Source organism: Maylandia zebra, linkage group LG6, assembly GCF_041146795.1.
Source record: "Maylandia zebra isolate NMK-2024a linkage group LG6, Mzebra_GT3a, whole genome shotgun sequence".
Lineage (NCBI taxonomy): Eukaryota > Metazoa > Chordata > Actinopteri > Cichliformes > Cichlidae > Maylandia > Maylandia zebra.
Genome location: NC_135172.1, coordinates 24,668,737 through 24,740,355, shown reverse-complemented (window position 1 = coordinate 24,740,355; position 71,619 = coordinate 24,668,737). Strand labels below are relative to the sequence as shown.

The 71,619-nt window shown below is 40.4% G+C and overlaps 4 protein-coding genes across 5 annotated transcripts; 2 read left to right on the top strand and 2 right to left on the bottom strand.

Moving 5' to 3' along the window:
* Positions 1-1,153: 1,153 nt before the first annotated feature.
* ankrd49 (ankyrin repeat domain 49) lies at positions 1,154-7,986 on the bottom strand. Of its 2 annotated transcripts, none has more exons than XM_014409047.2 (3): positions 7,812-7,986; positions 5,064-5,285; positions 1,154-1,735 (listed from the first exon to the last, which is right to left on the bottom strand). In XM_014409047.2, exons 2-3 carry the CDS (start codon positions 5,274-5,276, stop codon positions 1,259-1,261), a joined length of 690 nt encoding a protein of 229 aa, XP_014264533.1. In that variant the 5' UTR covers positions 5,277-5,285; positions 7,812-7,986; the 3' UTR covers positions 1,154-1,258. The 2 variants fall into 2 exon arrangements, with proteins under 2 accessions (XP_014264533.1, XP_004564408.1); XM_004564351.2 differs by having other exon boundaries at positions 5,064-5,282.
* A 16,920-nt stretch (positions 7,987-24,906) lies between these two features.
* Positions 24,907-69,899, top strand: gpr83 (G protein-coupled receptor 83). Its single transcript, XM_076885388.1, has 4 exons — positions 24,907-25,209; positions 38,387-38,512; positions 65,609-65,742; positions 68,302-69,899. The coding sequence occupies exons 1-4, from the start codon at positions 24,907-24,909 to the stop codon at positions 69,017-69,019; spliced, it is 1,281 nt and encodes a 426-aa protein (XP_076741503.1). The 3' UTR covers positions 69,020-69,899.
* On the top strand, positions 25,775-28,250 carry LOC143419008 (uncharacterized). Its single transcript, XM_076884903.1, has 3 exons — positions 25,775-26,074; positions 26,263-26,325; positions 26,671-28,250. Exons 1-3 carry the CDS (start codon positions 25,973-25,975, stop codon positions 27,778-27,780), a joined length of 1,275 nt encoding a protein of 424 aa, XP_076741018.1. The 5' UTR covers positions 25,775-25,972; the 3' UTR covers positions 27,781-28,250.
* Positions 28,269-35,600, bottom strand: LOC112435052 (uncharacterized). The gene is made up of 11 exons (XM_076884902.1): positions 35,294-35,600; positions 35,043-35,105; positions 32,777-33,202; positions 32,513-32,573; positions 31,802-31,937; positions 31,482-31,577; positions 30,319-30,611; positions 29,809-30,032; positions 29,329-29,529; positions 29,024-29,214; positions 28,269-28,771 (listed from the first exon to the last, which is right to left on the bottom strand). Exons 1-10 carry the CDS (start codon positions 35,393-35,395, stop codon positions 29,074-29,076), a joined length of 1,743 nt encoding a protein of 580 aa, XP_076741017.1. The 5' UTR covers positions 35,396-35,600; the 3' UTR covers positions 28,269-28,771; positions 29,024-29,073.
* Positions 69,900-71,619: the final 1,720 nt, after the last annotated feature.

Genomic DNA, 71,619 nt, shown 5'->3' with positions numbered 1-71,619 from the left:
CCGACTTCATAGATAAACCTGGGTATCATCTGCAAACCAATAAAAATGCATGCTAATGATATTGCCTAAGGCAGGGGTCCCCAATGCCAGTCCCTGCAGGTTTTAGATCTCACCCTGAGTCAACACACCTGAATCACATGATCAGTTCATTACCAGGCCTCTGGAGAACTGCAAGACATGTTGAGAAGGTAATTTATCCATTTAAATCAGCTGTGATGGATCAAGGCCACATCTAAAACCTGCAGGGACACCGGCCCTCGTGGACTGGGATTGGGGACCCCTGGCCTAAGGGATCCATATATAATGTCAGCAGAATCCTAGAACCCTGTGGACTTCCCATTTACATTAACACATTGGGGTTTATTAGATATGATTCAAATCACAGCAGTGCAGTATCTATGGCATGCTCTAATTTCTATAATAAAATATTCTCAACAGTATCAAACACTGCACTGAGGTTTAGCCATACAAGCACAGACATAAATCCACTGTCAGAGGCCAAAAGAAGATCAGTATGAATATTCACTAATAAGCATAAGTTACAACCAAGTTATGCAGAAAAGCATCTCTTAAAACATGTCAAACCTTAAAGCAGATGGGCTATAGCAGCAGAAGACCAACCTGGATGCCATCTCTGTCAGCTAAGAACAGGAAATTGAGGCTACACAACAAGTTCACTATAACTGGACCATAGAAAATAAAAAAACATTGCCTGATCTGATAAGTCTCATCCATCCTACCTTTAATCAGTGTTTCAGGCTAGTAGTGGTGTTGTAATGGTGTGGGTTATATTTACTTGGCACATTTTGGGCACCATAGTACCAAGTGATCATCGTTTGAGTACCAGAGCCTACTCGAGCAACAAATAAAGTGGCTAATGAGTGTAAAAGTTAGGCCCTACACAAATCCAAAGAAAACCTTTCAAGGTTGAAAAAGACTTTTAGTTAACAGGTAGATACAATGGTTTGAATTTCTAATATCTAAATGTCACTGAACAATTGGCACTCAGAAACACAGCTTGAATCTTATCACAGCATCTTTTCAGCTCCTCAGAAATCCTGCAATTTCAGGTTTAAAGAGACCTTTTTTTAACCTGTGGTCTATTGCAGAATAAAAGAGAAGAAACTTTCAGTCTAATTGTAAAGAAGATGAATTGGAGATTTGACATTCACGTTTATTATGTTGCTTCAAAAGGAAACCTGACCATGAGCAAGACATCAATACTAATGTGAAAGCCTGTGTGGGCCTGTGCTTTTGTTCATGAGATGGGCACCACATTCACATAGTCTTCCACCATCTCAAACATAAAGTGATGGGGCCCACTACGTCGAGCCACCTCTCCGGCAGTCTCCCCGCTGCTGCTGCGGAGCCCCGGCTTCAGATGGCGCTGAGAGAGCAGCAGCTCTAAGGTGTGTCTGGAGTCTGTTTTTGAGAAGCTTGTGTATGAAGCAGCGAGATGTAATGGTGTGAGTCCACCGTTGGTCTGGGCGTTCAGTTCCGCTCCGTGCTGCAGGAGACAACTCGCCACAGAAACGCGGCTCCAGCGGCAAGCGCTGTGAAGGGGAGTCCAGCCGTCGATGGTGCGGGGGTTGACCTTAGAGCCGCCGGCAAGCAGAGCACAGACGACTTCGATGTGACCGCTGTATGCTGCACGGTGCAGGGGAGTGTAACCATCTTCATCACAGCAGTGCACCAGCGAAGGATCAGCAGCTAACAAACTGTGGACTGTGGCAAGCTGAAAGAAAACCACATAAAGTGATTGTAAGAAAACCTTTCATTTGAGCTGCTCTTTCTCAAATAAAACTTCATTTCTGCAACATTGATCACAAGGTCGGCTCCATTTGTGCTTCATGCAAACTTTAAATAGTCACATAAGCACCTTCGTTTATTTTTTACTTTGCGGTAAAGGCACCAAAAGCTGTCAAAGGACCTGATGCAGCAGTTTGATTTTCAGACTTTCTGATACCTCTTCAGCAAAGCTTCGGTTTAACCAACAAACTGATACCAATAACGTAGGCTAACAAAGAAAAAAGGTCAAAAGGAACACTCTGCAAACACTTGTCAACTAGTCTCTGAGCAGTGGAGAAACTTTAATATAAACTGGAAACATAGACTGTTCAGCTTCAAAGTAAAGGTTACCCATATGGAAAAGATATATATAAATCTTATAAAGTTTGTATCTGTCTTGTGTGAAACTTGTATGAAAAGCATATAAGATTATGATTTAAAGACAGTAATGTCAGACTGAAAATCACCCTGCAGGAGGAAGAACTGCTGTTTAAATTATATTCACACATGCACTGTAGCCCCGGATCAGGCGTCAAAAGATCTTCTCCCTGCCAGCTTCCTTGTACAAAGTCAGTGCAAGGTCAAACTGAGAACACAGAAGGCAAAAGCTCTGGGAATTTACAGCAAATGAGTGGGTGCTGCGCATCCTGCCTCCTACATGCTCTACCCAGCTTCTTAGCTCCAAAGTTAAGCTGACTTGTTCCAGAGGTGAGAACAATGAGAACACATCTGATGAAAATCTCCTGCTGTGGGCTACATGTACAAAAAGGAAACTCTGGACAGCTCCATGAAATTATTCTCCTGACATTATCAGGACTTACTGTCTGGAAACTGCTCAGCTGAATTCTTCTACTCACTTAATCAAGACAAAAATCAAGAAAATTTGTCATGACTCCAAATAACTTTGAATTATTTGGGAATTTATTCCACGCACGAATCTTTTTCAATTATGGTGTGTTGAGGGAAACTGCTGGATGTGACAGTGTTATAATGCAAATAATGAACTTTGATTAAATTAGGCTGACGCAAGTTTAATTATCTGCAAGTGTATATTGTTTTTCATTCAGCTTTTGTGCTTTGTCTTTTTCGGGAGTTCAGGCTGTATTAAATGCAGCTGTGTTTCTGTGCTGCTTCCTGCCTCATGGTGTAGAAAGTCATGAGATTTTTTATTCCTCGGTGGAACTTCTGCAATTCTTGACATTTAATATTGAATTTACCACAAGTCTCAGACAGCAGGTTACTCATACAGCTATACTGGTGCATTAGTATATAGTTCTATCATTTTTAATCTAGACGGTCACTTTGTAAACTCTGTGTTTTGTTTTTATTTTTTATATAACTGGGAAAAAGGTATTGATGCCTTCTGAGTATTAAAATTTGAAATTCAAATATAATCACTGCTGCCTGTGAAATATTTACAACTAATTCACGAGTTCCCATTTGTGGTTAGAGAGCCATGTGTAATTTTAACTAGAAGAAATAATCATTAAAAAAAAAAAATCAACATTCAAGACTATTTATTTACACTATTTAACCTTCTCAAGTGGAAACAACTTAAAGGATACCACAAACCATCCTGTGTGTGGTCAACGTCTCCGTGGGATTAGAACAAAAATCTGCCAAAATAAAGGATGCATATGATGAAACTGTGCTTTTATCTTTGTATTTATCCTTAAAGGTGAAGTGTAAAAATAAAGTGAATATACGAAGCTGATTAGTTTTGCCATTGCTCTACCCTCACACTTGGATGATGTCCAGCTTCAGCCAGTAGGAATTTTATGCAGTTACGATTAGTTGCTGCTTAGATCTCGCAGCAGGCCAGAGATCTGTCGGGGGAAAATATTTGTTTGACAAACATTTGACTTTAATGGAGTGACTTTAATTTGTGTCCCTAAATGCTGTAATTACTATTTATTCAGCTCTGCTTCTATCCTGAGATGAAGACTCAAAGGTCATGACTGGTTTGAAATTCATAAAGCATCAGCTTGTGTTGTGATTTTTTCCCCAGTGTGTGCCCCCAGGACTTTAATTCAAACTTGAATAAATAGTGTCTAGTAATTGACCAAGAGGGATGCTTGGCTGAGAAATTGCAGTAAATAGACGTGGCAGTCAGTGTATCCTGAACTAAAATTTAGGGGAGACATCAGCAACAGCAAAGACCGGCGGCTCTATACCTTCAGTTTTCATTTCCCAGTGACCTTTAAAATAAAAAAGCTCATGCTTTAAAATAACATAGGTTTCCAGAGGAGTAGTTTTACTGTCAACAAATAGTCAGCAGCAGATGCTACATTGGATAACTCAGTATCTTACAAAGAAAACCAGCGACAAAGAAGGAAAAAGAACAGACTGATCCGCTCGCAGCTGCTGACTGCAAAGAGGAAGATGATGGGGAAGAGGGCAGGAGTGTGTGAGGGGGAAGCAAAGTGCTGCTTTTAAGATGACAGCAAAATGTATTTTTGTGGTATTATGTTGAGACCACTGAAAGCTGCTGTCGCCATTTTCACGACAGGAAAAAGTCATTTGCAGAAGCTGTACTGCGACAGCCGTTTAATCTCGGTACAATAATAGTGTTAACTCGTTTCCTGGTCACTTCTGAGACTGCAGCGTATTTAGGTGAACTTTGTATAAGTTTGGTATCTTTAGTTAAGTAAAGGTCATCTACAGAGAGTTGGGATCAAAACGGGTAAAATTCATCTTAAACTACCAAAAAAAAAACCTACAGTAGTTGACAAAAGTGAGCTAAACTGCAGCAGCACAAGATGTTCATGTTGATAGATGGTTAAAAAAAACTGGATGCCCAAAGGATGAAAATCAAACCATGTTTCAGTTTAAAGACCTGAATGACTGATGATACCGTTTGTGCTGCAACAGATGGAAGAAAAACTCAAAGTTTAACTATTCAGGCTACAATATAAACGAGGATATTATCTCCTTCCTTTGGGTTCTACTGTAGTTCACGTGAAGAAGGAAGGAAATGAGAAGCAAAACAACTAAACTTTTCTTTTCTTTTTTTTTTTTTTAAACGCTGCAAAAACGAAGATGAAGCCAGAAGGGAATTGGTACCAGTTGGCACCAGGAAAAACTGGCACTTTGTTTCAATAGATTCACACTTCAAATTAGATAGCCTGTCAGCAGTGACAGTAGCTCACTGTAAAACAAGGATGGAAAAGATTTTTCCCCATACATAATATCATTTTCACAAATTTCCTTGAAATAATAATATTATTTTAAAGCTCTACCGCTCACCCCTAATCTGAAAACAAAACTGGACTTACGCGATTGTTTTCTGCCGCCCACAGAATGAGCTCGTTGGGTTCATCTTTGAGAGCTTCCTCCTTTTCCAGATACCACTCCTCACTGTGCTCCCTCTCCTCTGGCTCTTCTTCATCGTCCTTGCTTCCGGTCCACACGCTGCCAGACCCTCGGGGGATCAGGTGTCCGTGTGTGTCGAGAAGCTCGAGCTGGTTAAAATCTTCTGGAAACTCCATCAGTCGCTGCTTTGGACAGAGAAGACACGTCAGAGTTATTAGTTTGTTCCTCGTGTTAAGGTTGAAGTAGACACAAACACCAGTGAGCCACCCAAAGAACCAATTAATTTCTACCTAGTGTTTGTGTAAGATATGATCTACCAGATCTTTAAAATGTAAGTGTGCAACGACCTAAAGCCTTGTGGCTCATTTATTTCCCCCAGTTCTTTATAGACCGCATTGGATAAAAAATGTCCAGCATCATTAGGATTACAGAAACATATCCAGCTGCCGGGCTCGGGCTACCTCACTGCTGACAAACAGTCATTATAGAAGAATCTGGCATGCACAGATGGTTTCATAATTATTTTTGGTCTGTTGCTTCTTAAATTTGATATTCGCACCTTTAAGAGTAGACAAACAATAAGCCATCACATCTGTTGTTCCCGTCAGATTCTTTCTTAGCTGCGGCACTGACACAATGAGGGAATTAATGAGTAGAAAAATAATTAAAACCTATTTTGGTAACTGGAAAATGTCAAATATAGACCTTTCAAGTTTCTCAAATGTGAGCTGTCATTCCATTATTCCTAGTTTGCAATATCAGAATGGTTAATTGACTGGCAGACTTTACAACAGAAACCATTTTATCGTCATTTTTGTTATGATCAGACATTCTCGCATCAGGTTTTTAGCTATTTTTTTTTCCTTTCTCCCTTTTATGTCAGTCTAAATTAAATCTCTCGGGTAGGACAAAGCTGACTACTCTCAGTGGCTAAAAAATAATTAACTGAAAAATTACTGAAAGGGAAGTGATGAAAATTATAATTGTATCAAAGTAAAAACAATGTTTAATTTTACATGGTGTGAATCGAAAAACTTTAAGTGATTGCTGCTTATTAAAATAGGGTTAGGACAATAAATCGGATGAGTTTGGGTGACTCAGGATGTTAGAGCACAACCCTGGTTTGACAGTGCAACTGTTGTGGGTGGACTCTCAGTGCAGAATACTGTAAATGTCAGAACAAAAACAAACATGCTCCTGTTCAGGGGGCTTATCTTCAGGCTTTGATGTTGGGAACTTCTGTTTGGTCACCCGGTTGTCGCGTGAGGCTCCGCTCTCATCATTAGTGACACTCAGGATTGAGGAGAGTGAAAGGGATTTCCAGAAAACTGCACTGGAAACGGTCCAGAGGTGCAGAGAAAGGTGACTTTAAGAGGCATCAGGTGTGGTTTTTTTGACTAGGTCACTCCAAACATTTTTGTTTTGGAGCCGTTAAGAAGTGGACTGCAAATCTTTTTCCTGCTGCAGGACTCAAATGTGTTCAAGCTTCAGGGCATGAATGTCAGACATTCTCCTTCAGAATTTTCTGGTAGAAAGCAGAATTCATGGTTGCATCAGTTACGACAAGTCATCCTGATCCTGAAGCCGCAAAGCAGCCCCAGACCATTACACTACCACCACCATGCTTGACTGTTGCTACAATGCTCTTTTTATGAAACCTTTGACTCAGTCCATGGAATATTTTCCCAAAAGTCTAAGGCATCATCAAGATGTTTTTGGGCGAATGTGAGACAAGTCGTCGTGTTCCTTTTGGTCAGCAGTGGTTTTTGCCTGTTTGTTGTTTTGCAACCTCCTGGATAAGTCGTTGATGTGTTCTTGGAGGAATTTTGGTAAGCTGGCCACTCCTGGAAAAGTTCAGTGGTGAAGCTGGTCATTTCTAGACAGTGCCTCTCACAGCAGTTTGCTGGAGTCCAAAACCTTGGAAATATCTGTGTAATAATTTCCAGACTGATAGATGAGAAATTGTTTCTCAGGAGTTCTCGACTTTCTTTAGATTGTGGCATGATGTGTTGCTTTTAGAGATCTTTAAATCTACTTCACTTTGAAAAACAGGTTCTATTTACATATTTCATAATTGAAGAGGTCCAACAGTAACCAGGTCTTTGCATGGTTAGCTTTCCAAAAAAATGTGATTAATGGCTTTGAATTTGTGACTTAACAAGGTGGGGAATTACATTTTGACAGTGGCCGGTGCGGTTTTTATAACTTTTGCCCTTAATAAATGAAATCACCACTTACATACTGCATTTTGTATTTACTCGGGTTACCTTTGTATAGTGTTAAAATTTGCTCATCGTTTCACTTGACTGTAAATGCTAAAGAAAAAAAGCCTTGTTAACCTGACTCATGTGCATTAAAAATTTATTATCTTCATCAATGCTTCTTCAGCATTAAGTCTTTATTCATGCTCAAATGTAAAGCAAAAATAATGTAGGGTTTAGAACTGGAGCTGTAATGCAACTCAATGAAAATAAAACATCTTTAAGGGGTCCTAAATGACCTGACAACGACCCTATTCCTTGAGAAATGTTCACTTAAAAATGAACATGACAACTTTATTAGGAGACCTCCAAAGGTTGATTCTGTTCATCTGGACGGAGCGTTTTCAGTGGGAGAAACGTTTCGTCACTCATCCAAGTGACTATGAGTGAAACAAAGGCGTTAGATTAATTTTACAAGCAGTTCACGACATTTAATTCACACTTACACACCTGAAACTGTTCCGCCAGATGCCGTTGTTGACATTCCGCACCGTGACGTATGGTGGCCGTGTTTTGACGTCCACTATCTGTGAAGCACCGCTCACAGACACGAGTGTAACTGCTCTAACTGCTAGCATAGAAAAGCAAAGCGAAGTACGTTTCGCCTCGTCCACACAAAAACACGCTGCAGTGAAGACAAGCGGGATATGTAGTTCTTCGCCTAGTTAGCGCCAAGCAGACACGCCATTGAAAGACTCCATTACCCACAAACGCTCGCGGAGGGTTACTTCTTCTTTTATTCGACATCTGGTAGTAAAACTGCTGCTTCCGTCTGGCAGAACAATTGGTGCCGGTGTTATAAATACAGATTTATTAAACAGTTAGTAGTGAACACGGAGGAAGTGTTGAACATACCGATATCGATACTTTTAAACTTAAAAAGGTAGCTAATGTAGGGGAGAGCAGTGTGCCATGGTTTATGAGATGAATTATGATTAGTTTGCAAATTCTGATCACTAAAGCACTGTGAGTTTTAGTTTTCACAATAATTTCCTAATAAAAACAAACCTGCTTTTGATTTATTTTGAAAATATATTTTATGGCAGTCATCTAAAAAAAATTTTTTTTTAAACACAATTTAGTGGGCTACATACCAAACTTAGAGGATAGAAATAAAGTATTGATCCAGTTGTGCTGGCACTGATCAATACCAGCATTTGTATCTATAGTGTAGAGTGATCGGATTGAGCCGCCTGACATCTTTGTGTTTCTTTAAAAGGAGTGAGACTTTCTGGTAATCTTTTAAAGTGATCTTGAACAATAGTTCTCCAGGCTTTCTGAAGGCTTTTGGAAGTTTTTCTTTGGACACTGGCTGCTTTTTCCACTCATTTTCAGTCCAGTCCTTTTACGTGAACTTTTTCATAGGAGTGTTTTAACACGGACCTGTGAACCATTCAAACATAAAAATGCACCTGATTAAAGGGGTCAACTGGTGTTGTGTCCAGTAGCGGTTTTTGATACGGTTTGATACGGTTACCTTGTGGGGGGCGGCATCACGGGCATCGGCAAAAATTTAAAAAAAAAAAAAGAATGCTCGTAGCCTACTCATGCTGCCCCAACGTCATGCCAGCGCATATTGGGAATGGTATAGGCACCAATTGGTTTTCTATCGCCTATTTGCTGGGAGTAAGGGTGCCCTCCGTTTGCGAGGTGCGCCTGCTGCTTGCGGCACAGGGAGGAGAGGTCGGGGCAGCGGGGGATTCTCTGGCTGGCTGGAGTGGCATCTAATAACCAACTCGCAAAATAAAACAAAATAAAAACAAACCAACAAACACGAAAACACCAGATATTATGATACAGACTTATAATTTGCACCGATGTTTTTTCGAAATTCTATACGCGAAAAGTGAGCGCGAGAGCCCTCAGTGCGCCTGCTCGCTGCCGAAGTCAAAGTCATCTCCGCTACATACAGTCCAGCATAAACGAGGCGACGAGGCTCCAGTTACAGCAGTGCAAGTAAACAAACAATAAATATAAGAAGAGTAAGAAAATAAATATACACTTTAGGACCAGGGGTAAAGGGATCAATAACAATTCAAAATTTATAATTTACAGTTTGATGATTTAAAGTCTCACACACAAACAATCGAAAGGGGAGGGGGCCGGCTGCTTCCAAATAGAGCACATTTCATTCATAATCTTGTAAATCCAAGCCCATTATGTATTCATGATTTGGATCCTAGGTTGTGCGAAATCCCAGAAATAAGGGAGGGAGTTTTCGCCCAGGGCGCCAAACAGGCTAGGACCGTCACTGGTTGTGTCTGTATAAAACGGACAACTTAGTTTTAAGTTGTGGGAAAAAAATAATCATTTGTTCTAGTTTCTTTGGTTGGATCCATGAGAAATGTCAAAGTAAACATAATTTGACAGGCATGAAATTTTATTTTTGCACCAACAAGGTGATTCCCAAGACCTGTTAACTGAAAACTTGACATATCATGTGCAAGGTGTCCTAAAAAAAGTTGAGGAAATTGGACAAAGTGGAGGACAAAAGAAAAAGTGGCAGGTCTAACAAAGTATCTACACCAGATGAACAGTATCTGAAAGTCATGTCTTTCACAATGAGTAAAAAATTCAGAAAAAAATCTGACACAGACCCTGAGAGATGCATCTGGCCCTTCAGCTAATCAGTCTAATCATCAGAAATGGTCTCAGTGGACGTGGTATCAAGGTGGTGGCTGTCAAGAAGCCATTCGTAATGAAAGGAAAAAGAAAGAAAAGGCTAAGGTTTCTTAAATCAGTGGTCCCCAACCCCCGGGCCATGGCCCGGTACCGGTCCGTGAGTTGTTTGGTACCGGGCCGTGAGAGTTGAGGTTTGGTGTGAAATTTATGGTTTTCAGGGTTTTTATTGATTTTTAGAGTTATTTTAAAAAAATCACATTTATCATTAACTCTTTTTCTCTGGGTCTTTTCCCATGTGTTATGAATAAATCTTTTTTTGTTACCAGCACTGGTTTTATTTTAACGTATTTATCCGTGACACCTTAAAGGTCGCGACAGGGCGCAAAAAAGGTTGGGGGCCACTGTGTTAAATTATACAAGAACCAAACTAAAAATCACTAGCAACAGTTCTGATGGAGTGATGAATCTAAATTTGAAACATTTGTTTTAAGTCTTTTGAGTGAGTATGTAAGGAGAGGGTGAGGAGAGGTACAAAAGTGAGAGTCTACAGCCAACACAGAAGAGCAACAGTAGAGGCTCTGTCATGGTTTTTTCCCACAACTCAAAACTAAGTTGTCCATTGGCTGCATTTCAGGCAGTATTATTGGAGCTCTCATCAAAATGATGGAATTATGAACACAGAAAAGTACTGTTAGATATTGATCCACCATGTAATACCATCTGGAAAGCATCTGATTAACAGCAGCTTAATTTTTCACAGTGACCCCAAACACACTGCCAATGTAATAATAATAATAATAATAAATCAATAAAAACATTTCTATCCAGGTATGCAATAAAAACATACATGAATAGAAAAACACACAATAACAAACTGTCTGTCACGGGTTGGCCTCTCCAGAGCTCCGACCTCGGTTTTAGTGAAGCGTTGAAGAGCTCTGAATGTGCTTCAATGAGCCTGGACACTATTCCTGAAGACTGGCAGCGGTAAAATGGCCAGGCTGAAACTATCACAATGAATGTCTGGCAATTTGCTGTAGGCCAAACCATCAAAGTTTTCAGCACTTTGTTATTCTTTTTCATGTCTCTTCTTCTTTCAGCTGCTCCCTGTAGGGATCATCTAGCACCATCTCACCCTGACCCCTAACATACTGTAGCTTTTGAGGCATGCCTTTCAAACCAATAAACATTTTTTTTCTTTTAAAACAGAACCAAATGTGAATGTGCAGATATCAGCTGTGATGGTATAATTTTAATGCTGGAATCACGTTATTACTTCATAATTGCTGCTTGTAGTCATGATTCAAAAATTTCACATTAGGAGGGTGAAAGATACAAAATAAACTAACATTGCATAAACTGGCATGTTTTATCCACCACATTTTACACTGAGCTCGCGTTAAGTTAAATTAAATTAAATGACTGTGAACTGTAAAATTGCTGTTTTGTAATGAGATGAGATTTTGTTTTGGGTTCGCGGGCACATGATAAGCTGTGCCAAAATGATGTAATTTCCACTTGTGGCCACAGAGGTCGCTGTTATCCCTGAAACACAGTGTACTCCTGCTTTTCATAATACCTGCTGGAATAACTTTAATTTCGAACAGCTATAAATTACGGAGCCCCGCAGGGGACATGGGAGAAAAAAAATTAAGACGGACTTTTGCGAGATCTCGCCTGGAGCCTTTATAGTATTTAAACCTCAGCCAAGGATTAATGTTCAGCAGCTGCCTTGTTATCTCCACAACACTCTCTCCGAGGCAAAGGTTGTTCATCCAGCCATTCTGCAAAAAACAACACATCTTTTGGAGCTCATTTGAAATGTAACGAAATTAAGCCAATCAAAGCAATGTCACAAGAATTTATTCTCATTTTTTGACACATGTCAACACAGCTGGAAAGCTAAAATATAAAAGACTTCTTTTCCACCCTGTTAAAATTTTTCTGAGGGCATTTGCACCGACAGTCGTGAATCAATCAGATGGCTCATCAGCAAGATAATAGAAATAGGCCTGGGCTCTAACTAGTCAACAGAGTGAGTGCATTAGCAACACTCAGGATGGCATCACCCTGGAATTTTTTTAGACATGAAAATCAAACAAACAAGAAACCTCAGAGTGACAGGTACAAAATATGTGGTTTGCAACACTGCAGGTATTGGTAAGTACATCCACATGCAAAATACTGCATGTGTTTTTCATACTTTTTGCATAGTTTTGATCTAATCATGCAAAAAAGTGTGTGTGGGCAACTGTGCTGACAAATATGTTTTTGCACACACACATATACATATATATATACACACACACACTTTGGCAACCTGCGTTATTGGTGATCTGGTGTTTGCTTGTGCTTCGGCTGGGAAACTTCCACAAAGCGCCGCAGCAGTAGAGGAGATGTCTTTGTGCAGCTGTAATGATGCTGCTGATCCCTTGTTAAAGCAGTATGTTACTGCTTGCCTCTGCTCAAAGCAGAGCCAGAGCAAAAACCCAGACGCTACTGTATGCATTATATGATGACAATGTGCCCTCTGTGCAGCACTTCAGAAATGAGATGTTTACTGACGTTACCCACCATCCTTCAGTTTGCTGAGAGGTCCCTGTAAACACAGGTGAGTCTGTATCCCTTCTCTTGTGACTCTAGTTGAAAATGAGAACTTTAAAAGTTAAAATGCCATTAATTGGGCAAAATAAAAAGAAATTCAACTCTTGATCCTTCCCTCTCACTGGTCCCTCTACCAGGTCTGGTATAAAGAGGAAATAAGCCATGTTTTTCAAAGGGTATCAAACATGGCAGATTCACTTCAGAAGGTTGTAAACTGTTGCGTTGCATTTCTGTTAGATAAAATTTGGTCAAGCTACACTTGAGAATCTTTTAGAATAGGTACAATAGCTGTTAGTGACTCACTGGTTGTTATTTATTCTCAGTTTTTTTTTTCTGGTTTTCAGGCAGAGGCAGAGTTTATATGTTTTACTCTGGATTTATGATAAGGAAGAGAAAATATTCTAAAACCTGTCTCTTATTCAAGGAACCCAAGGCCACTGATTTTGGCCTTACAGTTTTATAGCTGTTACTGGGTAACATGTCAGGTGTACACATGTTTGCATCCTATATTATATTTATAAAGAGAGAAATCTCACATTCCCCTAATCCCAAATACAGCATATATACAATAATGGCCTTCCTTTTCCATTGAGCAAGTTGCATTTGAGAATGTGAGCATCACATTTTTTAGCATTTTTGCTGAGAGAACCACAAGGCCAGTGCAATTAGTTGGCCAGGGAGATAAACAGTCCGTTCTTGCCAAAACTCACCAGTTCTAACCAAAAACAGATGGATAGAGAAAAAACATGCATAATTTATTTTTGGGTGGGATGTCCCCAAAGAGGATTTTAAAAATTCAGTTTGGCACTGTCATCTTGCTTTTTTTCATGCCACAAGAGGAAGAAGCCCCTTAAAGATGTTGCTCGGCAGATTTAGTTGGCTTCGTGTAGAGCCAGGTTAGTCTTTCCCCGTGTTTGAAGTAAGATAACAGACGGTTGTTGCCACTTTATATTCAGTGTACATGTTATGGAACAGCTGTGTGCAGGCAGGAAAAGGACCCAAAGTGCAGACTCCAGAGACAGATATGAACTCAAAAAACAGCTTTAATGCTGAACTCAAAGTAACAAACTTCCAAAATACAAACATTAACGCAGGCAGGAAGCCCCAAAACACACAGCATGAGTGAGGGTAGATAACAGTAGATTACAACAGGGACACAGAGAAACACAAGGCTTAAATACACAGAGGGAGCAATCAGGGAATGGGTAACAGGAGGGAAACACAGCTGAGGCAAATCAGGCCTAACGAGACAAAGGAAGCAAAACCAGACGCATTTACATGAGACACGGACTTTCAAAGTAAAACAGGAAACATAACACAGAGACGCGAACTTGACAAGGGGATACAGCTGACAGGGGAGACAGAGCAACTAGAGAACACAGAGACATAAACCATAAGACAGAACTCTAACAAAGAAACCGAAGACTAGAAATGATATTAATATAATAAACTCAAAAGCCTGGGTCAACGACCCAGGCATCCTAACAGTACAAATGAGAAAGCAGGAGTGGTAGCCTTCTTCTCTCTTCTCTTTGCCAGAAAATGCATACATTTACCAACACGTTTGAACTGTTATTTTACAAAAACAATGACAGATATTAAAATGGCTATCAGCAAAATTCCAATAAGAAAAAAGCCACTAAGTGAGTCCCTTTGGTCCTTTACTATTAAGGCTCTTCATATATAGATCAAGATGTGATGTTGCAAAGAACCTTTAAAGTAATCAGTAAAGTCTTATTAATGCTCACCTCGGTCTGGTTCACTAAAGCGTTTGATAAAGAGTGAGCATCCTTGAGAGGTACTCACTGTGGTGGAGCTCATGTAATAGTTTTCATTGCCTCTAGTCAGTCACTGTGGTGCACAGTCTTACTCTTACCATCCATTCATCCACCCATTTCTGCTGATCCTTTCAGGGTGGCTGGGAGCAGGCAAAGGAGCCTATTCCTGCTGGGTGAGAAGCAGGCTACACCCTGCATAGGATGCCAGTGTGTTGCATAGTTGACACACAGAGACAGACAACCAATTACACATGTATTAATACCCATTTGCAGTCATCAATTAACCTCATTCACTGGATTGGATGAGATTCACCTTGACTTCCTTCCTGGAAGATGTGCTCCAGAATTAGGGAATCAAACTCTTTATTTCCGCTGGGACGGTGGATGATGTGGGTCTTTTGGTTTAATCAGGTTGTGGCCTCATGGATCTGAATCAGATACGACAACTGACACATGCAGCTGTGAAGCCATTATTTTCTACCAGAAAAAGGCGATGGCCCCAACTTTAAGTTTAATTTAAGTACCTTAAGTACCAGGAGATTGACAGGCAGATTGATGCAGCATCTACAGTGATGTGGATGAAGTACTGTACTGATCTGTTGTGCTGAAGAGAGAGCTGAGCGTTATGTTGATCAGTAGAGCCAGTACTCTTCCACATCAAAAGGAGCCAGTTGAAGTGTTTTAGGTATGTTATGCTGTGAGGAAGCCTGGCGGCAGGCCCAGGATATGCTGGAGAGGATACATGTCTTGGCTGGCTTGGAGGTAGGCAGGGAGAGGGAAGTCTGACTCTGTATAAGCTGTAGAAAATGGCTGGATGGAGTTAACCTAACACACATGTCTCTGGACTGTGGGAGGAAGCCTGAGTACTCCGAAATGCAAAGATGCTAGCAGGTGCATTCAAACTCAGGATCTTCCTACTGCGAGGCGACAGCTCTGACTTCCACACTACCACGCTTTTACCACTCTTAAAATATTACACATGCAAGCCATTTGCAGGCTCTCTTTGACCATCATCTTTGATTGAATGTTGATTGAATAAAAATGCTAAGAGCATAATGTTCAATCTAAGTGGATAGTGAAAAAGAACATGCAAATGTTTTGCATAAATAAAAGAAAATGAATGATTGAATTAATAGTGAACATCCTGCCCCATGTCCTCCCATTTTCAACGCTTCCTTTTATCATCATTCATCACATCCACATTAAGATAACAGATATTTGTGGGAATGAATGGACGTGTGAATGAATCTCACGCCACCACTGCTTTTGTATGATTTTTTTTTTTCACACAAATTATTACTTGTTCACTTGAAATATGACTCAAATGGTGGCTCATAATGCAAATGAATGACGAGTCTGTGACTCCTAAGTAAGCCTAAACCCTGCAATGAATTTTATTATCCACATCATGTTCATATCTGAGACAATCATACCAGATTACAGCATAGCAGCTTTGCAGAACTAATATTTTGCAGCATTTAACGATCAGGCAAACCTTTGAACTAGATGATTGCTTCTGCTTGATGATCAAAATACCTGCAGGCAGACGCTGTGTGGACTGGAAGAGTGGAGCTCAGTTTGCTGAGTGTGGGTTGTGATTGTATTCATTCGATATATATTTATAATGACCTTCCTTGAAACTTGGTTTGAATAACATTTCCTTGTGCCATTCACACTGTCAGTAGAAAATCAAGAAAAATCCTTTCATGGTTCATTTAGTATTATAATATTAGAAGTATTTCAACGAGCTCTATAATTTTCTACGTTTTTTTTCTACAAGAGACTAGGGCTGCTCAATTAATCGAATTTTAATCACGATTACGATCTGGGCTTTCAACGATCATTAAAAATGACTGAGCCGATTATTAGCCCCTCCCTCATTTATCCGCGACACCTTAAAGGCCGGTCCGTGAAAATATTGTCGAGCATAAACCGGTCCGTGGCGCAAAAAAGGTTGGAGACCGCTGATTAAGAGGACCCGAGGGAAGCTCGGAAAGCTAAGCAGAAGTTATTTGGAGAGGAGAGTGACTGCCGTTGGTTGAAAAGAGAGTTTAAAAAAAAAAAAAAACTTCAGTGGTGTTGCACACTATTTTATATTATTTTTTTAAAGTCATTGTTAACCCTTTAAAGCCGGTCAGAGCAGCACGTTCCGTTTTGGGTAACTATTTTTAAATCCCTGTAGAATCTGAACCGTGTAAGCTAGCGCAATAATTTGTTTTGCATATGAAACCGGAGGAGTTGTACTTACATCTGATGCCATCAGCTTGTCCTCGGTCACGGTTTCCTTCCACATATAGCTTTGCAAAAATTGCATAAAAAGCGCTTGCAGGAACAAAAACATAATATTCCAGAAACACGCTCCTATCAGCTGTTCGTAACACTTCCCACAGTGAAATGAGGCACATGCTGTTTTCTTTGCAAATTTGCATCATAGGATTGTTTTTTGTTTTTCCTGCAGTATATAAAAATTGGTGTATCTCCAAAATAAAACTATGAAGACACTCAAAATAAATTTCCTGTGGTGGGAAACTATTTTTTGCAACTTTATTGTATTTAAAGTTTTGAGGGATAAGCCTCTTAAATTTCTCCAAGTAGAAATATATGTAAACAAAACAAAAGCGATTTTCAATTTTTTTTGTAGTTTATTGCACTTTTTTGCAATTTATGTAATTACTATGCACTTAATGCATACATATTATTAAAATATGGGCTATAACAGTTGTATTGATGTATAGCAACTTGAAATGCTCCCACAAATGGCTCCACAGCATGTAAAAAAAAAAATATAAGCTCTGGTGGACTTGGTTCTATAGTAGGTCTTAAAGGGTTAAATAAATATCGTCAAATAATCGTGATCTCAATTTCAGTGAAAATAATCGTGATTATCATTTTTGCCATAATTGAGCAGCCCTACAAGAGACCCACCAGCCTGCTGGCTCATATTTATCCTGTCAAGGAGGGACTTTTCATCACACCGCACAGCAAAACCTCCAAACACCAAAACGTTCCATATGCAGTGCAAACTGGTTTCCCAAAGGTTTATGTTGAGGAGTGTTAAAACAGCTTTTTAGCTTTTTACAGTCTGATTCTGTGATCATTAAATTTGGCCTAATAGTGAGGAGTTGCGAGATGGAGACAGTTAATCAGGATTTTGCAATTGCTTTCCAAAACATTCTGCAGCCCATCTGCTTTCTACAAGGGCTGGTTCAAGCCTCTGGGGCCACGGGGCAGAAATGAATGCTGCAGGACCCCAGACACTGAACGAGATTAGCTATCTCTGGTTCTGCCGCATCGATTTAAATCCAATTTTTAAAACTATCCGTCCATTACTTTTATTTAAGTGCAGTGCTAATTACCAGGGGCACATGCTGAACTTGAGGCTCCCGCATTTTGCAATCCATCTACCACATACAGGCTCAGAGTGAAGCCAATTTAATGCCTTGGTATCCTCTGCTCAAGACAAGCCAACTTCTTTTCATGCTAGAGGAATTTAGATAAGTGAAGCAACAGTTCAGCTCTTACTCTCCTGTATTTTTGATCATTAACGCGTGTCTTATCCTTTCGTCTCTGACATCTGTTTGTGGCTTTTCTTACTGCTCTCGCCAGTGTTTCTGTCACTTTTCCCATCCTTTCAGCCTCCGACTCATCTGGACTGAGTGGCATTTAAAAACACTGCAGCAGACACTGTAATTGCATGGAAGCAGACTGTCAGAGCAGCTATTGATTGAATAACATTAACAGTTTATTTATTTGATACTTTAATTTTAATCTATTTTTCTGAGAGTTTTTGCAGCACACTGAGCTTAACCGGTACAAATAAAACAAAACTGTTTGCATCTATAGTGTAAAAATCTGAGTCTTGTGAGCACTGGAATCTATTTATCACCTGTGTTACACGTGTTTGTCTTTTCCTTAATTTACATATATAATTTATGCTGGTATCCTATTTCTCCTCCCAGCAGTCCAAGCCTCTTCATGGCTGATTTCACTGCTATTATCGCTCTCAGCAGGGGACTGTTATTTGCTAATCTGAGACTGATACTACTTTATGAGCCAGGTATATTTGACTGCATATACAATGCTTATAAAAGGTATTCACCCCTTCAATGCTTTAATACATAAGATCATGGTCAAAACAATGGTCAAGCTTCTTTCATGTTGATAAAATAATGCCAGTTAATTAAAAGTATATATAGTAAAATAAACATTTGATCTTTAAAGTGACAACCTAATTTATCAGAGGTCCAGCTGATTCCAGCAGTTGGGGAAATGGAGATCACCTGTGCATCTACCATGTATGAAGCGATTGTATAAAGGCACCTGTATCTGTAAGGTTCAGACTCTGGTTCATCAGCTGCTGCAAAAAGAAAACATAAAGGAACTCAGAAAACTCTGTCCTTGAAAGTTGGGAGTTGGCTACAAAACAATTTCCAACTCACTGGATATACCACAGAGTTCAGGTAAGTCCATAATTAAGAAATGGAAGAAGTATGGCAGTTGTCTAAATTTGCCTAGAGCTGGTCATCCTCGCAAACAGAGTGACTGGGGAAGAAAAACACCAGTGATGGAGGCCACCAGGTGTCCACTCTGAAGGATTTAAAAGCTTCAGGGGCATAGATAGAAGAGACTGTACATACAACTACTGTTGCCTGGGTTCTTTCATCAGTGAAAACTGTATGGGTGAGTAGCAAAGAAGAAGCCACTGCTGAAAAAAGCTGCCATGAAATCTCACTTGGAACTCACCCAAAGCCATGTGGGTGACTCCAAGGTCAACTAGAAGATGGTTATTTGGTCTGATGAGACAATTTCCACATATCACCACAAACACACCATCTCTACTGTAAAGCATGACGGTGGCAGCATCCTCTGGCCTTGCATCAGAGGAACAGGCCTTTGAAGGCTTGTAAACGTAGAGGGGATAATGAACTAAGAAAATTATCAGGAAAAGATTTATTTTCCAGCAAGGCAACGAACCCAAGCAGACAGGAAACGCCACACAGAAATGGTTCAGATGGGGCCAAGTCCAAGCCCAGATCTCAGTCCAATTGACAGTTTGTTTAACTACACATTTAATCTCTGTCTTAAGGAAAGATAAAGATGTGCAAGTTGAAGAGCATGTCTCAGTAGTTCAATGTGATAAATGCATAAAACTATAGTAAAACTGGAGCCTATCCCAGTTATTATAGGGCGAGAGGTGGGATACACTTCTCTAAATTTCTGATTATGCTCAAAACTATCTGCACATTCAGAACATTTCAGACATGTATTTATCTATTTTTAGAAATCATTAACCTCTCAATTATGTTGCTGTAGAAATCCAGGGAAAACGTGGGGTTGATTCACCTAGGAAGGGATCTCAATACTGCATTATAGGCAGAGGTGGTGCAAGACAGTGAGGTTTTTTAGGGCTGTTCTTAAGCCTTTATCGAGCGATGAACCATATTTGGTGACTTTATTGTTTTCCCCTTCTCTCTCTGCGATTGTGTAGGGACCACACAGCTGTCTCCCATTCAATCAGCAAAGCCCAGGTTATGTGACAGACAGTGACATAACCGCATCTGACCAATCAGCAGATGGCCTGAGCATTTCAAACAAGTAAGCCAGACTTTAGGATTCTTTATTTTTTATTAAAAAATCACACATTATGACTTAGGAGAGCAGTACTCAGTGGTCCATAGGATATTGTGACAGGTTTGTGTATCATTATAAAGTAACCCAGTGAGAAATTAACCCATTTATAGACGTTTTCGTCCTGTAAATAATGAAACGTGTGCGTGACTGTTTCACTCAGTTTTATGGCCTTATAGCAGTTTTTAATATACTTAAATTGCAGATGTCAGTGTTTGTTTTTACTGTGGGTCTTATTAGAACTATAATTGGTTTAGTAATTCAATATTTCTGATTTTAGTTTTTACTGATTTATAAGAAAAAAGTGGTATCATAAGTAATTGTAAAGCTTTTTAATGCTTTGAGTTATACATCTACAATTTAGCCAGAGGCAGACAGAGATGTATCCAGGAGAAAAGTGCCGTCAGCAGCCCGCAGACCTGAGGCCACACATCTGGGCGACATCTAAGCGTCCATCCCATCGGGACAAGGACGAAGGGCCCAGATGGGGTGCCCACAGCAAAAGGGGGAGAGTCCCAGTGAATCTGAAGCTGCCGACCCCGCCAGAGGCCGGCCACCATGGCCCCAGACACCCACGAACCACCCGGCACCAGAGGGAGCTCCCCCGACAAGGAAGAGGTTCAAGCCACCCCGGACCAGCGGCTCCAAGAGAGCGGGTCAAAATCTTTTTCACAAGAGTTTCCTGGCCAAGACAGACAGCAGCCCAATCAGTGGAACTGTAGTTAGTAGCACACACACCAAATCCACACAGGGGTAGGAACCGGCAACAAAAATGAGCAACAAGCAAAAATAATAATAATCTTCATGAATACCTTAGCAAAAGTAACTGTAAGATGTCAGAAACAAATTTAATAATATAATAATTTTATTCCGTACTTTTCCCTCTCATAATTTATTTATTCATTTTTTAGAAAGACGTTTACCCTAAATCAGGGGTGTCCAAACTTTTTTCACTGAGGGCCACATACATAGAAATATAGGAGGGGCTGGGCCACTTAGGTATACAGTGGGGCAAAAAAGTATTTAGTCAGCCACCGATTGTGCAAGTTCCCCCACTTAAAATGATGACAGAGGTCAGTAATTTGCACCAGAGGTACACTTCAACTGTGAGAGACAGAATGTGAAAAAAAAAGCCATGAATTCACATGGTAGGATTTGTAAAGAATTTATTCGTAAATCAGGGTGGAAAATAAGTATTTGGTCACCTCAAACAAGGAAAATCTCTGGCTCTCACAGACCTGTAACGTCTTCTGTAAGAAGCTTTTCTGTCCCCCACTCGTTACCTGTATGAATGGCACCTGTTTGAACTCATCATCTGTATAAAAGACACCTGTCCACAGCCTCAAACAGTCAGACTCCAAACTCCGCCATGGCCAAGACCAAAGAGCTTTCGAAGGACACCAGGAAAAGTATTGTAGACCTGCACCAGACTGGGAAGAGTGAATCTACAATAGGCAAGCAGCTTGGTGTGAAAAAATCAACTGTGGGAGCAATCATCAGAAAATGGAAGACATACAAGACCACTGATAATCTCCCTCGATCTGGGGCTCCACGCAAGATCTCATCCCGTGGGGTCAAAATGATCATGAGAACGGTGAGCAAAGATCCCAGAACCACACGGGGGGACCTGGTGAATGACCTGCAGAGAGCTGGGACCAAAGTAACAAAGGTCACCATCAGTAACACACTACAACGGCAGGGAATCAAATCCCGCAGTGCCAGACGTGTTCCGCTGCTGAAGCCAGTGCATGTCCAGGCCCGTCTGAAGTTTGCCAGAGAGCACATGGATGATACAGCAGAGGATTGGGAGAATGTCATGTGGTCAGATGAAACCAAAGTAGAACCTTTTGGTATAAACTCAACTCGTCGTGTTTGGAGGAAGAAGAATACTGAGTTGCATCCCAAGAACACCATACCTACTGTGAAGCATGGGGGTGGAAACATCATGCTATGGGGCTGTTTTTCTGCCAAGGGGACAGGACGACTGATCCGTGTTAAGGACAGAATGAATGGGGCCATGTATCGTGAGATTTTGAGCCAAAACCTCCTTCCATCAGTGAGAACTTTGACGATGAAACGAGGCTGGGTCTTCCAACATGACAATGATCCAAAACACACCGCCCGGGCAACAAAGGAGTGGCTCCGTAAGAAGCATTTGAAAGTCCTGGAGTGGCCTAGCCAGTCTCCAGACCTCAACCCCATAGAAAATCTGTGGCGGGAGTTGAAAGTCCGTGTTGCTCGGCGACAGCCCCAAAACATCACTGCTCTCGAGAAGATCTGCATGGAGGAATGGGCCAAAATACCAGCTACTGTGTGTGCAAACCTGGTAAAGACCTATAGTAAACGTTTGACCTCTGTTATTGCCAACAAAGGTTATGTTACAAAGTATTGAGTTGTATTTTTGTTATTGACCAAATACTTATTTTCCACCCTGATTTACGAATAAATTCTTTACAAATCCTACCATGTGGATTCATGGATTTTTTTTTTTCACATTCTGTCTCTCACAGTTGAAGTGTACCTCTGGTGCAAATTACTGACCTCTGTCATCATTTTAGGTGGGGGAACTTGCACAATCGGTGGCTGACTAAATACTTTTTTGCCCCACTGTATAACCTTAACTTTACTGTATTAAAGTTAGAAAAATCCCTTAAAAGTGATACATTTCAAGTTTGTTATTTAAGTTATTAGGCTTAGCAAAACATCTATTAACGTCCGTTTGAAACGATTATCAACATTAACAGACTGAACTGGACTTAATAACAGGAGTCCATATAATTTTAGTAAATTATTCTGGTGAGTATCAGCTGCGCTGGGTATGTAAATCGGGCCATCCAGCTGCGGTGCTGATCCGACGCCACTCTGCTAAAAATCCGGACAAATGTCACTTGATCAAGGAGCAGATCTGCATCAGATGAGATCAGCTGACTGCGTGTGCGTGCGCTGTGCACAGCGGTGTGTACTCTGTGTGTTAACAAGAAAAACGCTTATAAGAAAGTGGTGCGCAAAAGCAGGGTAGTGACAGAATTGATGCGCATTATAGATATTTGAAGCATGTGTACCTGCACATGCATGCTTATTAACCCACGGGTACTGTGGAATATATTTTTTACTCACCTAAAGCGCTCGTGCTCTCGTCCACTCCCCGCAAAAAAACATAGCAGCTGACAGCTGCGGTGTCTGTGGCATCGTTGCTCTCATCTCATGCGATGGAGTAAAAATCAAAAGCACAGCTTTATCAGACAGTTGCAGTTTAATGTTGGCTGACGAGTCTTCATGCAGTGCGTCCTGCACTTTTTCCGGGCACATTATTTTGGTGACTTTAACGAGGCCGTGTTTTATGAGGTCTCCATCTGAAAAAGGCTTGCTATGTCTTGCGATGAGTTGGGAGACCTCATGCTATTGGAGCCTTTTCCTGGACAATTTGAGCACGAAAAAAATACTGTTGCTGACCATGCAGGAGAGCTACCCTTTGCTTTAATTTCTGCTCTCGCTCAGCGCCACACTCAGAAAAATAAAAGTGCCAACTGGAACCAAAAGTGGTTCTTTAGACTGATGCCATAGAGGAACCTTTTTTGGTGCCAGAAAGAACCTTTCAAACAATGGTTCTTTGAAGAACCATTTCTTTCCGTGGTTCATTGAAGAACCTTTAAAGGTGCCCCAAAGAACCATCAAGAAATGGTTGGGGCACCTTTAAAGGTCGAACCAAACCAAAGAACCATGAAGACATCTGAAGAACCATTTAAGAACCATAATTTTTCTGAGTGCAGTGTAGGATGCATAGGCCTCTTGTTTGGTTTCATATGACGTCGTACATTATACTCTTTCATAATTGCCATAGTTTCAGTGCAGATCAAACAGACACACTTCCCCTTGAATTCTTTGAAGAAATATTCTCCCACCGTGTCTGAAATTTTCTGCACTCACTTTCTACCTTTCGCTTCTTTGGTTCTGCCATGTTTAGTAACTTGGGGGTAAATTTCTTCTGTGATTGACCTTTTTGGTGGAGCAACTGCCTTGATTAACAACAGCTCCCCCTGGTGTTAAAACTGAGAAGTGCAATACACTCAAGCAAAAGTTGAAGTGCGGGCCATATTCTATTCTATTTATAAAATTACTTGCGGGCCAATTAAAAATGGACTGCCCGCGAGCCGGAGTTTGGACACCCCTGCCCTAAATGAACAAGGAACCATATTTGGTGACTTCACTGACCTTGACTGGCAACATATACCTGAAAAATCTTCGAAAAAAGCTTATACAAGTAAAAAAAGCAAAGTCCTTTAATATCATCTAAGAACACACTGGGGTTTAAATTACGAATTTCCAAGTATTTAACAGAATGCTCTAAATGGTCGATACGTTTACAGGCCATCAGCTTAAATGTCTGTTGCCAAAACAATTCAATTATAAACCACCAGGCGGTTTAATTTGGCACGCATGGAGACCCGAAGCAGCCTTGGACTTGCAAATCAGCCAGCTTCACCCTGCATCACCCTGCAGGTAAACATCTCACTAAGAACGAATCAATAAAAGCACAGAAGGAAGGAGTCTCTCTCCCTCCCTCTCTTTCTGCTACACACAGACACACACGCGACAGTCTGAAGCTTTATAAACAGCAGCCTCTCCTGCTGCTGAGTCGCTTCACACAACTTGTTGCCCACGCTTCAGCCTCTCTCCTTTACTCCAGTGACACGAATGACAGAGAAGCAGCTGCAAACCTCTCATTCTCTCATTAAAACTACAGGCAGGGGGATGCGATAATTACACTGATAATAATAATAATAATAATAAAAATGACAGCAGTATGTGTTTGGCTCTCCGTGGTCCTCTGGATGAGCCGGGCAGCAGCGGGACACAGAACTAACGACTCTTCACTTTCGGGAGAGGAGATACTTTCTTTCGCGGAGCGTTTCATGAATGTTTCGGGACAGAGAGGGAACGCGAGTTCCGGATTGTTTCTCCTGGACTTTGATGAGGGTCTGCTGGAGGGCTGGCGCTCTCTGGCCAGCAGCGGCGGAGAGTCTCAGGACAGGGGCATCAAGGCGCTGCTTGTGGCAGCCTATTCCCTCATAATCGTGATCTCCCTGTTCGGGAACACCCTGGTGTGTCACGTGGTGGTCAAAAACAAGCGCACCTTGTCCGCCACCAGTTTATTTATCCTAAACCTGGCGGTGGCTGATATCTTCATCACAGTCCTCAATACACCCTTTACTCTGGTAAGACCACTGTGTGTGCGCGCGCGCGCGTGTGTAGGTGTGCATGTGTGTGTGATGGGTATGGCAGCTCTTATCTTCACACATAAATGTTTTTTTAATAACAACATTTGTAATGTCCTATGGGGCGCCGTTTGTAAACTGAAACATGCCGAAATTAACAGCAACATTTTTCCACATTTAGCTCTAAATCTTACAAAAACATGTTTTTTCGAGTCATTTTTTACAACATTTAGTAAAATATTTGTAACTTTTCATATTTAAAACAGGATTTTAAATGTTAAATCTAAATGCTAAATGTTAAATCTAAATGTTAAATGTTAAATCTAAATGCTAAATGTTAAATGTAAATATTATATTTAAATGTAAATGTTAAATGTAAATGTTATATATAAATCTAAATGTTAAATGTTAAATCTAAATATTATATATAAATCTAAATGTTAAATGTTAAATCTAAATGTTAAATGTTAAATCTAAATGTTATATATAAATCTAAATGTTAAATGTTAAATCTAAATGTTAAATGTTAAATCTAAATGTTATATATAAATCTAAATGTTAAATGTTAAATCTAAATGTTACGGGAAACTAAATATTTAGCTAATATGCAAATTTATTGTACGGGTCAACGGAAATACCAAAATAAAAGCTTCAAGAAAACCTCCCGCGCTAAAGTGTGCCGGTCGCGGTCAGGTTCTGTGTTTGCGCTCCTCTTACGGTCACTTTTGACTGCCATGAGCTGCTTCGACTATTCCCTACCAGCATGTCCAGCGATTTAGCTGAAAACATTGGAAGAGCCGTTTTGTCGGCCATCCAACGATTCAGCGGTAATGCACCCTCGACCTCACAAACGCCGCAGCACTTGGTAAGTTTATTGTATAGCATTTTGGACGGGTTGATAGCAGTGTTAGCAAAACTAGCAAAGCTAAATTACTTAGCTAGTCCTCAATTATTTCATTTGGTAGGCAGCAGACAGAGATCGAACATCATACCACTCTATTTATTTATTTGGTAGGTAGGTAACAGTCGTTCTTGATGTAAATGTTTCCTTAGGAATCCAGCAATGCACCTGGACCAAGTAGACCTGCCGTCTCCACTGGGATACCATACTGCTCGGTAGGCCTTCTTACACATATCATTTAGCTGACTAATTTTTGTTTTTTCTTTGGTGTAATATGTCACCTTAAATTAAATCCTGTCAAAGTAATGATTCTACATACATTTCATCTTCTTAGGGGTCCATTACTAGCAGTGTCACATCACCACCAACAACATTCACAAGTTTTACGTCATATTTTATTACTGTTTTTGCTGTGAAGTGTCTTTTGATTGCTCACTTTCATATTTTAAAACTATTGATAAAATATTACTCTAGCTAATCTGTCACAGTACAATTGCCTCAAATTACCCATCTTTTGTTATAGAATTGTGCTCATTGAGATTTTCTGTGCCGTGTTCTAGGATGGTTACCAAGGAAGGCTTCAGATTTCCAAAGAGGAATTGGAAAATGTTCTTTCCCTGAAAACATCTTTTACTGAAGCTGCATCTATCCTTTCCATCTCCAGGCCCACTCTGTATAAGTTACTGCAAGACTATAATATCTCAGAGTCAAAATTCAATGTAATCAGTGACCATGAGTTAGATCAGATAGTGTCCCAGATAAAAACTGAACATCCAAATGTTGGAGAAGTGATGCTGATGGGTCATCTGCGTTCCAAAAACATAGTGGTTCAAAGATGGCGCGTAAGAAAGTCACTGCGGAGGGTGGACTCGGCTGGTGTTCTATCCAGGAGAAGAACTGCAGTTGCTCGGCGAGTATATTCTGTGCCTCATCCAAATTTCATATGGCACATAGATGGAAATCACAAACTGATTCGTTGGAAGTTTGTTGTTCATGGTGCAATAGATGGATACAGCAGGATGTTGATGTTTCTTCAGTGCTCCAGCAATAATCGAGCTGAGACTGTGAAAGCCCTCTTTACTGCAGCTGTTGGACAATTTGGCAGACCCCTGCATATCAGGACTGATCACGGAGGAGAGAATGCTCAGATTTGGGAGGACATGCGAGCAAGCAGGGATGAAAGCTCTGTCTTAATGGGAAGTTCTGTGCACAACCAGAGGATTGAGCGTTTCAACCGAGACTTAAACAACAACTGTAGCCGCATTTATGCACCTATATTTTATGAATTGGAATCACTTGGTATCCTAGACTTAGAAAATGCAACAGACCTATTTTGCCTTCATGTGTTTCTACCACGAATCAACCGCACTTTGAAGGAATTCAAAGCTGGATATAACAATCACTCTGTTTCCACTGAAGGTAATAGAACTCCCATCCAGCTTTTTGCCTGCGGAACTCATGTGTCTCATCGTCACAACCCAGAACTTTCTACAGCAGAGGTCTCCATACCCTCCTTGTCAAACTCTGAAAGTAGGTTTGTCCCATTAAATGACAGCGATTTACAAGAGCTATATACAAGCATTCACCCTTTTGAAGAAGACAACAATAATGGTAAAACATTGTTTCAACGAACACAGCAGTATATTTTTAACAAACTTGTAAATGTGTGACCTCAACCACAGGATACCAGTGATGTTCTAAAGAGTGATGACACTTATTATTCTTAAATGCTGTACAGTAAATGCATTTTTTGTACTACTGCAGAAGCCCCTCCCCTCTAGCAGTGATGCCTCCTGCCACATAAGGACTCAGAGTTAATGACTGACAGTGACTCATAGGCTATTCAGAAGGCTACAACCACTTTTAGTTTATGGGTAAAACCAGTTATTCAGATTGAAGTAAAGATCAAATTCACACTGTAACAGTGTAATACAGTATAACAGTGAAAATTATCAACACGGAACAGTCAGTCTTTAAATCAATTCACAAGATTATCTACAGTATTGTGCTAATCATTGTAAAGTTGCAATAGTCTTAATAAATGTTGCTGTTAGATGTCTAAGTAATCCTGGCTTGTTCTACAAAGCATGTTTAGTATACTCTGTGCATAAACTGTTTTGAAGTGTCCTTGTTTAAAAAAGAAAAGCTTAATAAAATTATTGTATTACACCAGTGACTTTATTGATTTGTCGTTGAAAATACAGAGTTAGCATTTTTATAAATCTATTTAAGCTTTGAAAATTATTACATTTCAACTATCTTGTATGAAGCAAAGTTACTTGAAACTACAATTAATGAACAGGATTAGAGTTAACAAACCCACCATTTTAATTTCACTTTTTTTGGAACATGTTTAGATGGTGCTGAATAAAGCTCCATTCATGAGTGCTACTAAGAAGCAGTAATGAAAAGCATCATCATCAGCCATTGTTGTTTCATTCACAAAAAGCTGAAGCTCATTTGCACATGTGTGTGCAATCGGGAGATGTTTGCTTTCATCGTGAATGAATGTTATTTTAGGAGCTGGTTGAAAACCTATGGCTGGAACCTTGCTGCTCCCGGTGGCAAAAGCCAAGATGTGACCAGGCCTCAAAGCCTTCACAAATGCCTCTTCATCCTTGGTAAGAGTCCTTTCTCCAAGTGAGTCTCTCAGCTCTTCATCTAAAAACAAAGAAAAACCACCGTTAACCTGGGGACACTAAAATAGTTAAAGCTTGAGCTAACAACTAAATGATGGCTAATGTTTTTATAAAAAATACAGAGGTTCTGTCTTTGCCTTGCTTGTCAGTTGTAAGCTATCATACATCTTTATTCCTGTTTTGTGTGTGCGCATGTGACATAAAAAGACAAAGTTTTACTTTAGTGTCCCGAATTGTTTCATGGCCAGACTACATTATGTGAATTTCTGCTTACTTTCGACACACTGGAGAAATTCCCGAAATTTGACCACCATCAGCTCCTCTCTAACTCTTCTGTTGCTCCCAAGGACAGAATAGCTTGGCCTGAGAACCCCAGCAATTAAACTGGCTGTCAGATCTTTGTCCTCCCCCCGATAGGTCAAGCAGAACACGCAAACTGGGGTTCTCTCTCAGGAGTGATAAAATCTAGACAGAAAAGTTTAAATAATGGTTAAATTCCAGTTTTAAATATAAAAAGTAGCTCACTCTAAATGATTATAAAATAATGACCAATTGATACAGAAAAAATATAACTCTCACTCCATAGTAGGACAAGCCATCAGTTAGTTGATCGAAACAGCTTTGCCGTTGCAGAACTGCAAGGTATAGAGCTGCATTTTTCACAAACAGATCTTTATTGGCCATGGTGACTGTGAGTGGAAGACCTTCAACTTGATATCGCCATGAGTCGCAGCAGCTGACTGCTTCCTCCAAATCATGTTGAGTTGTTGCATTTACAACCTAAATATTTAAGAAAAACACTTTAAATGTTTGTTTTTTACCAGTGTACACAAATACTGCAGATGGTTCATTTTAATTGGACTCGAAACTTTGTTTTGGTTTATTTGGCTGTATTTCACCAATATTTTTTTTTAACAAAAAGGAAACAAATTGAAAATATAATACATGGAATTGCCTCTAATAACCAAAAGTGTATTTATTATATATTATAAAAGAAGACCAGAAGACTTGTGAATATAGGAAATATTACAATATTCTTGTTATAATATTGCAATTCACCTTTTTCAGATTCTCTCTTAACTCAGGGTCACCTATATCATCCGGTGTTAGGTGTACTTGAAGAATGTCTCCTGACACAATGTAGTCTACTACATGTGGAGAGAGAAGGGCAGGTGCTTCTCCACCTTGCACTATTATCGTGGACAACATCCTGCCAATGGTTCGATATACTCCATTTTGCAAGTGTAGGATGTTAAATTTCAGTGTGCATCCATTTGGTGTAGCTGAAAAATAACACACAAAAAAGTATATTCTGTACAGACCCCAAACTGATATCTTGAGATTGACAGACAAAAATGTATTACTTTTTTTTTTTACTGTTTCAGACACACAGAACATAACAGATTTATTATCTGTAGTCATTTATTAACTTGTTAATGTTCTGTCAAACAATGTTCAGATCAGGTGGTTGTTGCGTTTGTAACATTATAAAAACGAGTGTCGTCAACAAGCCTTTAGGCCTTGAGTAAGTAAGTTAGTTACGGTAGTTTGACTGTGAAATCCTATTACCTTCAAAAGCACCACTGTCCTGAAAGATGGCCTTCACCAGTAAACGGAAAAACTCCCGCCTTGGCCCCCCAAGGTCAGCAGCATCTTCCTCTGTATCATGTTCATCGCTTGCAAATGTGACATAAAGCATCTCACAGCTTTCTGCAAACTTGGGTCTCTTGAACTGACGCAAAGCAGTCGACCACACATTGGCTCGACTGATATGGAGTTGTCTTGTTCCTGGTGTAATGACTTTCTCACTATGAGCTCTAAGAAGACCTTCAATTTCTTCTTTGCTGAGCTTCTTAAAAGACCTATATAAAAAAGGGACAATGACAAACAGATCTTGGGGAAAAATGGAAATTTGCTGTACATTTGACTCAAGTGCACAGAGTTACAACAGATAATTATGTTGTGATAGTCCAAATCAAATCAAATCAAATCACTTTTATTGTCACATCACATGTGCAGGCACACTGGCACAGCACATGCGAGTGAAATTCTTGTGTGCGAGCCCCACAAGCAACAGAGATGTGCAAACACAACAACACAAACGAGCAAGAATGGCCAACCTGAAACTAATAAATATATGTACAATATATAATAGTGTATGCATTTCTGGATGTGTATACTAAATATTTTCCTACATGTGTGTGTGTACACATTTTTACAAATTAAATAGTAAGTAAAAAAAAAAAAAAAAAAAAATATTATATATATATATATATATATATATATATATATATATATATATATATATATATATATATATATATATATATATATATATATATATATATATATATATATAAATAAAATAATAATAATAATAAAATATATAAATATACAGTTGAATATGTGCAAAACAAGTGGCATTTATATACAGTGTGCAGTGCATAATGTTGAAGTTCCAGTAGTGAAGCTGAGGTGTCTATGACGTGTTCAGCAGTCTGATGGCCTGATGGAAAAAGCTGTCTCTCAGTCTGCTGGTACGGGACCGGATGCTGCAGAACCTCCTTCCTGATGGAAGCAGTCTGAACAGTTTATGGCTGGGGTGACTGGAGTCCATATTAAATTAGTCAGAAATGAGCAATTACCTTTGTAATTGTGTAACTGCAAAAAAATGATGCAAGTAAAGATGCAAATAAAATATTCAATTATCAAAGGTTACTTTCAAATCTTACCTTGAAATATGAACTTCACTCTGTCTATCAGACTCTTCTAGGAGGCTACACTGAATTGCCTCTTCAAGAGCTTCATCTTCCTCCAGAAAAATAGGGCTAAGTAGATAAGAGATATTAGAAATCATAAAACATGTCAGCCTTGAAGAATTTCTCACACTACATCATTAAAAAAAAAAAAAAAAAAAATTAAATGTAAATCCTAAAGTTGCAGTCATTCAGCAAAAAAACCCCAAACATGCAAATTGGAAACTTGCATCAAAACAATATCCTAAACAACATCTAAAATGAAGGATTTCTTTAACCCCTAGACAACAGCTTACACAAATTCTGCCACATTATATGGAAACATCTGCTGTCCCTCTGCCTGTCCCTCATTTTCACTCTCTTGAATGCAGCTCTCTGTTTCCTGATGCTTGGCCTCACTTTCACCTGGTGTTGTAGACAACGCATGATGCACTGAACAAAGGAAAGAAGGTCAGCATGACTTGCTTCATAATGTTAACAGCCTTTATATATCCTTATATTAGTTTAAGTGAAAGTTGGGCACATATTCCTCCTTGGCTGTAATCACCTGTGATAATTCGTAAACATTAAAATGGTAAATGGCCTGTATTTGTATAGCGCTTTTACTAGTCCCCCCTAAGGACCCCAAAGCGCTTTACACACCCAGTCATCCACCCATTCACACACACGTGGAGGCTACAGTTGTAGCCACAGCTGCCCTGGGGCAGACTGACAGAAGTGAGGCTGCCATATCGCGCCATCGGCCCTTCTGGCCAACACCAGTAGGTGGTAGGTGAAGTGTCTTGCCCAAGGACACAACGACCGAGACTGTCCAAGCCGGGGCTCGAACCGGCAACCTTCCGATTACAAGGCAAACTCCCAACTCTTGAGCCACGATCGCCCCAATCGGACAAATTAACGATGCTCTCATCAAACAAACCCCCCAGGAATTATTACGCACTGCAGTAACAAAATCTAACTGGTCATCGAGCTTAGAACCTCACTAGGTTTTCATTCACGTCACATACCTCGTCTTCTCCGGCAGACTGGACTTTCAAAGTCACTGTCAGACAGCTCTTCTGGTTCCTCCTGAGGGAAAAGAAAGCATGTTCTACATAAAATCAAATACAGTTGCACCAAATCACTGGTAACACAGAGGCACATGGCTGCACTAAAAACTGTTTACACCTGCTGAAACTGCAATATTAATTAATACAATTAATAAAATTATGTTAAGGGAACAGACTCACTTTTTAGACAAATATTTCTGCACTGCAATATAAAATGTTTACCTGTGCAGGTTTTTGTATCCCTGCCATTATATAGAGGCAGGTGGTGGAACAAATCGAGCCAACTTCTTGGCCACCCCAAAGAAAACTGCTAGAAACATTTGGTTTCATTAGTCGTTTACATCCTCTAATTGTACTCAAATACTCAAAAGGGAATGTCTGGCCAGTTGACAGTGCAAATGTTCTTCTGAAGATTGCTGCTATTTCTTCTCTAAGTTGTGCTTCAGACCAGTCAGATGTAAAGGAGATCTTCCCAATAAGGCCATCTTGTGCTAGTTTTGCTCGTGAATCTCCTCTCGGTATGAGAAACGTTGATGCTGAAGACAAGGGCAAGCACACAACATCTTTTGTATAGTGTTTGCAGGTCTTGTTTTTTCTCACAAAATGTGAGCGCGTAGCATGAGCTTGAGGAACTGATGGAAGAGGAACCTGAAATGAATTCAAACACAGATACAGATAGACACCTATGCATTACAATACATCCGTAAGGTTTCTGTTATCTGTTCATTAAAAACAAACAAACTGTAGACTCAGACCATCTTACTATTGTCTACCCATTACACAGAAAACTGAACCTTTTGTATCTTGTAGATTAGCATTTGATGATTGTTGGTCAAGTTGGTGATTCAGTTCCCAGGTGCTCTAATCTAGAGCTCCCAATGAGTTTATCCGACTATGACTGTGTGCGAATGTTGGACAGAAAAAGTGCTTGTATTAATCTGTGCCTGTGAATGGGTAAATGAGATCTGTTGTATAAAAGTGCTTTGAGCACTCAATTAGAGTAGCAAAGGCCTGCAATTAGGTCAGTGTGTATTTGGACCCTAACAAGTTTTATTTTGTTGCCCGTTTACTGAAACATATTCCAATCAAAATTATATCATGGACATGATGTGCAGACTAAGCTTTAATTTAGGGTATCCATATTAAAATGATGATGTCATTACCAATTAAGCAGATAAAAGGCCTGGAATTGATTTGAGACGTAGTGTTTGCATTTTGAAAATTTTACTGTGAACAGACAACATGCGGTCAAAGAGAACATAACAGAAAAGAAAATTAAGAAATTAATACAGCCACTACAGTGACCATCAAAACGATGAAAAATATTGACGTAAAATTTATTTTGCGACACCACAGAACAAATGATAGCGTATAATATGAAATGATAGATGTTTTCATATTGTCATATCGAACAGCCCTAATACAGAGGGTTCACTGCAAGGTGCAAGCCACTCATAAGCCTCAAGAATAGAAAGGCTAGAATGGACTTAAAAAAAAAAAAAAAAAAAAAAAAAAACATCTAGTAAAAGCCAGCTAAATTTTGGAAAAACATTCTTTGGACAGATAAAACCAAGATCAACCTCTACCAGAATGATGGCAAGAAAAAAGTATGGAGAAGGGTGGAACGACTCATGATCCAAAGCATACCACATCATCTGTAAAACATGGCAGAGGCAGTGTGATGGTTTAGGCGTGCATGGCTGCCAGTGGCACTGGTAGTGTTTACTGAATATGTGACACAGGACTGAAGCAGCTGAATGTGTTCAGAGACATACTTGTCTGCTTAAGTCCAGCTAAAAGTAGTCACATTGATTGGGCAGCATTTAATAATAAAGATGGAAGATGACCCAAAACATACAGTCCAAGCACCCCATGACTTTAATAAAGTAAAGAAATAGAATATTCTTGAATGGCCAAGTCAGTCACTGGATTTTAACCCAATTGAGCATACATTTCAGTTGTTGAAGACTAAATTTAGGACAGAAAGGCCCACAAACAAACAGCAACTGAAAGCCAATGCAGTAAAGGCCTGGCAGAGCCTTAGTAAGGAGGAATGCCAGCATCTGGTGGTGTCCATGACTTCAAGACTTAAGGCTGTCATTGCCAACAAAGGGTTTTGAATAAAGTAATAGAAATTATCATTTTATTTTCAGTTATTTAATTTGTCTAATTACTTTAGAGCCTCTGAAATGATAGGATTGTGTTTACAAATTAATTTTTCCCTCTCACATTTTTATGCATTCATTTAGTCCAACCCACTGAATTAAAACTTAAAGTCTGCACTTCAACTGCATTGGAGTAGTTTCATTTTTAATTCATTCTGGTAATGTACAGAAGCAACATTAGAAAATGTGTCTGTATCCAACTACTTATGAACCTGACTGTATATCAAAACCAGTCAGCTAAGATAAGATAACATACCTTTATTAGTCCCACAAGGGGAAATTTCATGATAAATGAATTAAATGATATGTGTAAGAAGGCCTACCGAGCAGTATGGTATCCCAGTGGAGACGGCAGGTCTACTTGGTCCAGGTGCATTGCTGGATTCCTAAGGAAACATTTACATCAAGAACGACTGTTACCTACCTACCAAATAAATAAATAGAGTGGTATGATGTTCGATCTCTGTCTGCTGCCTACCAAATGAAATAATTGAGGACTAGCTAAGTAATTTAGCTTTGCTAGTTTTGCTAACACTGCTATCAACCCGTCCAAAATGCTATACAATAAACTTACCAAGTGCTGCGGCGTTTGTGAGGTCGAGGGTGCATTACCGCTGAATCGTTGGATGGCCGACAAAACGGCTCTTCCAATGTTTTCAGCTAAATCGCTGGACATGCTGGTAGGGAATAGTCGAAGCAGCTCATGGCAGTCAAAAGTGACCGTAAGAGGAACGAAAACACAGAACCTGACCGCGACCGGCACACTTTAGCGCGGGAGGTTTTCTTGAAGCTTTTATTTTGGTATTTCCGTTGACCCGTACAATAAATTTGCATATTAGCTAAATATTTAGTTTCCCGTAACATTTAGATTTAACATTTAACATTTAGATTTATATATAACATTTAGATTTAACATTTAACATTTAGATTTATATATAACATTTAGATTTAACATTTAACATTTAGATTTATATATAACATTTAGATTTAACATTTAACATTTACATTTATATATAATATTTAGATTTAACATTTAACATTTAGATTTATATATAATATTTACATTTAACATTTAACATTTAGATTTATATATAACATTTAGATTTAACATTTAACATTTAGATTTATATATAATATTTACATTTAACATTTAACATTTACATTTAAATATAATATTTACATTTAACATTTAACATTTACATTTAAATATAATATTTACATTTAACATTTAGCATTTAGATTTAACATTTAACATTTAGATTTAACATTTAGCATTTAGATTTAACATTTAAAATCCTGTTTTAAATATGAAAAGTTACAAATATTTTACTAAATGTTGTAAAAAATGACTCGAAAAAACATGTTTTTGTAAGATTTAGAGCTAAATGTGGAAAAATGTTGCTGTTAATTTCGGCATGTTTCAGTTTACAAATGGCGCCCCATATTTAATAGGTTGAAAATGTGTCACTCCTGCTTTGAATCATCCTGGAGCCTGCAAACTCACAGCTGACATTGAGTTTGGGACTTACTCTGAATGCATGAAATGTATTTATTAAAAATGCTGCTTTAATCAGACGTGGGCAGCCCACCACCTCCAGCCTCCGACCTCATGTTGGAGTCCACGAAACAGAGTGCGTTTCTGAATATATGCTAATTGAGTCTCTCCATGCAAAGGATTTTTTTTTCTAACAACCTAACCTACTTAGCATTTTTTTCAGTTTGGACTTGTGTTTTTGACATTTGTATAGTGAAACCCAGACTACATGGAGTATTTTTCCCTTCCCACTCCTTATATTGTTCAGCAGTAAAGTGTCACGCATATTTGTCACACTTAAAAATTCAGATAATCAAACAATAATATTAATATTATATACAGATAACCAGAGTAAACACAAAATGTGTGAAAAGTAATTGCCCCCTAAACCTAATAACTGGTTGTGCCGCTCTTGGCTGCAAGAACTTTAGTCAAGCATCTGCAAAAACTGGCAATGAGACTTTCACTCATCGCTGTGGAGGAATTTTGGCCCACTCTTCTTTGCAGAATTGTTTTAATTCAGTCACACTGGAGGATTTTCAAGCATGAACAGCCTGTTAAAGGTCATACCAAAGTATCTCAATTGGATGTAACTCCAGATTTTGACCAGCCCACTCCAAGTGTGTGCCAGAGTGTTTTGAATCATTGTCTTGCTGCATTACTCAAGTGCACTTAAGCTTCAGGGCACAAACTGATAGCTGGACATTCTCCTTCAGGATTTTTGAGCCTTTATGTTAGTTTTGGTCAACAGTGTTTTTTTTTCTTTGGAACTCTCCCATGGATGACCTCTCACCTAAACTGAGACAGGTGAGGCTGGCAGTTCTTTAGATGTTTTTCTGGGTTCTTTTGTGACCTCCTGGATGAGTCTTTGATGTGTTCCTGGAGTCATTTTGGTGCATCGGCCACCTCAGCACTGTTCCAGGTTTTCTCCATTTGTGGATAATGGTTCTCTGAAGTGACAAACCCCTAGAAATGGATTTGTAACCCATTTCAGACTGATAGATATCAATGACTTTTTCACACAGGGCTGGTCAGGTTTGGAAAACCCCTTTTCCTTAATAAATGAAATCACTGTTTAATAATGGTGTTTTGTATTTACTCGGATTATCTTTTTCTAATGTTAAAATTTACTTGATAATCTGAGATCAGATTATCAAAGAGATCACGAATGGGACAAATAATCTTTCAAGGCACTGTAGCTGCAAATGACAGAGAAAGAGAAAGCTTGGTGTTTGTGTATTAGTGGGGCTGGAGCAGCAGCTCCAGTTTGAGGACTGGCATGTGTTATTACGGAGATAAAAAAGAAAAAGAAAAAAGCTTCACCTTGAATGAGCCCTCTGTGGCATGCCAGGCAACTCAATATTACTCTCCATTCTTACCTACCCCAAGGATCACTAAACAACTCCTGCCTCACACACCCTCACCCCACCTTCTCTCTCTCTCTTTCAGATTTTCTTTCAGCACTTTTTGAAATAGTGCACTTAGGCTATTTAGAACATTTGATCATATGTGCCGAAAAATCTAACACGATGGCTGTATCCTGCATGACCTGTACAGCATGTGTCACTGTAACTGTGATTATAAACACTAGAAGAAGCAGGAGCACACCTCAAGTGGGGATGTCTGACAGTGCAGGCTATAAACTGTAATCTTGTGTTACAGGTGCGTCTAAAATTGCTCCCATCTTTGCTGACATTTCCTCACCTGAATCAGAGCAGTGTAAAAGGTTGCTATGCTATGAAAGCCTCCAATGGAAAAAAATCTATAACAAAGCAAAATGTTCCCCACATGGCATACACTATTTTTAGGGGTCTACACTGAACTGCAAGAAAATTACTAATAATTCTGATTTGTCTCATTGGTGCACTAGTATTCCAGAGCTGTTACTTAGAGTTAAGGCTTATTGTTGCTGTGGGAACTGGAGTATGAACATAGTTAGCTCATGTCTGTTTAGTGGCTGCTAATCATTATAATCATAATGAGAAGTACTCTAAGAGCAGCCATGTTAGGCTGCTCTTAGAGTACTTCTCATTTTTGGAGTTTTAAAAGTTGACGTTCCTCCCAGTGTGTCTACCTGATGAGACCGTTGACATTTCTCATTTTGGCCTGCCCTGTGTGTGTGCACTCCTTTAGGTCCGCTTTGTGAACAGCACCTGGGTGTTTGGAAGAACTATGTGCCACATCAGTCGCTTTGTACAGTACTGCTCACTGCACGTCTCCACCCTCACGCTCACCGCCATCGCGCTGGACCGACAACAGGTTTGTCTATAAGGGAGTTGGGGGGATGAATCTGTGCAATTTTTCAAATTTTAAGGATACTTAGGAGCTTCAGAGAGTCTCTGTGAGTTCTATGATGCACAAAAGCAATGGTAAAACAGCAACAGTTGGTGAAAAGTATTTGAGTATAAAGCATAGTAAAGACAGAAAATTATATGCTGGGAAGTCACCATTTTCATATTGTGAGCACATGAGACAATTACTCCACTTTTATTATCACTAGTACTTTCGGGTGCTCCCTATTCCCCAAGTGGTAACCACAGTCGATGGATTCGCATATTTGATTTGGAACAGACTTCCTGCTGAATGTCCTTCACAAAATCTTCAATTTTTTCTGGAATCAACACTAAGAGTACACTAGTTTGTGACCCCATGAGGCTCAGTTTGTGTCTCAGTCTTTATTTTTATATTTATTTTACTTGCTATAATAAATCAAAGAAGCAGACAATAAAGTTTATCTATGAAGGGCAATGTGTGTGTGTGTGTGTGTGTGTGTGTGTGTGTGTGTGTGTGTGTGTGTGTGTGTGTGGTATTTCTATTTTTTCAAACTGTAATGTTTATTGAACTTTCTAAATAAAAAAAAAGTAATTTTACATGTATGATTTTTATTTTGTATTGTCCTTGCTATGTTTGGAATTTTGGTGCAATTTATTGAGGTTTTTCTGGGGAAAAAAATCACACTGACGATATAGAGGTCTTGAAAGCTCACAAAAAGAAATGTATCAAATTTTATATACTTGGCAGGGCTATTGTTATACAAAGTGCTACTGCTATTTTTCCTGTCAGATTTTAGTGCCTTTCATTCCATGCATTGCTGCCAGCTCTTCCATAATCCCAAACTCTGTTATCCCAAGTGCAAAGACGAGTAACTGGACTGTGTCACAGCCCAGGATAAAAAGAGTAAAAAGTGTTATTTTTCACTCCACATTTCCCATAAAATCCTCAATCAAACTTGTTACGGTTCACCTAGAGAGGGGCACATTATCAAATGCTTCTTTTGTCTCACTGTGGCTTACGGTGGGTTTGTGGGAAATCACAAAGCTGGTCTCCACTCCTCCATTCCTGGATTTGTAAAGCTTGGTGAAAAGTCCTTGCTGCACTTGCAGCATTGCTAGCAAATGGTCAGATGTGCGTTTTCGCTCTGCATCAGTCAAATTCAAACTGTAATGCTTAAACACAGCACTCTACTCTTTACAAAGTAGGCACTCACTCTTCCTGACTTAAGTGGTTAAATACAGTGGGGCAAAAAAGTATTTAGTCAGCCACCGATTGTGCAAGTTCCCCCACTTAAAATGATGACAGAAGTCAGTAATTTGCACCAGAGGTACACTTCAACTGTGAGAGACAGAATGTGAAAAAAAAAGCCATGAATTCACATGGTAGGATTTGTAAAGAATTTATTCGTAAATCAGGGTGGAAAATAAGTATTTGGTCACCTCAAACAAGGAAAATCTCTGGCTCTCACAGACCTGTAACGTCTTCTGTAAGAAGCTTTTCTGTCCCCCACTCGTTACCTGTATGAATGGCACCTGTTTGAACTCATCATCTGTATAAAAGACACCTGTCCGCAGCCTCAAACAGTCAGATGCCAAACTCCGCCATGGCCAAGACCAAAGAGCTTTCGAAGGACACCAGGAAAAGTATTGTAGACCTGCACCAGACTGGGAAGAGTGAATCTACAATAGGCAAGCAGCTTGGTGTGAAAAAATCAACTGTGGGAGCAATCATCAGAAAATGGAAGACATACAAGACCACTGATAATCTCCCTCGATCTGGGGCTCCACGCAAGATCTCATCCCGTGGGGTCAAAATGATCATGAGAACGGTGAGCAAAGATCCCAGAACCACACGGGGGGACCTGGTGAATGACCTGCAGAGAGCTGGGACCAAAGTAACAAAGGTCACCATCAGTAACACACTACAACGGCAGGGAATCAAATCCCGCAGTGCCAGACGTGTTCCGCTGCTGAAGCCAGTGCATGTCCAGGCCCGTCTGAAGTTTGCCAGAGAGCACATGGATGATACAGCAGAGGATTGGGAGAATGTCATGTGGTCAGATGAAACCAAAGTAGAACTTTTTGGTATAAACTCAACTCGTCGTGTTTGGAGGAAGAAGAATACTGAGTTGCATCCCAAGAACACCATACCTACTGTGAAGCATGGGGGTGGAAACATCATGCTATGGGGCTGTTTTTCTGCCAAGGGGACAGGACGACTGATCCGTGTTAAGGACAGAATGAATGGGGCCATGTATCGTGAGATTTTGAGCCAAAACCTCCTTCCATCAGTGAGAACTTTGAAGATGAAACGAGGCTGGGTCTTCCAACATGACAATGATCCAAAACACACCGCCCGGGCAACAAAGGAGTGGCTCCGTAAGAAGCATTTGAAAGTCCTGGAGTGGCCTCGCCAGTCTCCAGACCTCAACCCCATAGAAAATCTGTGGCGGGAGTTGAAAGTCCGTGTTGCTCGGCAACAGCCCCAAAACATCAAATCAAATCAAATCACTTTTAATGTCACATCACATGTGCAGGTACATTGGTACAGCACATGTGAGTGAAATTCTTGTGTGCGAGCTTCACAAGCAACAGAATTGTGCATCACTGCTCTCGAGAAGATCTGCATGGAGGAATGGGCCAAAATACCAGCTACTGTGTGTGCAAACCTGGTAAAGACCTATAGTAAACGTTTGACCTCTGTTATTGCCAACAAAGGTTATGTTACAAAGTATTGAGTTGTATTTTTGTTATTGACCAAATACTTATTTTCCACCCTGATTTACGAATAAATTCTTTACAAATCCTACCATGTGGATTCATGGATTTTTTTTTTTCACATTCTGTCTCTCACAGTTGAAGTGTACCTCTGGTGCAAATTACTGACCTCTGTCATCATTTTAGGTGGGGGAACTTGCACAATCGGTGGCTGACTAAATACTTTTTTGCCCCACTGTATATTACAATCCATATCTTGTTAAAAACTCTATATTTATTTTTTAAATCTGAGCTGAAATCTTTCAGGACCAGCAAACTCACATCTCTCATAAATGTCAGTTCCAACACATTTATAGTGAGGCTGAATTAATTTGCATGCATGTACATAAACTGTTTGATGATTTCCCACAAAAATTGCAAAAATAGTAATTCTCGGATGGGAAGTTTATCAAAGACTCTTAAGTGTATATTTATTTATATTTTAATTTTAATTTCCCATTGACCTCCACTCAATGGGACAACCAAATGGACAGATGTGATCCAAAGGCTTTACAATGCCCAGGTGAGTCAAATGTGTTTACTACCAGGTCAAATTTCAACAGCATTCTGTGCTCTCATTGGTGGATGTTTCAATCACTTGCCTGGAAGATGGAAAAGTTTATCTTGTGCCCTGCCCACATTGTGTCACTAGTAGTTCCTTTGCCCTTTGTGACTTGAAGTTTTTCAACTTTCTATGGTCTGGGAAGGCTCGCAGCATTGTTACATGTTGTGTTGTCGGTGTGATCATGCAATTCAGAGTTGATTTGAATTACAGATATGCACATTATTTTCTTTGTTGTTCCAAGTCACAAGTTTTTGATTGGGTTGGTATTTGACCCAACACAAGATTTTATCCAAACTTTTAATATCCCAAATGCTACTATGCATTCCAAGGCATAAATAAAGTAAAACATCCACGGCAAAATGACATATACTCAGGCAGCGCAGCAGCATTAATGAGAATCTCAGCTCCTCAGCAACTGACTGTGGTAGAAAGGCAAGGGGGAGTGGAGTGGAGATGCCATGAGCAGAAAAATCAATATTTTATTTAGTTTGATGCAGGTTGTTAAATCTCTGATATTCAGAACATATTTAAAAGAATGTATTTCAGAAGTAAAATGAAAGAAAAGTGAGGTGTTGCTGTGGAAGAGCATACATTGTTGATAGCTGCATTGGTGTTAAGAGGGGGTTTGTTTTGTTTGAATTTCAATAAGGCAGCGAATTTAGTCAATTTATTTAAAGAAAGCAAAACATGCCTCTTGTTTTAGAGGAATGTCTCAATGAAGACAAAACATCTAAATTGCCTGGTCAATTTTGCTCAGGTGGCACCTATATACATCTGCCCCGCTTGTAGACTGTTGGATTAGTCATAAATAACACAGTAACGCAGTAGACATGCAGAGAGGAGCTTTTTGAAAATGTCAGGCTGCAGGGGAGTTCATATCTTTTCTTCTGAAGACTCACAATTTTCAATAATGCAGTTTCTCAAAGGTCCAGTTGCTTTGGCCACCTCTTGGTGCTTACCTGGGAAATCAGTCAAATAAATGACGTCATCTGACCTGCATTAGATAAACTGCTTTACATGGTGTGATTATTCAACAGTGACATGGACTGTTGAAAGTTAAAATTAAATGTGGCTTTCTCACCAGCAGCACGAGGACAGAAATAAGTTTTTCTTAATGCAGGTTTTATTAGGATTAAAATTGACCAAAAACGATCTGCTGCAACATTCGGAGCCATCAGTGGGAGAAGAGGAGGAAAAGGGATGATGAGTGCGAAGTCTTTAAAATTAAACGAATATAGCATCGGGGTTGCTTATAAGCAATAAGAACTATCATACAGAAGACAGAACAAGCAAGGCCTTTTTTATAGTTCTTTTATCTGTAATTGTAGAAACTACCATTGTTCTTAGCCACCTACACATTACACCTACAGGAGCTGCTCAGTAGGTATCTGAATTTATAACAGACGCAAATAAAAACTGAAAAAAGTAAAGACGGGAAAGAAACACCTTTTAACCATCTCATGAGTGTTAAGGTTGCATAGTTTGTCCAGCAGAGAGCACTCTGCAACCTGTTGGCAACAGGTGTTTGGAACCAACAACCAGCTGATCCTAGAGGGCGGAGCGCGAATAAGCCATTCACAACTTGTTGTGGCATTACAACTAGATTATTTTTAAACTGCACCGTCATATCATTTTATTATGGATTCATAAATAACTGCACATGCCAAATATTAGAGAAAGCTGTTTATTATTTGTGTGTCCTAAAGAAAAAAAATCTACTGATATTCACACCTGATGTTCTGTGGTTCCTAAACGCTGATAACCGCACTTTTTGTTTGTGGAAACAAACATTGTTATTGTGGAATATCTAGGAGAGAAGAATATTCACAAAGTGACTAGTTGTTGTGGAGCGGTTAGCACAGCAAGAAGCTCCTTGGTTTAAATCCAGTCTGAAACCTTTCAGTGTGGAGTTTACACTGTGGGTTGGTACTTTAGCTTCCTGCCACAGTTCAGAGACACACATGGGTTTGGCTGACTATAGGTGTGAATGGCTGTCTGTCTTTCCTGCAAAAGATTGGTGACTCGTCCAGTATGTACATGTCTCTTGCCCAATGACTACTGGAATAGACTAAATATGGTCATATCACACTGATTTTGTGTATTATCAGCTCCACTGCTCTGTCAGTGCCTCAAAGTTAGTGCAATAACCATAATTTTACATATGTCAGGCTTGTGACAGCAGGAAACAACTGGGCTTAACTTTTCGAATTTTTCTGTCAGAAACGCAAACCCATGACACACAGCAAACACACAGTTCCTGCCATGTCCTCCTCTGTCGCATTTAGCTATCACTCCTATTGGCGGTGCAAATACAAACAGGAAAAAAAGAAGTATGTAGCACCCCAGGCAAAGCTTATTAAGTGAAAACTGCAGAAAAAAAAGACTAAATCCAAGTGCTTTGTGCCAGAGGAACTATGAGTCCGTACAGGATACAATCGAATTTGGTTTGCTTATTATTACAGCTTTTCTCCCTCGTCTTTTCAAACCCATATCTGAACAGAGGACAGAACATCAACCTCATCCAACAAAATAGTCTGCAGTTCTCATGCCAGGATTTTAGCCTGAGGCTCACCAGAGATTTTACTGCCCAGTTATTTTTTGTGGTGCGGTTTCATTAGTAGCATACATTTGATTTAAAAATGTAATATTTTTTCATCTTACAAAATATGAAAATATTAATTATAACTTAGAAGCAAAGTAAAACTTAGAAAAACTCTGTGAGCATGCAGATATGAACAGAAAGTTGGTGTCTGCTGAGAGACTGAAGTAAAAAGGTTTTCTTAGCTTAATCACTTGCGATGTCCCTCCACTACTCCTTTCACCGTTATGAAATACTCAAAGAAACTATGAGCTTCTTGTGGAAAAAAAGGTCCTGGACAGACACCATACCCTGAACCCACTGCTCCACTCCTCCCCTGCAGCCGAGCCACCAACCACACCCCCACTTCCTGACTTAGGCTGCGGACCGATCCGGCCTAGCCTATTCTCCCCCTCCAGCGAGAGCGGAAATGACCACCTCTGCCCCTGGCCTATGGACCACTTTGAACTTAAAAGGCTGGTGAGCCAGATGCCACTGTGTGATCCAGGCATTAGCATCCTTTATGTAATGGAGCCATTGCAGTGGGGAGTGATCCAAACAGAGCTGGAAGGCCAGCACCGTAGAATAATGACGGACGCACCTGCTCGCTCCCCAAGTGGTACCCCAGATACTGTACCTCCCTCCGTCCCACTGCACACTTGTTTGGTTTGGCCGTGAGCCCCGCCGGCCTCAGGAACTCCAGGACGGCAGCCACCGCTTCATATGCTCCACCCAGGTGTCACTGTGGATGATAACGTCATCCAGGTAGGCAGCAGCATATGTAGCCTGTGGACACAGCACCCTGTCCATGAGGCGCTGGAAGGTGGCAGGACCTCTGAGCAAGGCAAACGGAAGTGTGTCGAACTGGTACAAACCATACAGAGTGGAGAAGGTCGTTTTTTCCTTGGACCGTTAGATAAGAGAATCTGCCTTGGTTAAATCCAGCGTTGTGAAAAAACGAGCAGTGCCTAACCGGTCCAGGAGCTCGTTGACCCGGGGCATGGGATAAGCATCAAACTGTGACACTTCGTTCACCTTGCAGTGTCAACACAGAACCATATAGGCCCATCTTTCTTCACCACAAGAACTATGGGGCTACACCAAACACTGTGTGTCTCTTCTATTACTCCTAGCTTTAGCATTTCAGCCAATTCCTTTTGCACAATTTGTCTTTTGTGCTCAGGTAACCTGTTGTGCCGTGAACGCACCGTCACACCAGGGTTTGCTTTTAAAAATGGTGCTCTGTGTGATTTGTACAGAGAAGGCAAGGGGGAGAACACATTTGCAAACCGCTGTTGTAATGCAGAAACATCCACTCTCTGGGCCTGTACGAAATGATCATCACAATGGAGGGAGGCAGGAATGGTGGAATTTGGCACCTTCGGCCCCAAATCACACAGATATATCACCTCAACCTCCTTAAAACATAGAGAAAGCCTGAAACTGCTTCTCTAGAGAACCTGCTTAACCTGTTGGGCCGTGAGCATACCGTCCTTAACCAGGCTCACTGAAGAAGTAGTTTCAGGCTCACTACATACTTTAAGGAGGTTGAGGTGATATATATTTGTGTGACTCCTCCCTATCTCACCGTACGACTTCACAGTCAACGTCCCCCACTAGCTGTGTGACCACGAAGGGTCCTTGCCACTTGGCGAGCAACTTTGAGCTAGAAGAAGGGAGTAATACAAGCACTTTTTCTCCCGGTGAAATTTGTGAGTTTAGCCCCTCTATTGTACAGGTGCTGCTGACATTCCTGGGCCTGGAACAAATATTTTCTTGTGATAACCTTCCCAACGTGTGCAGCTTTGCTCTCAGGTCCAGGACTTATATTGAATCTCTTTCTTGAACTTACGAATCATGGATTTTAACGTCTTATTCAGCCGCTCCACCAGCCTGTCAGTCTCAGGGTAGTCCAAATAGATTTAATTCCCAGCAACTGTTTGTAACCCAGTGAGTTTACACGAGTCAGTAATGCACTACAACATGTTATTGTTAATTGGGATTTATCATTACTCTGTTAATCAGTGAGTTGAGCTAAAGTAAATCAATAGTAAAAGATAAATAATATAAATATAAGAATAAAACCCCAAAGAGTATATTTAACACCCCTACTGGTTAGGAAGGAACAAGCCCCGCCTTCCCCTGCTCTGTACCGTCACATGTGCTCAGACACAGAGAGAGACGGAGGTGCACGAGACCATCGCTGATTTTCAACGCCAAGCTTGTTGCTGGAAAATAACTATTAACTTGATAAATTGAGCAAATATCCATACCGGAGATCTGCATGGACCTTGAAGAAACGGACCTGATTTGTTGTGAACATTTTGGACTTTGAAACCATCGAGATCTGCACGGGAGCGGATGAAGTGGACAAGATCCTCTCTGAGAGTTGAACATTAGAAGTGTGCTGGCTAGGTTTTTTATGGGATCGTGAGACCTGGATTTCTTCCTGACGAGGAAGATGGCGAGCCTTTCCCTTTGAACTGAACCGCAGCCATTCCGAGTTGGCCCAGAAGGGCAGGTTGCTCTTCTCTCACAAACAATTGCAACAGTGCGGTAGGACGAAATTGCACCAATCACAGACTTTTGACCTATTGGATTTGACTTGACTGAACACTGACTATTAACTCCGGCAAGACTGACATATCTGAGCTCAGATAGGATTCTGATTGTTATTATTATTGCTGTCACTGTATTTTATTTTATGTTTTCATTCCTGTTTATGAAATGCTGTTAAATTGTTGCTAAATAGTTTAATACAATTCATAGCAACTTTACCTGTGGCTCCAGTCATTCTTCTCCACGCAACTCACTTTATCCGAATCTAGCTATTGGCCCATTCTCTCCATCTTACTTTAACTTCCCCTACCCTGTCCTGTACTTGGCTACATGTTGATTTCTTTTACTGTGTGAGACATGAACGGTGTGCCCTGGTAAGTCAGTATCTCTTTCGGGATGCCGACTCAGGAGATGGCCTGAAACAGTGTCTGCGCCACACTCTTTCCAGAACTGGTGTGCAGCGGCACCTCTTCAGGATATCATGTTGCATAATCCACCAGAAATAACACAAAGCAACCCTGCATGTCCCTGCCCACTGTAAACACACCCTGACACACTGTCCCATTAACCTACTGTACCTGGGCCATTCTGTTCCCAAAATTAAGAAGTGTATCAGGCGCAAACTAACCAGAGCCTTCACTCTATGCACCTAATTTCCAGTGGAACCAAGAGATATTTGTGGATGTCCCCATGCACGAATCAAACCTCTACCTACTCTGCCTACAGCAATGCCCCTGGATGAAGCAGGGTTTGGTGGACCAGGGTTTGCATACAGCTTGAATCCACCATAGCTTGACGTGCACCCCCTTGGCACCTTACCGGTATGCATAATGCGTGTCCTGGACTTTGCAAGGGTTTCGGAGGTCTAGTGACTTGGAACACCTTTCCCAGCTCCATTTACAGGCATTTTCAGCACAAGTGCTCTGGTCCTGGAACCAGGACTAATCGGTAGCCCGCTGGTGGCCACTCCACCAGGTGGTCATCTGCCAGTGTCAACACAACTTTGAGGCTTGCCAGCTTGTGACAACGGAACCATTCCACTGTCCTGACCGGGAGTCACTCAACAAACTGTTCAAGGACCACTGTGTTGAGCAGCCGAGTCTCCCCCAGCGTGGGGCCAGGCTGTAGTTACCTGGCTGTGGGGTCGTGCAGGTGGCTGTGAAGATCAGCCTCACCTGACACCACGCCCTGAACCTGCTACTCCACTCCTCCCATGCAGCCGGGCCACCAACCACACACTGCCACACACTTCTATGAAGAAGTTGATATATCCAACAACCTTGCAGCTTCTATACTGTAATCTTTACAGATGTGTCTGGAATTGCTTCAAACTTTCTTGACATTACCTTGCACGACTCAAAACAAGAAAAAGTACACACCTTGAACAGCTCCCAGAACAAAAAAAACAAACAAACCAATCGTTATTTTACATATTGCAGCTTTAGTGTTGGATAATCATGATTTAGTACCTTGTACCTTAAGCTTACTGATGTACCATGGGAGGTTTTTTTTATTCTAGTAACACATGTTTTAAGTTTCAAAGGAAAATTCACGCTTGCCTCAAAATTAGAGGCTGTGAGCCTTGTGTTGTACTTAAATAACTTCTCATCCATGTTGGTTTAAATAATTAGTGACCTTTTTAGCTTCATTGTGGTAGATACTTGAGAGCTTCTTCTCACTGTGTCTGCTCCAGTGCTGACTCAGGAAAGCTAACTATGCGCAGGTAACAATTTGATCTGGCCCCGTTGATCTGGGCTCTCTGATTCATAACTGTGTTTTCTGCCTCCCTTCTCTATTTTGAGTATTTTCCAGCGTTGGAGGAATAGTTCTTAGATTTTTAAGTCTACCTCTTTGCTGTTTCATAAGAAAATGTATGATAGTTAGGGATGCAGCGATACCGATGCACATTATATGGTATCGGGCCGATACCATAAAATGTGGGTGTACTCATACTCGCAAAAGTTAACCGATACCATGAATCGATACCAACTTACTTCATGAATCAGAGGGTGGCCTGTACTTTCTGTGGTAATTTTTTAGATTGGCCGCTAGGGGGACATGTCGCCAGGGGGTTAGGCGAGTGAGACTGGCGGCTCTTGTAGCTACGCTAAACAAAATGTCAGCAGTGTGGACTTACTTCAAAATTTGTGAAGATGACAGAAGCAAGGCCGAGTGCAAACTGTGTACCAGTAAGATGTCCAGGGTAGGGAAGGAGAGTACATCGTTCAATAAAAGCAATTTAATAAAACACCTGAGGACACATCATGCTCTGGAGTACACCGAGTTTGCTAAGGCTAACGCAAGACCAGAACAGCCCACTTTAACTCGGGTTTTGGAAAAGCGATGAAAAATGTCAAGAGAAAATCCACGAGCAGTTAAAATAACAGAGGCTCGGACTCATTTTATCGCTCTGGATGACCAGCCACTGTCGGTCGCAGAAAACGTAGGATTTCGCCGTCTTCTCAGCATACTCGAGCCGCGATATGAGATTCCCAGCCATCACGGACGTAATGCTGCCAAAACTTTTTGAAGAGGTAAAAAAACACGTGCATAACCTCTTGCAGGAGGTTTCAGCCTTAAGTTTCACTACCGACATTTGGACAAGCAGTGTGTCCCCGATGTCGCTCCTCAGTTTAACAGCGCAGTGGATTGATGAGAAGTTTGTTCGTCATCAAGTAACACTACATGCAAGGTCGTTCAGGGGCTCGCACACCAGCCAAAACATCGCAACTGCTTTCGATAGTATGCTTTAAACCTGGGACATACCAAAGACGTCCGTCCACATAGTGCTCCGGGACAACGCAAGAAATATGATAAAGGCCATGAGTTATGCTGAGCTGCCCAGCCTACCTTGTACTGCTCACACTCTCCAGCTGGTTGTTCATAAGGGCCTTCTGTCACAGAGTGTTGCTGATGCGGTGGCAGTTGGCCGCAAAATAGTTGGACATTTTAAACATTCTGCTCTGGCCAGCTCCCATCTGGAGGACATTCAATTACAGATCAACCAGCCCGCGAAGCGGCTCCAGCAAGACGTGCAGACCCGCTGGAACAGCACCTTTTATATGATACAGTCATTGATCGAACAGAAACGGGCTCTGGGAATATTTGTGTCTGAATATGGACTCCCTGATATGCTCACGGCTCACCAGTGGACACTGCTGGAGAAGGTGATATCTGTTCTGGGTCCATTCGAGGAGTTAACTCGAAAAGTCAGCTCTGCAGATGCCATGGCTGCAGACGTCATTCCAGCCGTCACTGTGCTCCACAGATTTCTAACAAGGGAGACTGGCGAGGACCATGGGATCAAAGCAATGAAGGGAACCTTGGCTGCAGCTGTCAGGACACGGTTCACTGATGTGGAGGAAGACCCACTCTATAGCATCGCCGCGCTACTCGATCCCAGGTGAGTGTTGTGCCTGTGTGTGTGTGTGTAACTGTTTGACTGTATGTGAATATGACTGTGTATGTAACTGTTACTGCAAAAAAAAATGGTGAGCAAACCTATTGTCAGCTAACTTTTTTCTTTCTCTGTTTTAGATATAAAAATCGTTTTTTCTCCAGCACCACAACTGCTGCAAATGCCAAGGAGATGCTAAAACTTGAGCTGCTAAGGTTGCCTGGAGAGGAGGATCATGACCTGAATGAACCACCTTCAGGAAAAGCACGCAGTGACCAGCCCACAACTAGTCTGGACAGCATGTTTGATGAAATTGCAGATGAGCAGGCATTCGCATCGGTGGGCAGAGCTGCGGTAGGTTCTACTGTAGAGTTAGAGACATATCTTGGAGAGGCCGCAATTTTACGAGAAGACAAACCTCTACAATACTGGATGGTTAATAAAGTGCGGTTACCAAACCTGGCTAAAGTGGCGGGCAGATACCTTTCAGCACCATGCACAAGTGTAGATAGTGAAAGGCTGTTCAGCTCAGTGTCACACATTGTGAATGAAAGCAGAAACAGGCTCACAGCTGATCATGCAGAGATGATTATTTTCATCAAAAATAACCTGCCTCTCACTTTCCCAAAAACAGTTTAGTTCGGAGGTCACACCATTGCTTGCTGACTGAAGTTTTTTTTGTTTGATGAAAATGTGGACACTCTGCAATAGGTGGTTCATTAATGTTATGTGAATCTGAAAGCTGTAGACAGTGCCACATAGTTCACTGTTATTTTGTTTGGATATAATATGGGCATTGTGCAATAACTTAACAAAAGTGTTTATTTTATTCTGAAACCTAAGTTTTATTTGTTTTATTCTGAACATAAGTGTTTATTTTTCAATCTGAAAGAGGGAAAGAGACCCAAGGAGTTCAGTTATTTTATTTTTTTAAATTAAAATGTGGATACTCTGCAATAGGTTCATTAATGTTATGTCCCTCTGAAAAATGGAGGCTGCAAAACACTTTAGTTATTTTGTTTGTTTGTTTACAATGTGGACACTGCGATAATTTAAGAGAAGTGTTTATTTTTCGCTTGAAATGTAATTTCTGTGGTCATTTTTATTAATATTTTTTATTGACAGAGAATAAAATAAAATCTGTCTTCCAATTCATTGCATTTTTCTGTGTGTGTGTGGTAGACGTATCATTTTATGTACTCGGTATCGGCAAGTACTCACATCCAAGGATCGGTATCGTATCGGTTTGAAGAAATTGGTATCGTTGCATCCCTAATGATAGTGCTCAAGCATTTGACATTTGTAACTAAAAATGTTTACACAGTTGACTCAAAATAGCTGCAAAAGGTCGAAATGAACAAACTGAACTGTAATTTCTGGGAATTTTAAGCACAGAGCGTTGTTAGTTTCTATAGCGCAGACTGAACCTTGAAAATTCTCCAGCAAATGCTGGTATTTTAAACAACAACCAATTAGTCAATTAGTCAAACTTACCTACTACAATATTTACTCGCAGCTCAGTCAAATTTAAATCAATAAATTTGATTTAAACTGTGGCTCATGGGTCAAAGCTGGCCCATACAGGACACCGTATAGCAGACTATTAAGTCCTTAACTTGGATTCCAGTGTGTTGCAGGACTTAACATAACAGATCCTAATTCACCACCAACTCTGTTATTGTTTTATTTCAGAAAATGCCAATTAACAAAAACATGTAAGAAAATGATCATGAACAAATATGAAAGCAAAAAAAACAAAACAAGAAAAAGCATAACAAAAAACCCCTAGGGGTCTCCAAGGCAAAACCAACAACAAGAACAACAACAAATGTTTCTAGAAACAAAAGGAAAGCTGTCAAAAGTGAAATATCAGAGAGACCCTGTTGAAGACTTCATTCATACAAACACAGAAGAATAAGGACCCAGCATTCAAAGGCTTGTCACGAGTCACTTTCAGGAAATGCATTTCAAGCTATATTGGACAAACCCCAGCCTAAAAAGCCCAGTGGTCAAATGACAAGGAACTTATAACAGTTCTGGGTCATTTTGATCCAGCATTTTGAGTTCTCATGTTTTGGTTTGATTTTTGGTTATTTTCTTGATCTATCGTCAGGCAATGATGATGATGATGATGATATTTAGTATGTTCCAGCTTATTCGGGTTTAGGTTTAGCTCTGCCCGTGTAAAGTCCGTGTTTCTTAGTCGGCGTCTTTGTGAATTATTTCTTGTTTTATTTTCAAATCAAATCAAATCACTTTTATTGTCACATCACATGTGCAGGTACATTGGTACAGCACATGTGAGTGAAATTCTTGTGTGCGAGCTTCACAAGCAACAGAGTTGTGCAAAATACAATAATGTAAACAAGCAAAATACAAGAATGGCTACATCTGAAACTAATAAATATATGTACAATATATAATAGTATATGCATTTCTGGACGTGTATACTAAATATTTTTCTGTGTGTGTGTGTGTGTGTGTACACATATTTTACAAATTAAATAGAGTAAACAATGAATAGAATATATAAAATAAATAAAATAAAATATACTGAGTGAGACACGTGCAAAACAGTGGCGTTACTGTACAGTATGGAGTGCATAATGTTGAAGTTCCAGTAGTGAAGCTGAGGTGTCTATGAAGTGTTCAGCAGTCTGATGGCCTGATGGAAAAAGCTGTCTCTCAGTCTGCTGGTACGGGACCGGATGCTGCAGAACCTCCTTCCTGATGGAAGCAGTCTGAACAGTTTATGGCTGGGGTGACTGGAGTCCTTGATGATCCTCCCCGCTTTCCTCAGGCAGCGCTTCCTGTAGATGTCTTGGAGGGAGGGAAGCTCACCTCCAATTATCCGTTCAGAGCACCGCACTACTCGCTGGAGAGCTTTGCAGTTGTAGGCGGTGCTGTTGCCATACCAGGTGGTGATGCATCCAGTGAGGATGCTCTCAATGGCACAGTGATAGAAGGTCCTGAGGATGCGGGGGCTCATGCCGAATCTTTTCAGTCTCCTGAGAAAGAAGAGGCGCTGCTGCGCCTCTGTCAGTGTGCCCCAGGGCAGCTGTGGCTACAATGTAGCTTGCTATCGCCAGTGTGTGAATGTGTGTGTGAATGGGTGAATGACTGAGTGTAGTGTAAAGCGCTTTGGGGTCCTATGGACTAGAAAAGCGCTATACAAATGCAGGCCATTTACCATTTACCATTTCTTCACTGTTTTGTTTGTGTGTACTGACCACGTAAGATCCTCAGCCAGGTGTACGCCAAGGAACCGGAAGCTGCTCACTCTCTCCACAGCAGCGCGAGAGAGGGATTATGTCTTATGTCAGTGTGTCTAGGTTCGCTCAACCCTGTCTCATTAGCCCTAATCTCTCCCAGCTGTGTCTCCCTCCTGTTTTCCATTCCCTGATTACTCCCCTGTGTATATAAGCCCTGTGTTTGCCTTTGCTCTCTGTCGTGTCGTACCCTCAGATTGTGCCTGTGTGTTTCTGTTCGTCGGGTTCATTGTTTCAGTTCATGTTTTGTTTCTTCGCCAGCAATAAAGCTGAAGTTTTCAGTTACAATTCAGTCTCTGAGTCCTGCGTTTGGGTCCTCATCTACACTGCCTGCACACAGAGCCCTGACAGAACTGCTGCAGGGGTTACATATTTGCTTTCTTTAAGAAGTACAGTGAAGTTCAGCCATGATGCTGACTAGACTAATAAGTAGCCATCTAATTAAATCTGAGGTCAGTAGTTCAAGATTCATGATTAGATGTTACCTATATTTTTATTAAATAGTAAATTAACAAAAGACACTGCTTTTTGTTGACTTGTTTGATTTAACTCCTTAACACTTAGTGTACCATATTTGATACATACAGTTTTTTTTCGTGAGTTTTTGAGACTTCATCATCAGTGTGATTTTTTTTTTCCCCCTCCTGAAAAACCCAAATAATTGCGTAATACATTTTTAAAGGATTTCATTTTTTTTTTTTTTTAAATCCAGATGTAGCAAATACAATACAAATGAAAAGTCATTCATGGAAATTTCTCAGATGATTCAAAATATTACAATTTTCTGACAATTATGGGGACCACTGCTTTAAAGGGTTAAGCAATAAAAACAACTTATTAGTTAAAAGATCTTGGTTTGGATTAAAAAACAGTTGTTGCTTTTTTTAAAATAAAAAGCTCTGCTGTCTTAGTTGGCATGGTGATGGCCCCTGCTTTTTCTGCTTCCTGTGGAAATGCATTACTTATAAACTTGTGCTCACTCTCACCAAAAAATGTGACAATTCGTTTCCATGAATGCGAAATGAATGCAAACAAAAACAATTTGCTGAGTGTGTGTCCTGAGGCACAACCAACAGGTTTCTTATTGTTTTGTTTTGTTTTTTAAAAAGAAGAACGAAATAAAAATGTCTGCTTTCACTGTCAGATAGGATTTAAAATGTCACTCCCTGTAAAAATGGGCAATGGCTGCAATGTTTATTACTGGAGCTTTTCAAACATCAGACATCTAATTTCCTTTATTTAGTGCATTATGGGAGTCTAGTGTCCATCAAAGCCATCTCAAAAAGTTAAACTAAAAGAGTACTTAGCATGCACGCACAGTGATGCCCTAAGGACATTTTAAGTTTTTTATTTTTTTCATTTTCCAGGGTGAACACACCAAACATTCAAAACCTGATTAGAATGAATATTAAATATGGGGGTGGGACACAGCTACAGTGTGCGTCTCTCAGTGTGCTGTCAGTGCTGGTGAATTTTAGAACTCCAAGTAACATGTGGTCACATTGTGCGCTTTACTTATTTTTTATGCTTTAAATGTTTTTCATTTGTAATTTTGTTAAATAAGGGTCCTAACTCCTGGATTCAGTGATAGATCTGTTACGAAATCAGTTTCACCCCGGTTCTTTTTTTTATTCCTCGAGGCATCCAGAGACGGCACCGGACTCAGTAGTCATTTTCACAAAACCTTTATTCATCTTCAGTTAAGCATGCATCTTCTAGAAGGGGAGATGTGCAAGGCCGGTGTCCCTCTGCAAATCTTCCACTCCTTTGTTTGTTACAGTAAGCTTTATAGAAGCGACCCCATCATAAAACCCTCATGGTGTACTGCAAACTCTGTGTTTGTGTGTGTATGCACGAGCACATGAGTGCCTGTGTGTGTGCGTACCCGTGTGTGTGCATGTGGGTGTGTGAGTGTAACAGTCAAAGCACTCTGTGTTTGTGTGTGTGTCTCTGTGTACGTGACTTCATGATGGCCATAAAAGTAATCTCCTCACCCAAGCTACACCAAATTCCTTTTGACAACATACAAAACAGAGTTAACATTACAAACACTGAGACCTCCACTCTGCATCCACTGGGCCATTGGCCTCTTATTGTCTTACATTTACAGATAAGCATGTGGAGAGTCTCCTGCAAACCTGCTTCTACGTTATAATAATTATGAGTTTTTATTAAAGGTACAAGCATCAGCAATCCCCAACTGTAGCTTCCGGTCTCCTTTTATGACAGGCAGACCCCCAGTGTCCATAAATTCCTTTCCCTGTACACAATTACACACACACACTCTCAAGCCTACAGCTAAACCAGACTAAAACACACAAACAAATCCTTCCCTATTCCTCTGATCTATTGCTGGACCCTTTCATCTAAGCAAATTTAACACATTATATTCTAATAATTATTTTCTTGTACTCACAGATCCTTCATGGAGTGATATCCCAAGTTACACCACAAGGGGGCACCACCTCCTCCTGAGTACGACAGTTTAGTGTAGTACTAGCTTTTGTCTTCAGACTTTGGCAGAAGCCAAAAAAGGAAAGCACACTATATACCTTACTTGTTCTTTTCGGGGAAAAATGTAACTTGTTCGCAGACCTTACGTTAGGGGCCTGGTACAGATTCTTGGGGACTTGTCCAGTAGGGGTGCAACGATACACAAAATTCACGGTTCGGTTCGGTTCGATACTTTGGTGTCACGGTTCGAACAAAAAAAAATGTTCATGCCTTTTTAAATTTGTCATTTATTAAAATTATAAATATATATTTTAACTCAAAAGTACAGTTTTTAAATTTAACCCTAACCCTAACCCTTGTGCGTGTTTTCTATTTTGACAGCGAGTGCGCACATGCGGACCACTTATGTGCAGCCCTGGTTATATAGCTCATCATATTGCAGCCACAGAAATTATTTTGTCCATAAAGCTGCACTTTCTTTTTGCCTTATAGTCTGATTTGTCATAACTTTTCCGTTTTGTGGTAAGCTTTTCTTTGGCTGTCACTTCTTCACCCTGACCTGTCTTATTTGGCTCAGCAGAACTAAAATATATATCCTGCTGCTTTTACACACGCACTCACATAAGCTCAGCGATTCTCTGCGCGATCAACCTCTTACATGTTTAAGCTTGCTGCGGAGATTTCACTTGTCATGTTTGCATAGTAAGCTAACGATTAATAAGACGATGTCAGAGGAATTGGTGCACAAATTATCATCACTCACCAATCAGTGCTGTCGCTCTCTATACACAGTTCACGCGATTGCAAAGTGAAAGCAAAAAACAAGCACAAATTCAAACGCGACTTCAATATGTCACATATTGACAGTGGCTCATCGATGCCAATGACATAATTACCCAGCTACATTTCTGAAAGAATGCAAAAGCATTGACATATATTTTTCTTCCTACAATAGCCCGACGGGCAGGGCAGAGATAGATTTTGGTAGCCCGACTGGAAAAATCGCTAGCCCCGGGACGTCGGGCTAGCGATATTGCGAGCCCTGTATCTGATTGAGGAATCACTCATCTTTGGAAAAGAGTTTATTACAGAGAAATGGCTCTTTCCAAAATAAAAGCTATACTATACGCTTCTTCTGGGCTATATTCTCAGCAGCATATTAAACATATCAGGTCCCCATAAGGAGAATCATGTGCTAACGGCTGTCTAAATGACTCGGGTAAAGTTTGTAGCATGTGTGCTTGTTGTTTTTGTCTGCTTCCACTTGTCTTTGCACTAGGATGATGTCGGCATAAATGTGCAGTCATATTTGTTGTGTTCCCACTAGTGTTTTCAGGTTAATCTCGTTGAAATGACCTTAACGCCACAACACGGCAAATCTCCGTTAACTAGCTACCGCCGATCGCCCCGTGCATGGGGCTGGACGGCCAACACGTTAACGAGCTAACTGCGCTAACACACTAGCTCCCACCCATGTAACTGAGCATTGCGTGGCACATCCAACATACTGCTTTACTTTAGTCCATGACGCGCTTACCTTCAGGGTCATACGTCACATGAAAACCAAAATAGTTCCAAACGCCAGATCTGAATGAGGGTGGGGGAGGTTCAATTTGCCATGTTGCAAGGAGAGCTTAACTTCTGTCTCGCTAGCTTGCCCTGCGCTCTTCCTTCTGACAATGCTGTCTGTGTTGAGCGCTCAGTGGATCTGCGCTCAACAGTGCAGCCTAGGCGGAGTAGTCGAACGCAGATTCACTGAGCGCTCAACACAGACAGCATCGTCAGAAGGAAAGTTGATAAAATAAATTACAATTTTGTATTGTTCGATACATATGCGTACCGAACCGAAAGCACTGTATCGAACGGTTCAATATCGATACGAGTATCGTTGCACCCCTATTGTCCAGGATCTGCTCTCCTTGTTGGTCATGAGCTAATCCACAGTCTACAAGACATGCGACTGATAGAATTGGTGGTGCAATGTAGCGTGAGAAGATGAGCTGTTTGTGGGAAGCAAGCTGGGACTAAACAAAGAAGACGAGATGTACTTGAAAGTAAACGGCTACAAAGGAGCGAGGAAGTTGTTGTCATGGCAGACTGCAAGAGGAAGAGTCCGCTTCCCCCGTCATCTAACAGGCTTTTCCAGATTCCTTCCAATATTGTGCCGGTTTCTGTCAGTAATACTGCACAGCTTATCGGTGGAGATGTTGAGGGGTGCTTTGATCATATCCACACTTTCATGTACAGCAAAAACTTGCTAGAGATATAAGATATTATCAATGAGGTTGTTCAGTCTCAAAATGGTGTGATCCTACTTACTGAGTCAAGTGTAAATGTAGAGTCACTTTTCACACCCGTCACTGCCACGTGAAGGAGAAGGCATCTGACCGTGTCACTCTTGGTATCCTGTTGGGGGTGTGGTTTTGTTGGCTTCATTAAGCAGCAAACTCCAGGTCACACTCAGGAGGTTTGCAAGCTGGAGGTGAATCAAATGGGATGAGAGTTAGCATCTCAAATTCTGAGGTCATGGTATCCCAGGTGGACCATTTGAGGTTTTGTTCATGAGTGAAGAGAGAGATGAGCACAAGATTGACAAACTGAAATGGCAAAATATAGGCCGAGGAGCTTGGCATTTGTGAATAAGTCAGAGTGGAGCCTCTATTCCTCCACATTGAAAGGAGTCAGTTAAGGTGGTTTGGGCATCTGACAAGGACGCCTCCAAGGTGCCTCCTATTTGAGTTGTTTTAATCATGTTATGCTGCAAGGAAGCCCTGGGGCACACCCAGGATATGCTGAAGAGCGTACATCTCTCGGCTGGCTTGGAAATGCCTTGGAGGTAGCCAGTGAGAGGGAAGTCTGAACCTGCTGAACCTGGATCTAGTTTTTGCCTTGGCATCTGCCAGACCCACTCTATGCTTGACTTGTCAATAGTAGTAGTGCTAGTAGGCAATAGCAGTTTTGTTTGTACAGCACCAATCCTGTACATATAAATAAGTTGACAAGTTCACAGACTATTTTGCAGGTGTCTCCAATAATTATTTAAAGTTAGTCACTGTAATCTTATTTCTGCTATCTCTGCCATATTTCTGCAGGGTTTCCCACTACACAAATGTGCTTTTATCAAAGTGCAAATCAGCATTACTGTAATCCTGTCAACATATGTGGAAAAAAATTAACAAATTAAATGCTGGTTGGTGTTTATATTATTTGAGTTTATATTCCACTTTATTCGGATTTTGGTAATGTGAAAGATTAACTCCAAGATGCACTTTCTGTACATTTGGAACACATGAATGTGAATAAAGAAAGACTTGGCAGAGGCGAGAGATGAAAACACACTATCCACTTTACCTGTTCTTTTCAGGGAAACATGTGATTTATTGGTAGGTATCATAATAGAAGCCTGTTAGAATTTGATGGCAGAGACATCAAGCATTCTGTGAAATCACAGAAGTGTGTGTACCTGTCAATTACAGCCAGTAGAAGTGTCATAGCCTTAAATGGTTAAAGCGTTTTTCCTTACGCTTTGGGCCAATTCTAAGACAACTAAAAAAAAAAACCTGCAAAGGACAAGGCTGTGACTGGAGTATGTCTAAGAGCAGTGTTAGCCTCTCTGTCTCCACTCTCTCTTATTTTTAGGCATGAAGAGACAGCAAGGTGTCACAGTCTGGCGGTGTCAGACTGTATTAATTGTGAAGAGTGGACCCAAAATGCAGACACGAAGGAACTTGGACCAAAGCTTGAGTATTAACAAAAAGCGAGCCGTTTAACAAGGCTGGTAAAAGGGTACAAAGAAAAGGCAAGGCAAACTGAAGTAAACTAACATCAACCTAAACTGGGAGAATTAAATAAATTAAATAAACAACAAGGAAAAACCTAGACATGAAACTTGGAAACATGACATGGCAACCTTGGAGTGAACAACAGACGACCTGACAAGGAATGAACAGAAACACACAGACTAAATACACACAAGGGTGATTGGGGGAAGTGGAAACACATGGGGAAAGAGCTGGCACTGGTCTGACATAACGAGACAAAGGAAGCAAAGCTGACTACACTGACATAGGACACAGACTTTCAAAATATAACAGGAAACATGTGACGCAGACAAGACAATATAAACTTGACAACATAAGACACGCAGCATGAAACACAAAGGGAAAAGGGAGAGGGAAACTTAAATACAGCGGTAGAAGACACAAAGGGAAACTAATAAACAACTTAGCTACCCTAAAGAACTCAAACATATCATCCAAATAAACTAAAATTCAAAACGCTGGGTCAACAGACCCAGGAAGGTGACAGCAAGGGCCACTTTTGGACTACTGTCTAAAAACAAAGCAGCAGATCAGACTGTGCTGCTGAACTGGCTCATGAGTTATTTAACATATTCAGCTTCTCGCTATCTCTGTGCTCTGCAGCTTACTGCCTCAAAGAATCCATTAACATACATGTGACCCTGCATTAATGACTTCAAACCAACAGTTCTAACATCTGTGGTCACTGAGTCATTCAAGGATCACACTTGCATACCTGAAAACCTGATCAGCTCCGCTAATGGACCCCTAAAAGTGTGTATACAGGGCCAACAGACCTGCTTATGATGCAGTGACTCATCACAGTGCTGAAACTTGGAGTTATCTGTTTATATACATTTCCTTTGTGGACTTTTACCACCTGAAATCCCGTTAAGCTTCCATAATAATCACTGGACATGTATATTGACCCTCTACATCATAGGTGTCAAACTCTGGCCCGCCATACCAAATTACTATCAGAGCTGGCCTACTGGTATTATACAGCTAATATATATATTGTTTAGTATTAAGCTTTGCTGTTCCATATTCAGTTTTTAAGCAAAACGTGTTTGAGTCCATAAGAAAAGATTCATTCTTATATCTGGAGGAATAAATATATTTCAACAAATATTAACGTTAGCCCGCGACGTTGTTCCAGTTTTGAATTTTGGCCCACTGTGTATTTGAGTTTGACACCCCTGCTCTACATCATGAAAAGTATAAACAGCATCTTAGTAACTTTAGGGCACATTATTAAAAACAGCTCTGATAAAAAAAAAAGTGACATATGCTGCTGGTAAGTATATTTTTTCTCTGAATCGTGACTCTATATATCTCACTGATGAAGCTGAGGGAGTCTAAAAATTACCCTCTGTAATATTCTTAATTAACAAAGCCACAAGCTTCTTGTGGTTCTTGTTTTTGCTTTAAATGCATTTAAATAGTATTTCTACATCTCAACAGTGTTTTCTCATTCTAATTGCAATATTTCAACTGTGTTTTCAACACTCCCAGCTGTGGAAAGATAGGAGCTGTGCAGTCATAAGTTTGGGTATGCCTGTTAGTTCAAGGGTTATTCAGACTTTTTAATTTAGTACCCACATGGTAGAGCAGCACTAAAGACTTGAAAGCTATGTGCCCTATACGCCTGCTGTTCAAATGCTGTTTCTATTTCTGATATTCGGATAATCAGGAGATTGCTGACTTAGATGGAGGGCAGCTGAATGAAGGCCCAGTATGACATAAAGATCATTTTGACCTGTGAATCATGCAGCGCTACTGCAGTACAGCGTGAGAATAAACATATGGAGTTCGATGTAACAGGTTCTCTTTAAACAACGCAGAATGTTTTTGGATTGCCTAAAATAGCCACCATGTGACAATGTCTCAACCAGTTTTATGAGACTGTGACTTGTATTTACTTTCAGTTAACAAGTGAGTTCAGTGGTACTGCTGGCATACAGTGGCATATAACCAGCAGTGAGACGTGGCAGGTGTGTGAAGTTCCGGTTTTTCAGTGGAGAGGGGGAAATGACTCACTTGGAAATAAGTGACATAATATTTTTATATTGTGAACTCTGGTAAATTAGTTTTCCACTGATTGACCTGTGCTGCTACTGGTTCTAAGGTTTACTGCATTTTGTGGGTTTAGTCAGTTGCATCACGTTGTATGTTACATAAACTGTCATGGAGGCTTCTTCAGTTTAAAGGAGAAAGAATACTCTTTCAAGGATGTCAGTGCTCAAATTTTGGACCAAGGTGGCAATCTATGACCACTGTGAATGATCATAGTTGAACAGAGTTGGTGACTTCTGACACCTACAGTGCAGTTTTGAGATCTGTTTCCAGGCATTTCAACCCTTACTCACATCTACCTCGGGTGACCTCGGTAGCGAAAATGATTGTCGAATGAGGCAAGTTTCCTAATGAGGCTGTACACTTTGGCCCTAGTGACAGTAAAACCTCGACTCGTGTGATGGACCACCTCCAGAGAGTGTCCTTGTCTGGGAAGACTCGGGGTTTTTATGTTTGTCTTCCTTTTCCTCTCACTTGATTTTTTAGTTTTCTTTCTCCACACAGGCGAAGTGGTGGGAAAATGCTTCCATGGGTCATCAGGCGTGGCCCTCTCTCTGATTCCTTGTTCTGAGTCTCCTCATCATCCAGAGTATTTAATGGCTGGAAGTATGGCAGATCTTCGTCAGATCGTTACACCTCCCATGGTGGTAATTAGGCTATCCATGTTTGCTTTCCATCCATGTTATTTACATTTATTAATTTCATTTCTCCCTCTGCCTTTTTGGAGTTAACTCCGTGAACCTGATTTCTTACTTACCTGCATCCCCTCCAAGTTTCACTCAAGACCCCAGCCACACTCATAGCCATGCTCCATGCTGCTCGCCTTGCCTCTCTGGGTGCCTGCTTGCTGTTCCATCAGACCATCCACAATTCACATCTCAAAAATCTGAAGTAAAACTCATTTATCTTACCTTCACTCTAAAGACAAAAGATTCTTAAGAGAATCAGAACAGCTTAGTGATTTGTCCAATAAACCTTTTAAAACTGTGAGTTAAGACTGTGTTTTGAGTCTGTCCCCTGCATTAATAAGATGGGGGGATAATCCTCACAACAGTTATCGCTCTGGCTCATGGATGAAAGGTGAAATGCCTTGGTGAACCTTAAGAAGTTGCCATCTTTTCAAGCACTAATAAAATTAGTGCAAAGGTAGAATTTGTCCTGGCACTCATTAGCCATGATGAAATAGGCACTTATTCAGGAAGCTATTTTGAGACATTATCTAAATTAACTTTAATTTCAGTGGTCAAAAGAAAATGGAAACACATGTACAGACTACCCAGTAAAACCTGATTTAAAAAAATATAATATTAAATGCAGACTTTCCCCAAAATATAGTTTTAAACTTTTTTTTACCTCGTATGTCTCTACTGCTACTCATGACCTCATCTTTAAATAACCACAGTCTGTCTGTGTCATTGTTACCACAATGCTGCACAATAGCCAGTAAGACCTGTACTTACTGTCCCACGCACGTTTGAATTCGTTCCATAAGTCTTTACTCACACCCCTTCAGTGGTACTCGCTAAATGCTGAAGAATCAGAATCAGAATACTTTATTAATCCCGAAGGAAATTAGGGGAAGTACAAATACTGCAACTTTATTGACATCTGTATGCACGAGAGTGATGACAAGAAAATAAGGATCCTTGCAGAGTCTGCAAGTGGCACCATGGGATGACTTTACTTTCACTGATAAATCCTCCGGAAGGACTAGCAGGCAGCAGTAGATGAAAAGTGAACTGACTGATGGCATATTTTATTGTATTAAACTGCCTGTAAGATTTTATTAGTCAAAAACTGAAGGTGTTTGAACACTATTTCAGAAGGTCTCAGTCCACATTAATGATACTAAAATGGCTTATTTATCCAAAAATCTAGAAAGTTACTGTGGCAAAAAAACAATATTAATGCATCGCAGAGTAAAAAAAGCTAAGAAAGGTAAACAAATTACACTGAAGATGTAGTTTGGGAGTAAGAAGACCTTTTTGCCTCACAGCAAGGTCTTAGGTTCAAATCCAGTTTGCATGGTACTGTGCACTTGCTGCTTACACAGTTGGAGCTGGAGAAACTGGAGAGTGGGGTTTAGCTTAATTAGCAATTCTAAATTGGCCGTAGGCGTGAATGTGAGTGTGAATGGTTGCATGTCTCTGTGTTAGCCCTGGCAGATTGGTGTACCTCTCATCTCGCCCTATGACAGCGGGGAAAGGCTTCAACTGAATTGGATAAGGGGAAGGATGGTGTAATTGGGTAAAAGATCATTTTTTGAAAAAGCGATTAAACAAACCGAAATTTAAATATGACAAAATGAAGAGCTTGGGTCTAAAATGAATACAGGCATTATTGTGTGAGATGGTAAAGATTTTCTCTATGTATCCTAGTGGCAGTGGAGCTGAAGCCTATATTAGAGAAAGTGTTCAGTTGTATGTCCAGTAAGTGGTGCAGAGGATCCATTAGTTATGCCATAACTCCTGGGTATACAGCACATTTAAGCTCTGCTTAACCACAGTAGTTAAAAAGAGCCTTTAAAATATGCAAAGACAAAAGACAGTTGATTGGTATTTTAAGACGTAACAGTCAGCAAGTGTGGAAAAAGTCAGTTATGAAAGTTTCTTTGGGTGTGGTCCGGAAAAACATCAAATAGAAGGGAGTCATATTAGAGATACGAATACCAACAATTACCTCTGCTGCAGAGAATGACTTCATCAGAGCTACCAGGCTCAGAAATTGCCAATCACCACAGAGTAGAGCGCACATAAATACTTCCCAGAGTTTAATTAGCAGGCACATCCAAACGTATGGTGTTCAGAGGCGATTGTATAAATCAGGCCTTCATTGTTGAATTGCTGCACAGAAACCAGCACCGGGGGAGAACAGGACAATTATAACTGCTCGGTCCGAGAAACACGAACAACTTTAGTTTGATGAGCCAAAATTAGAGATTTGCTCCCAGCTGGCATGTCTTTATGAAACACATTGAATCTCCATAATATGGGTCCCAAGATAAAGCAAGAAGGATGAGATCCTTATTTTGAGTGGGATTGTATTTGTGTTTGCAGCAGCTTAATGAGCCAAACCATCTCTGTACACTTTGCAAGGACTTTTTGACCAAGAGGCAGCGTGACTGCCTAACTTGACCAAAATAAAACTTTAATTCAAGGAGGAAAAAAAAAGTGTATTTCAACAGTTATGTCATGCTTTTTGTTGTGGAGAAGGCACAGTATCTGGCCAGTATTTTTAATCTTATTGAACTGAAGTGAACAAAAAGCTTTTGTTTCCTTCCCTTTTCACTTGCTCTCCTGACTAATCTGTGTATCAGGGACATTTTGCCTCCTCACTCACACATCTGCTCATCGCTAAATACACACCGAGACCTTCCTCTTGTGACATTTTATTATCTTACGTTCCACACTGTAGTTGGCTTGTGGCACAAACAAAAACAGCCAGAGGCTGAGAAACAGCAGTTGGCTATACTGCAATACTACGCTGTTTTCGACTAGTTGGAGCCACGCTTGTAAAAAAACATACTCTAATCTTTCTTTCTACTTCCCTGGGCACAGACTGGTGATTGATATTGATCTGAAGTGTATGCATTTGCACTGACTTTGATCTGTGTGTGGTGATTCTCAGGTGATTTTGCATCCTTTGAGGCCTCGCATGTCTCCTACACAAGGTGGTGTTTGGGTCGCCGTCATCTGGATAATGGCCAGCTGCTTCTCCCTCCCACATGCAATCTACCAAAAACTCCTGACCTTTACATACAGGTAAAATGATTCACAGTCATTATGTAGAGGCACAATTCAGTGAGGTTAGCTATGGAGATGGAGGTTCTCTACTTTATGTACTGATGGATGTGGAACAGGTTTGCTCTGTGTCAGATTTAAAGGGAAAAAAATCCGAAAAAGAAATATTGGCCTGATTTAAAAAGAACGAACTTAGTCACAAGAGTTACAGAAAGTAGGCGAAAACAGTGGCCAAAAGTCGACACAACAAAGTCAAAGAAGCAAAATGAAAACTGGAATGCTCAACTTGGTAGCACAAAAGCAGTCTGGCAAATTGGAAGAGCTACACAGGAGTTATATCTACAAAGGAGACTGATTAGCTAATTGAGAACAAGTCACACGTTCCCAGAGTTCAGAATTCAAATTTCTGTGCAAGCAGAAATTAATCGTATACAAAGAATTTCTTTTTTATCTCTTAGTATTTTACTCTGTGAAAATGTATTCATCTGTGCACTTTCCCTTTTCACCCAGTTTTAGGCTCTTATCAAATTTTTATATGCATTTTACACACAGTGTGGTTGCTTTTAACAAAAAGCATCAAATTCCACTGGGCTTTGAGTTACATACTAGTGAGAATCAGAGCAAACACAGATGAAGATTTGCCCTTAAATACACCAAAGACTTTGTGGTTGTGAGCCTTCTGTGGGGTGTGAAGCAAGATCACGGCTGAGTTCTTAATGAATTCATTAACTGGTGTGACCAGTTTTTCCTCCAAATTAATGTGGATAAAACCAAAGAAATGTTTGCAGATATTTGTCAGAGGTCCCTTCCCCATGCACTCATGTCTGATTAAAGGGGAGGAAGTGGCTTAAGTATTACTAATATATGCACTTGTATCCTATATTTCCTGCTCTGATGAATGTTTATCCATAATTTTAGTATAAAATTAAAAAGTCATACACAATATGATGAATAACTCTTTGGTTTAAAAAAACATCAGGTAACAATGAAAAGTGAAGAGCTAGAATAACTTTAAAATAACTATGAACTAATAAACTCAGTGGATCAGAGACAAATGTTGTTGTTTTTTAATTCATACTTCTCTATGAAATAACAATAGCCAATGATTATTAATATACAGTACTGGGTAAAGGCTCGAGCTGCACCACCAGTCAGACTTTCTTGTAAATTTAAAGTGGTTTAGCTCTCCAGGCTTTCTGAAGGTCCGTCAGAGTTTTTATTTGGATATTGGCAAGGCAAGTTTATTTATATAGCACAATTCAACAGCAAGGTGATTCAAAGTGCTTTACAGAGACATTAAATAACAAAAACAAATAAAAAAAAATATTATTATTATTATTATTATTCAAATGCAGCTGAGAACAGGTGAGTCTTCAACCTGGATTTAAATAAGCTGAGTGTTTCAGCTGATCTGAGGCTTTCTGGGAGTTTGTTCCAGATATATGGAGCATAAAAGCTGAATGCAGCTTCTCTGTGTCTGGTTCTGACTCCGGCTGATTTTTCACTCATTTTCAGTCCAGTCCTTGTACCTGACCATTTTCAGAGGAATGTTTGTACTTGTTACTTAACACGGTACTATGTATCATTCAAACATATAAAGGAACCTTACTCAACAGATGACCCAGAAGTGTATCTATACATGAGAGACATTAAGAACAAAGAACCAATTTTCAATTGTAATTTTAGGAACTTTATTTTATTTTAACCAGCACCCTGTCACAAAAGTGCATCATGTGTTTTATTTTCTTTAATTGAATTTGTTAAAAATGGCAAAAATAATAATATTTGATAGACATAAACTACTATTTTTGAACTAGTAATGTGATTCATGGTGTGTCCTTAAAAAGATGTGGAAACTGGATGAGAGTTTAAAAAAAAAGTGGCAGGCCTAAAAAAAACCATCTACAGCAGATGAGTGTCAAGTCCTTAAAAATAGGAAAATCTCTAACAAAGACCTGCTGCTTTACTGTTCATGACCTGAGAGATGCATGTGTCCCTTTCAGTTTCACTGAAGTTCATTGAAACCTCATAAGAAAATGGAAGGGTGGCTGTCAAGAAGCCATTCTTGCTGAAAGGATAAGGGTGATTTGGCATGTCACATTACACCAGACCTGCACTGAAAATCAAGAAATCCAATCAGAAATTTTGGGTTCGAATTGATGACTTATAGAAAAACACTGTAAGTCATGGATTGGCCTCTCCAGAGCCCAGGCATCCACATTATTGAAGCAGGCTGGGATCATGGTGACAGAACAGCCAACATCCAAAGAGGTGTTTTGAATGTCCTTCAAGAAGCCCGGAGAACTATTCCTGAAGACTACTTATTTAAATGAGAAAAACCTTGCCCAGAGAGTTCAGGCTGGGTTAATGAAAGGTGGTCGTACAGTCAATCATTGACTTAGAAGCTGGTTAGAATATTACAGCTTCAAGGTTTTTGTTTTGCCATATATAATCTGTATTTCCATTTATGTTTGCACATGTTGATAAATCATTGTACTTATTTCCCATTTTTCCTGACAAAATATAAAGATTTCTGCACAGTACTGTAGTATTTTCTGTCTTCTGTCTTTCTCCTGACAGTAAGGAGAAAGAGCGAAGCCTGTGTGTCCCAGACTTCCCAGAGCCGTCAGATGTCTATTGGCAGTACATTGACCTGTTGACCTTCATATTGCTTTACTTGCTGCCCCTCCTCATCATCACTGCCTCCTACACCATAGTGGCCCGTAGACTGTGGCGCCACAATGCCATCGGTGACACCACAACAGCTCAGCATGCCACGCAGAGAGGGAAGCGCCGGAGAACACTGGCGATGCTGCTTCTGGTGGTCGGAGTGTTTGCCGTTTGCTGGTTTCCCCTCAACTGCTATGTGGTGCTGCTGTCCAGCCAGGCCATCCATTCTTCTAATGCCCTTTACTTCTGCTTTCACTGGCTAGCTATGAGCTCCACCTGCTACAACCCTTTCATCTACTGCTGTCTGAACCCCACTTTCCGTCAGGAGCTCCAGCTCCTCGTTGACAGGTGCAGGAAGAGACGACGGGCAGTGGTCGGCTTGGATCCGGAGCTTCGCCCTGCAGTACCTCACGCTCCATGTCACAGAACTGCCTGGCCCGACAACCAGGACTCCTCGAGGCCAAGGAACGTTTGGTCACACCCGGTCCAAGCTTCCTCACAGCAGAGTCACCCTTCTTCAAGTCAGTCCCACAACCTGAAAGATGCACATGTGCTTTTCACTGCCCGGCAGGCGCTCACAGGGAGGACCGACATCCTCTCAGTGGAGCCCATTGTGGCTGTGAGCTGACTGGAGACAATCCTGGACTGAACTGAGTTGTTTAACCTCTTAAGCCCCAAGCCTAACTGATGTCCTGCCTTTTGAGGTTAAATCTCTTCTAGGGCTTCATCAAATAGGGCAGAACATTTGGTAATCTCAGATCTGTAAGTCTGGGCCAGTAATTTCAAAAGCAGCAGGGTGTGGAGTGGCTTTTGTGGTGACTGTGAATTGCTGAAAGATGTGACTTTTTCTCCCCTGAAGCTTATAAAGCAACCGCTCCACGTTCACACATGCTTTTTCTCTTTTCACGCCAGTTTTTTATTTGATTTCCCTTCCTGATGTTTGTTAAAAACAATGTCCCCGAGCCTTGACAAATGGATAAAGCATTCATCATGTTACTTAAACATCTTTTTATATTGTATTGTGATGGAAAAAAACAAGAAAACCTTCACAGACTGGCTGGCAGGGTAGCAATGAAGTTCAGTCTCTGTGAAAAAAAAAATCCAATGTTCAAGTTTAACAGGATCAGTTGCTGTAAGATATGTCTTAACAACCTTGGTTTACCATTCAGGACACAAGGATGGATTCTCAGAGGGAAACTGAACCCACCTTAGCGTGAAAATATCGTCATATTTATCCGCAGACCACCTGAAATCCATCCTGCTGCAGTATTTTTCCTTGGTTTTCCTTTGATTTGCTGTCATCTAGCCAGAGGATTTGTAGAATATGCACAGAGGGGGAAAAAAGAAACAATTTCTATCTTTCTTACACCCGAAATTGAATTAATCCAAAAGTGATTTTGGGTTGTGAGAGGTGAAAACATTAAAAACAAACTATCAAAGATCTAAATAGCACTGTGACATGACGAGAAATTGATGTTATGTTTGTCTCATGCATACACAGGTCAAAACAGGAAATGAAAAAAACTATCATTAATAACCTTTTGATTGATTTCTTGTATTTTCAAACTAGAAGACTTCTCATCCCATATTTTTTTTCTTTCATATTCACTGCAATGCTCCAGTAGACACCGCACAGTGTGAGGCTGATGATGACCATGATTAAATCCATCTCATGCAGCAGGAGGTGTATTCAATGTAGGTGGGGGGTCGGGGTGGGGTGGGGACAAATAATGATGAAATTGGCAGCGGCGCGGTGACCAGAGACCATGGCCGAATTGAAGCGATGGCTGGGAAACAACTGTAACAGTTAATGCTGACAAAGCCTTGTAGAAACTGAAGGATGCCACAGACTGATGAGAAGGGATGCATGCACCCGAGGGTTATCTGTCCACTAGACACCAACTGTCTATTTGGACAGAAAGCAGGGGGGGGCGCAAACATGGACATTGTGGCATCACTTTTTGTTGGCATTTTTCATGCTTTTCGTATAAAAAATGTTGTGCAATAGGGTGACAGTTGTGAACAGCACAAGCAAAACACTTTGCAGGATTTTGTTAATGCTACTTAGGGTTCATCTGTGTTTTCTTACATGTGTGTGTTCTTATCTGTCTGTCTTTGCTTCTCTTTCTCTTGGTTTATTCAATCTCCCGTCTTTTTGTTAATGGGTTCTTTCCCGTTGCTTTTACTTTGTCTTTTCCTCACCTTTGTTGTTCCTCGGTTCCAATACCTCATATATAAGCGTTTCAATCAGGTCGAGGTCTGGAACACAAACAAATCATTTGTGTGTACGAAACGCTCTCCTGGAACAAATGGTAACAATTTCAGACATTTTCTTTGCTCATTTACACGTTATAATAAATATATTATCAAGTTAGCTTTACTTTGCTCCATGGTTTATCTCAGTGACTGCAATGCTCCCAGGTCCTGTGGTTGCAGAAGAAGCCTAAAACGTTACTCTTCTAGTTGTTATGCTGTGTTTGGCTTTCTCCAAACATGGTGCTGCACATCATAGTCAAACATCTCCACGTTGGTCTCATCTATCCAAAGACATTGTTCCACGGGTTTTATGGTTTGTTCAGATGCAACTTTGTAAACCTAAGCTGTGCTGTCATGTTCATTTTAGAGAGAAGAGGGTTTTTCTTTAAAAGTCTTTTTCTGATTGCACTACCAACGTGAGATGTAGCTCTTGTTTTTGTTTTTTCCTTAAGCATTGCACTGTCTGACCTCACCTGAATCCTCAAGAAAAACAAATTGCCAAAACTGCTGCTTTAATAAAGATGATCACACTTGCTAGCGATGCCTGGCTGCTCTTACCCTTCTAATTCCTATTGAAGCAGTGAGGCTGTACTTAATTTTTCACAGCACTGCATAGAGTCCTGTGAACACACTGTATCAGCATATCAGCAAGTTTTGGCACAAGATGGAAAACACACAGCCAGTTTACATGATAATGGGCATTCCTAATTGGTCACACTGATCATTTGTTTACATGAGTCATGTAAACAAAAGTAGGTCCAGTGGATCGTATGCTAAAATAGCTAACAAAAAAGCACTGGACAGCCTTTGGTTAGTATTTAGAGAATTGGATCAGCTCTTTTTATAGATGGCATTTAGATGTTTTTGGGCCACTACACTCAGGAAGCAAAAGTGACCATTCAAATGCAACCACAGCCTCTCCCTCGTTCTTTTCTGTGGTCCCTGACTTCATTTCTCTCCTGTGATTCTTAC

What these genes read in the sequence shown, in the direction of transcription:
- ankrd49 (XM_014409047.2), bottom strand. Translation starts at nt 5,276, where the DNA reads ATGGAGTTTCCAGAAGATTTTAACCAGCTCGAGCTTCTCGACACACAC. An exon ending in GGGCGGCAGAAAACAATCGC is followed by an intron (nt 1,736 to 5,063) that starts GTAAGTCCAGTT and finishes GTTTTCTTTCAG; the next exon opens with CTTGCCACAGTCCACAGTTT.
- gpr83 (XM_076885388.1), top strand. Translation starts at nt 24,907, where the DNA reads ATGAATGTTTCGGGACAGAGAGGGAACGCGAGTTCCGGATTGTTTCTC. An exon ending in TCAATACACCCTTTACTCTG is followed by an intron (nt 25,210 to 38,386) that starts GTAAGACCACTG and finishes GCACTCCTTTAG; the next exon opens with GTCCGCTTTGTGAACAGCAC. An exon ending in CTCCTGACCTTTACATACAG is followed by an intron (nt 65,743 to 68,301) that starts GTAAAATGATTC and finishes TTCTCCTGACAG; the next exon opens with TAAGGAGAAAGAGCGAAGCC.
- LOC143419008 (XM_076884903.1), top strand. Translation starts at nt 25,973, where the DNA reads ATGTCCAGCGATTTAGCTGAAAACATTGGAAGAGCCGTTTTGTCGGCC. An exon ending in CACAAACGCCGCAGCACTTG is followed by an intron (nt 26,075 to 26,262) that starts GTAAGTTTATTG and finishes ATGTTTCCTTAG; the next exon opens with GAATCCAGCAATGCACCTGG. An exon ending in CTGGGATACCATACTGCTCG is followed by an intron (nt 26,326 to 26,670) that starts GTAGGCCTTCTT and finishes GCCGTGTTCTAG; the next exon opens with GATGGTTACCAAGGAAGGCT.
- LOC112435052 (XM_076884902.1), bottom strand. Translation starts at nt 35,395, where the DNA reads ATGTCCAGCGATTTAGCTGAAAACATTGGAAGAGCCGTTTTGTCGGCC. An exon ending in GGACAGTGGTGCTTTTGAAG is followed by an intron (nt 30,033 to 30,318) that starts GTAATAGGATTT and finishes GTTATTTTTCAG; the next exon opens with CTACACCAAATGGATGCACA. An exon ending in TAAGAGAGAATCTGAAAAAG is followed by an intron (nt 29,530 to 29,808) that starts GTGAATTGCAAT and finishes TTAAATATTTAG; the next exon opens with GTTGTAAATGCAACAACTCA.